We start from the raw sequence: 72,089 nt of genomic DNA, 5'->3' as shown, positions 1-72,089 counted from the left end.
GGAGCTTGCGACAAATACAATAAATACTGACCAAGTAAGGCTGCAATGAAACAGCACAAGAAAGCACACACACACAAAAATGATTGGAATGGAGAGTGAGGAGTGTAAGTGAGAGTGAATCTATAAATAAAAGTGAGAATATCAGTGAGGAGATAATAAAAGTATGGAAGCAGAGTTCATGCCTGTATTTGATAACATATTTGATTTATTCAAGTCACCATTTGTGGAAGTATAAAATATAAAATACTCGCAACAAAAATCATTTTTTAGAATATTTTTCTTTACTTTAACAAAAACAGGAAAGTTATTAACAAATGACTTTCCAGTTTTTAATTAAGTTCAAATAAATGTTGAATTAACTAAATGTTTTTTTGTTTTAAACGTTTTGAAAAATTTATGTGTTTATTTCTGGTATTATTTCTGGTTTATCAGATTGGTGTAAGTCATTTAGGCATTTTATATTTATATTGTGGATAACAAGTACATAAAAATTTCATATTATTTTGTTATTTTTTATTTGTTTGTTATGTTTTATTTAATATTCATATTATAAATTTCATAAAAAAATAAAAAACATTTGTGCATACAAATCACCGTTGCTTTTTGCTTTACACTACAAGATTTTTAAATAGTATATTAAATTAATTTTATATAGTGTAATAAAGTTGAATGATTTAAAAATCTTGCTTATCTAACATTATGTAAAAATTTTTTAAATACTTTGTAATTTAAATAATAGGTTAACTCAAAGAAATTACCTCGTGAATTCTCTCATATTTCGTATTTAAAACAGAATCGCTCCAAACGGTTTGTAAAGCATAGTAAACAGCACTATAAGGATCAAACCTCTGATACTCCTGCAGAAAATGTAAGAAGCGGTTGGGATGACGGCGTGAACTTTCATGATAAGTACCAAGAAAAGCATGGTTCGATTGTGGAATGCTTAGACAACACAAGTTCTCCCTTAATTGATCCGACGAAGCCAGTGTTAAAACGGAAAGACGAAGAAAACGGTTCTAAAGAAACTGCGCGTATCCTCGATGCGACTAGAAATTTTTATGATAATGATGAAAACGAAAGATTCAATATTGGAGTTAACAGTTCCGTTCATCAGACTTCTAGTAATGGTATTTTTGAGGATTTATCTGTTTTTCAATTCTCGAAATACAACCAAGTAAATTTAAATACATTGGATGATAATACGATGTCATCAACCTCTGATTCAAATGACGATTTTTTCTCTTCAAAAGTAGAAAAGCCTTTAAGTAAAAAGCATACCCATACATTGACGAATTCTGGAAAAACTATGTTGCGTAATTTATTACGACCTGTTAAGAATGAAAATTCTAACCTCAAAGAGTTTCAACAACACGCAACAAATTCTAATAAAAATGGTTCATTTAAAAATTATACTGAAAAAACGATGTCAACTAGTAAAAACATAAGTTCGACATATAATAATACTGCTTCATTTAAAAATGAAGAAATAAAAACTCCGATTGTAAAAAAATCTTTTGGGCGCGGGCAATATTTAGCCTTAATGTCAGAATTATTTGAGAAAAATCCGTCAAGAAATGAACCGAAAACATTCGGCGAAATGGGAGTATTTGAGTTTCCTTCTGATGATGAACTGCTAGACACGCCTCATGTTGCACCTATGGTTGCTAGTTTGCCAGCTTTGTCTAAAAGTGTAAGTGTGCTAAAAAAATGATACCAACCCAGAAAAATACAGCATAAATTATTTATTGGTTTTGAAATTACTAATGTTACATTGTAATACAAAATACTTATTTAATAATATAAATTATTTTAAGTTTGCCTAATATTTAAACGATTAGACGGATAAACGCATAAAAAATCCTACTTTGAAAGTTTTTAGGTGATAGAGAAAATACAACCTTAGTAGAAATTTTGAGGTGATAGAGAAAATACAACCTAAGTAGAAATTTTGAGGTGATTAAGAAAATACAATCTTAGTAGAAATTTTGAGGTGATTGAGAAAATACAACCTTAGTAGAAATTTTGAGGTGATAGAGAAAATACAACCTTAGTAGAAATTTTGAGGTGATTGAGAAAATACAACCTTAATAGAAGTTTTGTTGTTAGCAGTTTATATATATATATATATATATATATATATATATATATATATATATATATATATATATATATATATATATATATATATATATATAAAAGAAATATTAACCTTCTGCATAAATTTAAAAAAGACGCTTTCCAGTTGGATTTGTATACTCCGACCATTTTTTAAACAGCTGCATCATTACAGTATTTGATAATAAAAGTAAATGTTTAAAATGTCTTTCACGTAATACGAACAATTTTCATCTGATTTTTTGTATTTATTCATTTTATATTTCTCGACGATGATTTGTTTTGTTAAATTTTCGTAAGATCACAGAAAATTAGTAACATTATAAAAAAAAATTTTTTATTTTTATTGTAGCAAAAAAATAATTTTGTATTACAGTTTAGTATTTTTTATATAATATATGAAACATTAGGAATATATAAATAACTGTTTCTTTTTTTCATTCAAAAACAGCATTATTTAATTCCAACATTCCATATCCAGTGCCGCATTACTACTTTGTGAGCTCCTTTGGAGTTCTCCATAAAATACAAACTTAAGAAAGGTAAAAAATCTCCGCATTGTGTAACGTACTTTACAGCCCCCTCTGTATAATATGGAATATTGCCTTTTTCTTTAGTTTTTACTAGTCTAATCTCTATGAACATTACGCAATGGTCGAAAAATGAAAGTTTAAATGTGTTAATTAATGTTGTTACGACTTTTAAATAACTCGACTGTCGACTAAATCGATTAATATATCTTCTAAAGTCGACTAAAATCGACTAACACATAAAAATCGGCTAAGTCGATTTAGTCGAATAATGTGAATAAATTTTTTTCTTCGAAATAATCTGTAATAAAAATAATAAAGTAATTTATACTCGTTTTCTATTTTTCAACGTCACATTTAAAAAATTAAGGAGAAAAAAAAAAAGAGAGTGGAGGCTCTCCGAAAACAAGATGAGTTATTTCCAAACCACAATTATTTAGGGAACGCCTTAAATTCTTGCTAAATTTTAGTCAATTTTCTCGAAGTCGATACGACAGTAATGTTTGTTTATAGTAATAAAACTGGTACAATTAATTTATTAAATTTAACCTGTGGAGTTCCCCAGAGCTCTATACTCGGACCACTACTCTTTAGTTTACATCAATGATTTCCCTAAAGCGTCAAATTTAGTGACTGTCATGTTTGCTGATGACGTTAATCTCTTTTTACCGCATAAAAGTATTATAACATTTCAAAATATGAACATTGAATTAGCGAAAATTTTTGAATGATTCAAAAGGAATGAATTGTCACCTGATAAAACAAATGGTCACTTTTATAATGATCACTAGATAAAACAAATAGTCACTTTTTCATCCGACTTCTAAAAAGAAACTACTGTCTCTCGACATGCCCTTACTTTTTATAGACAAAATCCAAATAAAAAGTTAAATAAAAACTTTTTAGGTATATATGTTGATGAAAACTTTTGCTAGAAATATCACACTAATTTTTTGTACAACAAAGTTACTAAAAGTATAGGAGTAATGTATAAGATTAGAAATGCTTTAAAGTTAAACAGTTTTTTTTTTTTCAATTGTCATTTAAACAATGCAAATATTGCTTGGTGTAGTACCAATAAATGTAAACTGGAGCCTCTTTATCGTCAGCAGAAGCACGTTGCTCGTCTTATCAATTTTAAAGACAGATTTACTCATGCTAGGCCTCTTTTATTTAAAATGAAAATTTTTAATATATATCAGCTCAATGTTTTTAATAATCCTTGTTTATGTACAAATATAAAATTAATTCCTCCACAGTTTCTTTTCATAATTTATAAACCTTGAAAAATAAAATTAAATACAATTTGAAAAATGACAATTTAATTCGACAAACATTTTACCAAACTAATTTTGGAATAACAAAACATTGCATTTCGCGGAGCTTCTCTTTGGAATAAAATAGTTGTAGAACATTTTGATTTTTCTCTGGAATGGAGTTACCTCTCATTTAAGAATAAACTTAAAGAAATTATTTTGTCTCTGGATAATATACTTTTATATTTACAAACGTTTAATAATTTCATGTATTATTTGATGTATTTATGTCGTCATTATGCTGTTGTAAGGATATACAACTATATTTGACTATATTTATTGAGATTGTAAATTACGAGCGGTTCTCGATGACAAGACCTGATGGTCTTTTTATAAAAATTAAAACCTGTATAACTATATTATCTTTTACTTAGTATGAATAATGTTTATCTGAAACTTTGAAATTTTATCCTATCAAAATTTAGAAATTTAATTATAATTTTTTGGTCATCGTAAACTTTTAGACTATGGCATGGAAATAAAATTTCCAATTTTTAACTTTTGTTTTATATGTAAAACTTTTAATTTATTTGATAATTTTAGAAGAAAAAAAATTATTTTTCATCAGACTAACAACGTTATAACAACTTTGGCTAGACTAACGTTATTTTTCGTCAGAAATACAAAGTTACAAACTTTGGTTACACTAAAGTTATTTTTCGTCAGAATTGCAACGTTGGCTACACTAACGTAACTTTTTATTTCAATTTATCAACAATTTATAATAGCTATACTAACGTTAATATTCATGAGTATTCAATTTTTTCTTTGATTCTGTCTATAATTCGACATGGTAAATATTTGTGTGATTAAAAAGTTCTTGTAGGGGAGACCGGGGCTAGTTGCAACAAAATTAATAAAACTGCATTTATCTCCTTAAACTTTATTATTTTTGAAATATTTTTTTCAGGGTTATAAAATAGATCTTAATGACATGTTAATCCAACATTGATAAATATAATATAAAACTTAGTTATTCCGCAATAGTGAAACAAAAATGAAAAAAAAAATGTTGCAACTTACCCCGCGTCGGGGCAGGTTGCAACAGTAAGCGGGGCAAGCTGCAACACATCACTTTTAAAAGAATAAGCCTTGTAGAGTTCACAGAAAAATTACTAGTCAATCTTTAATTTCTATTTGGCAACAAAAATTTTATAATTACAATAAAAGAAAGTAGTATTTTCCTTGAGTTGCAATACATTTATTATGCTAGACTTCACATATACCTGACTTGTTTAGTAAACTAAAAACTGTTTTTGAAAAAAAAAAGTTCTCTTGGTCAAATAAACAACAATTAAGTTTAAAAAAAGACAAGAGGAGTATTTAGGATATTTAAGTTCTGTTTTTTTCTGTTTTTAGGATATAAAAACACAATAACATTTTGTTTAAAAAACAATTTTTTTAATGCAAAAAGTTACATTAATTCCATTTTAATTCACCTTTAATGTTTTTCTTTTTGCTTGTTGATGTGGAAGTATTAGACTTTCTCTTTTTAGAACTAACTTCTTTTTCAGCCATAAGTCACTGTTTTACTGGAGTATCTGTAAGAATTTCCGCATACTTTCTCTTTGATCTAGTGAGTATTTCTTTCCTAGGTTGTGCTTTTGGCAGAGGTCTTACATTCTTTGGGGAAAATTCTAATGATGCCAGAGATGGAATTGCAGATTGAAGTTGATATACTAATATCAATATCTGCTTTAGATTGAGTTGAGATTAGAAATCTGCATCTGAAAATATATCCTTATCATATGGGAATATTCCTGCCACTCTAAAACCAGATGTTATGTTTTATTGTGTAAGAGAATGCTGTAAGGCTATTTTGCAATTCCTGGCAAATCATATATACTCATTGTTTTTCCTGGCCATTGTTTCATCCATGAGTCTTGTGCATTAGCTACGCATTTTTTGAATGGTCCGAATACAGATCTATCTAGAGGTTGCAACTTATGTGAGCAATGAGGAGGGAACGAAAGCAAAACTATACAATTATCTTTACACAATGTTATCAATTGAACAGATAAATGAGACTGATGGTTGTCTAAAAGTAATAGACACAGGACTTTCTTTTGTGAGCTTGACATGCCGAATAAAGTGGTTTAAGTAAGTAACAAAGCACTCTTCATTCATCCACCCTGACCCATTCGAAGCACCAATGCATTCATTTGGTCCATCACATACAAAGTGATCAAAAAATTTCTTTCTCGGAAATAGAAACATTGAAGGCACACTATTGCCACATGCATTTACAGCTAACACCATTGTCACTAGTGTCCCCCGTTCTTGAGATGTTAATGCTCCAACTTGCTTAATACCTTTACGAGCAATTACCTTGTTTGGTTTTTGCACAGTGGTGATACCAGTCTCATCAACATTGTAAATATTAGATGCAGAAAAATGATTTCTATCTAAAACATCTGATAATTTTTGAAAAAATACACCTACATTAGCACAATTAAAAATAGTTGTTCGTGCAAGACTTGTTGCTTTTGGAGTTCTGATAGACAATCCTGAATGTCGATTTAAAACCCCTCTCATCCAGTCAGGACCAGCCATTGAAAGTTTTAACCAAGATTTTGGAAAATTAAGGTTATACTTTATAGCACATTCAAATGCAAGTTTTCGTGCTTCATAAGGTGATAATCGAAAATAAATATCAGAAGCTGTTGATATATATGAAGCAATAGCTTTTTCTTGTTCTAAATTGAAAACTTGGCGTGACTTTTTATAACCAGGAACAGGTAGCGGCATTCCCATATTAATAGCTTTTTTTACTTTATTTATGTAACGAAAAAGAGTTGAGTAGCGGATTCCATACTTTTTTACTGATGCTCTAATTGATATTTCTTTTCCATCAATAACATGGTTTGCTGCCTCTATTACCACTGCTGTTGGATAAAGTCCTTTTTCAGTTTTTCTCTTATAAGTTCTCATTTACAATTTTTACTTAAGCACAAAATAACAGTTTAATCAAATAACAATAAAATAAAAAAACATTAAAGTCATTTTACACAACTTAACCTACATCATCATTTATTTATATATGAATGATTAATGTATCTTTGCATATATGTATGCATGTATATATATATATATATATATATATATATATATATATATATATATATATATATATATATATTTATATATATATATATATATATATTTAAATATATATATATTTATATATATAAATTTATATATATATATAAATTTATATATATATAAATTTATACATAATACGCATATAACATATATATATATATACATATATATATATATATATACATACATATATATATACATATATATATATATATATATATATATATATATATATATATATATATATATATATATATATATATATATATATATATATATATATGTTATATGTGTATTATGTATAAATTTATATATATATATAAATATATATATTTAAACAACTTTAAAAAGTATTCTACACAATAGAGTGCTTAATGTTCTTAAAAGAACAGAGCAATTATATTAGTAGTACAAAATCACTTAAAAAAAAAAAAAAAATTTTTGTTAAGTGATTTTCTACTACTAATATATATAAATATATATATAATATATATATATATATATATATATATATATATATATATATATATATATATATATATATATAAATATATATATACAAACCTTATATAATTTATGGATCTAATAACTCAAGCAATGGAAGATAATTTACCAGTAGATATCATTTTCCTAGATATGAAAAAAGCTTTCGATTCCGTGCCTCACAACAGATTGTGTCTTAAACTAAAAAGTTATGGATTTAACAAAAAAGCAGTTAGATGGTGCAAAAATTTCGTAAGTAACAGAGTGCAACGTGTCGTCTTCAACAGCGGATTTTCAAATTGGTCTCCAGTTACAAGTGGAGTACCGCAAGGGTCTGTCTTGGGTCCGTTTATGTTTATTGTTTATACAAACGACTTACCGAATGAGTTATCAACGAACTGTAAAATGTATGCTGATGATATTAAACTAATTAACATAATTAGATCATCTTCTGATATAGAAAAGACTCAAACAGATCTAAACAAATTAATGACATGGTCACAATTATGGCTATTAAAATTTAATGTCAGCAAATGTAAACGCATGCATATAGGTAGCAAAAATACTAGGCATATATACGCAATGTATGATTCAGTGCTAAATAGAGTTGAATTACCAGAAACAAAAATTGAAAAAGATTTAGGAATTATGATTTCAAACGACTTAAAATGGTCCAGTCAAGTTAATTATGCGTCTGGTAAAGCTAATAAAATGTTAGGAGTAATAAAACATTCATTTAAAAACTTAGACATAAACGCATCTAAATTATTGTACACCTCTCTTGTAAGACCGCATCTAGACTACACAAATTCAGTGTGATGTCCTTACTTAGAACAAGATAAAAAAAAATTGAATCGAGACAACGTAAAGCAACACGAACAAAATGTCTTCAAGGGAAAAACTATGAAAGTAGACTAACCTACTTTAAATTAACGACTCTTGAAAAAAGACGCGAACGTAATGACTTAATCCAACTTTTCAAAATAGTAAAAAAAATAGATAACTTAACATTGGAATACCCACCAGATTTAATAACTTCAAATACGAGAGGTCACAACATGAGGTTTCATAGACAATTAATTAAAAATCCAAAGAGGTACTATTTCTTAACAAACCGTGTCATTAACAGCTGGAATAATTTAGATCAAAACATTGTAGATTCTAAAACACTTAATCAATTTAAAGACTTATTTTTAACATAAATTGGCTGTTAAAGCCTAGATTACCTAGGCTCCGTACATTGTCATTGTACATGTACACAGTTATTATTCAATAAATAAATAAACAATATGTATATTAAACATAATATACATATAAGATACATGTATATATACATAATATGTAATACATAAATATATATACATATATATACATATGCTTTATATATATTATATACATTTACAATTTATTTAAACTTATCTTCATCATAAAATTTTTGTTTTCGTTTATACTTGTTTGCGCTGTTACATAAAAAAAGCGTCCATTATTTTAGAAAAAACTAGTTAAGTGCGTAAAATCAACAAAACCCGCAGCTAATTTATGATTCAACTTACCCCAAGCAATTTTATGCAACTTACCCCATAGGCATCATTATCACTCTAATCATTGTATATAATTATTTTTATTGAAAAAAAATTTTTCTTTTGACTTATCGTGTTTGAAAAAGATTTTTTTAACTTACCATAACTTTATTATGGTCATATACCTCTAAGTTTAAAGTAAAACCCAAAAAAACTTCAAAAACGAAATTTAGAATTTTATATCGAAAAAAAAAAAACATCAATAACTTTTGAAATTTTAATTGAATAACTGTAAGTTTTTTACAGCTGACGTGTTAAAGTTATAGCTATATTATTTAAGAAAAATTTAGGAAAAATGTACAAAAATCATTCTTTACACCGCATTGTTGCAACTTACCCCTGTTGCAACTAGCCCCGGTCTCCCCTACTATCAAATTTTTTGAATATTTGAATTTAAAAAAATAAATACAATATCAAATTATAATTAATGGTTTTTAACTTTCCTGAAAAACAATGTGAACTTGAATAAAAGTACATTTTTATTTACAAAATATTAATAAATATTTCTTTTCTCAGATTGTGTAAAAGTGAATAGCATGCATGTCATTAATTACTCTTAATAATATTTACGCCAAATTGTCAAATAGTAACATTTTTACACGTCTTTTGTGGTTTAAACCATCGATTTATTTGGTAGTGAAGACTTCTTCATTTTTTAAAAACAATTATCACGAAGTGTGATATAATAAATAACTAATGTTGGCAAAAAGTCTTGTTTTAATTTGACCAAGTATTTTTTAGTTAGCGCAACGTTGTATTTTACGTTGGTTCAGCATTGTGTTTTTAGCTGAATCAACTTTGCATTTTCAGTCTTCCTAAATTAAATGTATTTTTAATACGCTAATATATTTTTTCTCTTTATTTTTCTTGTGGTTTTTGAATACTCACGAAAAACTTTATTTAAGGTAAACTATATTTAAGGCATTTTGAACTCGCAACGTTGGGTAGTATACATTGGATCAACGTTGATTCGTATACATGGAATTACCGTTGGGTTATATACGTTAAACCAAAGTTTAAATCGTAAAAAAAATCAACTTTAGTTAACCATGAGCGAGACTAGGTTTTTTCAAACCGAGACGAGAAGTTAGTAATTCTCGTGAGACCGAGAACGAGACGAGACGAGAAATTTAACAATTTTTGAAAACAAATTTATTAAAATCCAAGTAAAAAAAAAAATGTAAACATGGTTTTGACAAATAGACACAAATGACATTTGTCAAATGTAAACAACTTTTTCAAATATTAATTCAGAATTTTTTTGCCAAACTTTTCCAACAAGACAATGTTTTCTCTGATTAAGATGATTTGTTCTACTTTTTCTGGGTGTAAGTTGTGGATGATCGGACGACATTTCCACCTGAGCTAAAAACTCTCTTTGATTTAGTTGAACTTGCTGGAATAGCTAAAATTTGTCTAGCTAATGAAGAGAGTTCTGGCAATGTATTTGAATGCAATTTCCACCAATCAAGAATCGGAAAGTCTTTTTGGTATCAGGGAGATATTCATACTGGCACATTTCGCTCAAAATAGGATTCAGTTCAGATGTTGGCTCTTGTGTTTCAAGTCTGAAGTTTAACTTGCGCTTCAGTTTTAAATTAGGGGACAAATCTGCTGAAAGGACTCTGGCAACAGGTTGGCACTCAACATTATCCTTAACCTGTGAGGCTAACCATTCTTTTGTTGTTTGAAATTTTTTGAAGAGCTTCAAGTGAAGTGCCTTTAAAGCAGGATTTAAGTAGTTTGCTGCAGCACTCAATAAGTTTTCAGTGTGACAAAGAGGAAATCTTTTCTCAATGCAGCTTTTCAAGTTTTTTGCATACAAGACACCGTAGCCATTTTTTCCATCCGTCTCAATAAATTGATCAATTTTGTCATGAATTAAATAAAGAGAATCGGCGACAGTGTTAATTGTTGGATTCAGCTGACCACGTTTCTGTAGCTTCTTTAAGTGGTGCCAAAATTTCTACTGCTCCCTCGATTGATTTCCACTGTGATGCACTGATGGTCTTTGAAGAAAAAATATCTTCATTTGCACATAAGCTGATAATTGCACTCTTTAGATGTAGGACAGAAGCCATGCAATCCAGTTCACTATTCCATCTTGTGTCAACAGATTGGCGTAACTGTCTAAAATTGATTCCTTGAGCGTCTGATTCTGATTCAAGCAACTCAGCTGCAACTATTGACTGGTGAGTTCATCCACTCCAGCAGTCATTCCAAATGAGTCTCGAACTGCACATTGCAAAATATGATTGTTGCACAAGTATTGGTCAAGGCGCTTTGACAATTTGACTGCAAGTTTCATGTTTCTTGCCTGGTCTTTCACGCACTACATTGGCAAATCAGCAGGCAAATTTAGTTCTTCTAAGAAAGAATACAGCTTTCCTTCAATTAAGATACTTGTGTGTCTGCCTGGGAACTGTTGGACATGGGGTGTCCAGTGATGTAGTCTCCAATTTTCGTCAACAACATGAAAAGTCCAAGAGATGTAGCTGTCCTGAGCTCTAAAAGTCCAAAGGTCAGAAGTAAATGCAGCACTTTTTAGATTTGGCGTAATCTCCGTTATTATGCTCTTCATTCCAGCTTGAACTTCTCTTGACCGAATTGAAAGCTTTCTTGAATATGTTGTTCTGTGATGAAGGCTCAGTTTAGGGTTTGCAATGTCCAACAATTTCTTGAGACCTCTTCCTTCGACTGCTGAAAAGGATGCCAGATCAGTACAAAAGAAATCCAGCATTGCATAGTCAAACTGTTTTATAATGGAATTGTCTTTGTCATATTTGGACTTTGTTTCAAGCATTTCGACCATGGTTCATTGTTTCGTCTTAGGAGGAAGAAGAAGAGAGTCGTCAGTTTTTTTCAGAATACTCAACGTAATCTTGGCTGTGTTTTTTTTCGAGGTGACGATAAAGTCCGCTTGTGTTTCCATCTTTTGCCTTGCATTCAGCACCGTCACTTGTTTTTTGAAAATATCTCCAGATTTTGTTTTTTCTTGGTGACATTTTTGATCGTTGAAATGAGGCAAGAATATTTCTTTTCAATATGAACAATATGTGTCAAGTTGAATTCCACTGGTAAACTAATGAAATTAAGTCGAAAGTGCACCATTTTATACAAAAAGTTTTTGTATTTAAAATCTAATTAAAAATATTTAAAATCTAATTAGATTTTTTTTTAAATCTAATTAAAATTTTTTAATTAGATTTAAAAAAAAAATCTAATTAAAAAATCTAATTAAAAAATCTAATTAAAAAATCTAATTAAAAAATCTAATTAAAAAATCTAATTAAAAATCTAATTAAAAATTTAATTTGTTTTTGTCAAAAACAAAATAAATTTTTAATTAGATTTATTAAAATCCCGGAGTCAAAATATTAATTACTTAAAAAAACAAATTATTAAGCATTTTGCAAATTATAATAATTTTTAATTTGGAAAATAATATAATATTTAAGTCTCGTTCTACTTCTCGCGAGAATTTTCTATTTCTCGTTTCTCACGAGAAGTCCAATTTCTCACGAGAAACGAGAACGAGACGAGATCTCGCTCATGGTTAACTTTAGTGATGCTTTTACATAAGTTAGACAAATGTAATTGTGCGTACTGTTTTTAGTTGCGTTATTAATCTACTCATTGGTATTATTGTCAAACACATGACAATGAATCAACGTTAGATTTGCATCAGAAAAATCAGCCGACGTTAGAAATATTTTAAATAAGTTTGCCCAACGTATGTATGCTAGCTGTGATAGAATTTCTATATATGTGTGCTAGTTGCGATAAAATGTCTATGTTATATATTTGAAAAATCGTCAACAGCGTCTTTAACATAGGTAGGTCCTACATTCCATCTCTTATTCATGGGATTTATCTTACTACCTCTCCCAAGGATAAAGTAGAACTATTTGCAAAGAACTTTTTTTCTACTTCGATTCTTGAATCCAATTGCAATATTCTTCTTTTCATTCCGATTAAACATTTTAACCCATTGTTAGATATTTAGGTTTCGCTGCTAAAGTCATATCTAAATTAAACTCTTCTTGAAGTCCAGACAACAAAAGTGTTCTCCAAAACTTAATTCAATTCTCTCTAAGCTATTCTATAAGTGCTTGGTTGAATATTTTGTTTCCTGCTATTTTCGGAAAATGGCATCTATGTTCTTAATTTTTAAAAACTCTGGAGTACATTCTGACCCCTCAAGCTATCGTTCGACCAGTCTTCTGTCTGTTATTAGCAAGGTCTCTGAGTCTTTGTTCAACAAATTTATCTAATATCGTATCTTGAGTCAAATAACCTACTGTCAGACTATGAATACGGTTTTCAATCCTCTTGCTCTACGTCTGGCTTGATAACTGTTGTGACTGAAAGATTTTATCGTGATTAGATGGAGCCCTTTTAAAAGTCATCCTCGAAGGCCAACACTCCTCTTCATTTCAAGTAAGTTCTGGGATACCTCAACGTTTAATACTTGTTCCTGTTTTATTTCTTATCTACATATATAATTTTCCTGACAACCTTACATCTAAGGTGACTTTATTCAATGACGCCGATATATACCCGACAAGAAAATTTGCTACGCACCACATGTGTGGCTATCATTTAATAACACCTGTGGCTCACATTAAATTTTCTTGTCGGGTACAATTGGTTACTAACTTAACATCTACCTCTACAAATCTCTTATTCACCTTTGTAAAGAATACTATTGTCCTATTTGGGTTGGTTTTTCTAATGATGCTCTTTCTCTTCTAGAGAAGGTCCAAAAACACATTGTAAACGTAGTTTCATCCACTTTATCTGCTAAGCTTGAGCCTCTTTCCCATGGTTGTAAAGTTGTACCTCTTTCTCTTTTCTACAAATACTACCATGGTTGTTGCTCAAAGGAGCTATCATCTCTAGCTCCATCAACCAAAACTTATTCTTGATTGACTCGTTATTCAGCAAAGTTCCATTCTTTTATTGTATCTGTCTTTGCATGCTCTAAAAACTTTTGTTTGTCTAGTTTCCCCCTCCCCTCCCACACTCTTCACACCTTTGGAACTCTCTTGCATCTTCATGTTTTCCTGACTCATACCACCTACAATTCTTGTTATGGATATAAATTGTATCGAAAAATTATTCTATGAAATGCTTGAAAAGCAAAAATTTGACATCCTAACGAAACTAGAAAACTATTAAAAGAGCACGAAAAAATATTTGCTTCAACAGCTGCAAACATGAAAACTATTACTAAACGACTTGATAAAAATGATAAAGATTATATTGATAACTCAAATAAAATAATTAACATTACAAACGAGCTTGAATTATTAAATAAATCCGTTGCGTTGTTGGTAACTGAATTCAATGAAATGCAGAAATTTATTCACGCAAACGATGATATTATTTCAGGTAAATTAGAACTACTGAAGAAAAAAACAAAAGAAATTAATAACAAGATAAAAGGTGAAACAAAAATAAAAAGTAAACTCAGGGAAATAGAGGACCGCTCAAGAGAAATAACTTGAGAATTGACGGATTAAAAGAAAGTGAAAATGAAAATTGGATTGAGACGGAATTAAAAGTGCAAAAACTCTTCGAAGATTCACTTGGATTGAAAAATATAAAAATTGAACGGGCCCATAAGAAAGACTGGGATTAGAGACTCGAAAAAGATTAGAACAATTGTTATAAAACTTCTAAATTATAAAGATAAAGTTGCTATTTTAAAAAACGTCCAAAAATTAAAAGAAAAAAAAGTTTACGTTAATGAAGATTACTGCGCAGAAACAATATTAATAAGAAAAGATCTAAAAGAGCGAATGAAAAAGGAACGAGAGCTTGGCAAGTTCGCAATAATATCTTACGATAAACTAATTGTTCGTGAGTGGTTCGAAAGAAAAAGTAATTAATTTTTTATTTATTTATATTTTTAACTTAAATTAATATTTTTAAAATGGAAACTAATCGATTATTTAGGAAGAATTTTGATAATATCACTTTTAATAATATTGACATAAAAAATCTTGAACTTTTCCTAATAAACAATATATATACCATTAAAAAATCAATCAGATATAGATATTAAATTTTATAATGATGAGGAGGGATTAATAAATATAAGTCCTTATTACTGTAGTTCAGATATCTCAAGTTATTTTCAACTTAATAATAATAAAGTTTTTCATCAAACTAGAGACTATGAAAAAACAGATGGAGGATTGTGCATTTTTATTCACAACTCTTTAAATTTCAAACTACGCAAAACTTATTTTGATGTAACGCAAGATTTTGAATTGTTATCAATAGATCAATTTCAAATGTTTACAAAATCCCGTGGACATGCGCGCTAAACTGGCAGGCAAAAAATATAAACATTCTGCAATAAACATTTAGGAAACTTGCATTTTATTATTTTTTCACCTAAAATTACAGCTCTAGATGCGTTTGTAAGTTATTTTTAAAAATGCCTGATAGTTGCTGTGTAGTAGGATGTGCAAATAGAAGAAGTTTTAACTTTAAATTTTTAAATTTTAACTTTAAACTTTTAAATTTATACAAAGGCGTTATAAAGTGATACAATGTTTTGCAGAATTGTATGAAATCTAAGTTAGATAAAAAAACAACCTAATGAACCACACCTTTCTGTGTTTATCAATTTATTGATAAATCTCCTTACATTTTGCTTAACAATATTTATATAAACTATATTTACATATAACTAAGGGTAGTTTTATTTTATCTATAAAAAAGCCTAAGGAACCTTTGGGTTGTGTTAACATCACAGAGCCCAACTAATGATTCATACAGCAAATAATGTTGTAGAGCTGTTTACCTTGCAAATATGTTACAAGCCTTAGGCATTTTGCAGTGGGTAATTAAGAATCAAAAGGTGCATACTGTTTGTAATAAATAGCTTATTTTATTTAAATATGACATTCTTCTATTGTGTTATATTATTATATCTAATAAAAATATAGTATGAATACATAACCATAACATAAATACTAGTTATCACTAAATGGTACTTTTAATAAAGAAATATAGTAATTAACTCCTGCATTGAGGACAGAACCAGGAACCTCTTGGTTTCCTTGTAACATATACACATGAGTAATGAAACCATTTTTTGGAACAACTTGCATTACTGCATGAAATCATGAGACCAAATTCAGGTTGCATGCAAAAACAACACTGTTTTCTATGTTGAAAGTCTTCGTCTCTTTTTCTGCAAACAATTTCTGGTAAAATAACATTGAAGAAATATTTAGCCAAAACATCAACAACTACTTTAAGAAAATCATTATCACGCTGTACAGTACACTGTAAATAATTGTTTTGCTTAACTGGGGACCACATAAAAAACTCACCGAAGGTAACTTTGCAAACGAACATTTGTAATTGCATCTGGAAATAGTAAGGGTGATTTGATTTTAGACCAAAACTATTAAGGGAAATTTTTTATCAATTTGCCAGATAACAAAACCATTTTTATAATTATATGGGCATCTCTAAAACACCCTTTCCATGACAAGAACAGGTAAATATTCCATCAGGAGAAGCTTCCAAAAAAGGCATATCAGCCATAACATAAAAACCAGAGTTAATAAACGAAAAATTGCTGTGCTTCTTTAACTGGACCTTATAAAATGTATTTTTGGCACAATTTTCCTTTTTCTTACCGTATTGTGTAAATTTGCTATAAGAATCTTTTTTATATTGCATGATTTTTTGGATAAGAGATTCACCGAGAACAAATTTATTTGTGTGAAATACATTAAAACATATTGAAGCTGTAATTCTTCCTGCCTGATGTACCTGCCAAGCTGATGATAGATTTTGTTGATATGTTACTTTGGCAAGTTGATCGTATTTTTTTTCAAAATAAGTTTGACTAAAGTCTTCATAAAGTTGTTTAGAGTGTTTTAAAAGCTCAAACTGAGATAGATCTTTGCAAATAGGATCAAACAAGCTAGTTATAGATTCTGGTAAACAATTCATCTCATCTTCAGAACCTGACTCAGTATCACTTGATTTATGATGGCTATTACTATCTAAGCTGGTAAATATAACAGAATTAGGATTGGATTGGTGTAAGGTGTTAAAGTCGCTGACTGATATGCAAAATGATGGGTCAATATATGAATAATTCCCATTTAATTTAAACATACTTGATGCTCTTATACTTTTTGTTTTCTCTTTTTAATACAAGCTCATTAATTGAGGGTAACTGTCCTCTTTTTTTATTTTTGCTAAAATTCATAGCACTTAATGGTGCTGCATTAACACTGCGCTTTGAGGCATTCCATGAACAAAGCTGACTTGTTGACGCATCTTCTCTATTTAAACAGTGGTGCACAGCAGCCTCAAGTTTAAAAAGTAGAGCTGTGATATGTGAGCAAACTGAACCTAGTCCCACTGGACAAGTGCAGCTGCTTTTTTTAACCCGCCCATCTTTGTGAAGACAAACCCATACATCATACATGGAACTTTTTATGCTGATTTGCTGGCTTGGAAGAACCTAAATAAAGATAACACCTATTTGCAGTAAAATATGAAAAGTTATTTCTATGTAACCAAATTTTTGCCATACTCAAAAATGTAGTTCTCAAAATTTAAGATTTATTTTTTGAATTATAAAAAAGTTGGATGTAATGAAATGTTTATTTAATTTCTCCTACTCTATATAACGTAACTAAGTTATTTGACAGTGATAGTAAACGAAAACCGCTTTGCTACTAATATACTAAAATTAAGAGCAACTAATATGCTAAAATTAAGAGCAATAAATTAGTTTCAAACCAACATATAGTATATAAACCCACATATACATATATGTATATGTATATAAAAATACAGCTGTGTATGCAGTAAATTTATTGTAGACATGTGTATGCAGACAGAATTAATAACTGATTATGTTTATTTCAACTATGGACCTTGTACTTGTTGTCTCAAACAAAGTAATAAATAAAAAAATAAAATATAACCTTAGTTTTTATAAAACAATAATCTTCGTTGATACTGGGAGCATAAAAACAATCCTGCACATGGCCACACAAAAAATATGTTTTATATGCCTCCAATGATTTATATGCTTTGGTATTTTCTTTTGTAAACTCACTAGGAGTGTCTATGAGAAAAATTAAAACGTCTCTCCAAGTAATGTCAGGCAACTTTGTAATGTCTTTCTCCCAAACACTTTCATTAAAATTTTCTGGATTTACTTCAATTGGGTTTGAAATATTCATTTTTTACTTATTGATAATTGATTTTAATATTTTAAATAGTTATGTCTATCAAGTAAAAGTAAATGTTGACTATAGTTAAACCGCTATTTTAATTTTGTTTTGGCTGCCAGTATCTGCGCGCTTATTGTTTACATTTTGCTTATACGTCACTTGAAATTGGTCTATTGAAGTTGTAAACAAAACTTGCGAGAGAACGCAGCTGAACACGTTATATACACACCGCCTTCTGGTAATAAAAAAGCATTTAACAAACAAATTAAAAGCTTAATTATAAGCGAAGAATTATATGGCAAAGGCGTTTACTTTGTAGGCGATATGAATTAAGATTTGCTTGAATTCAACAAAAACAAAGACGTCAGAACTTTTTTTAATATTATGCTTCAAAATGGATTTATTCCAACAATAAATAAACCTACTCGAATTTCAAAAAATACTGCTACTTTAATTGATCAAATTATAATTAATAATTGCAAAAACATAGAAATTAAAACTAGAATATTTATTACAGACATATCTAACCATTTTCCGGTTTTTATGATAGCACAAAAATTTTATGATGGCACAAAAATTTTATGATAGCACAAAAATTATGATAACACAAAAATCAACTTTCTAAAAAAGTAAAAACTAAAAAACGAGTAATTTAGGACGCTTCTCTTGTGACATTTATTAGCCTTTTATTGACAACAAACTGGGAATCTGTTTTGAAAACAAAAAATATTTATGAAGCTTATGATATCATTATGAATCATGTCTTCGAAATCTTCGAAAAAAAAACAATAACGATTGTATGAGAAGTTCATTAAAAAAAGAACTTTTAAAAATGAAACAAACTATAATAACTATAGTCGTTTTTTTGTGACGATTGTAAAGCGCTCAAAAAAGTTTTACAATAGTAGCCAATTACTAAAATACGAAAATATTTTTTGTATCACGGTTTGTAGATTTGGGGACCTAATATCAATGAAATACCCAATGAAAATCCTTTTAGGTGGTAATTATGTATACTAATTGTAGCACAATTTGAGTAATTTCAAAATCCTGCATTAAAATCCAACGGACTTATTTGACATTTAAGTTTTTATCCAAAAGTGTTCCTTTCATTTACGCTATGGATAGCTTTTAAGACCAAAATATTTGTTTTCGTGAAATTTTTATTAAACATGATGTCTAGATCTGTAAAAATAGGGACTTTTTATTTTTATTCATTTATTTTTTACAAGACTTCACTTACGAGATAAATAACAATTTTCTTTCTGATAATTGATTAGAATATTCTTCAAGAAAAGACACATGGGAAAGCAAATGTTTCGAACTTTTTTTTTGAAATAGATTATGTAAAAAATCTTTCTCGAGTTGAGTTTAGATTTTCTTGCTATTATACTCAATTACACATTTCAGGAAATGCTTGGCATAATCAGGGTGGGAAGAATCTGGTTTGTACCTATCCCAATGAACCTTGAAGTTCGAGTGCAAGGCTTCTGTTGTCTGCTCACTGAAGAGGGCCAATCCCATTTTTTCGTCTTGATGAAAGTCACGCAGTGTTTTTCCATGTGCCTCAGCACATGGAAAAACTCTGCATGCGCTTTAGGGGTAAATGAAATCGGTTAAATGTAGCTTTGTTGGAATTGAGCAATCTTGGATTTGTAGTCAGGATCCAAATTCTGGCCAAAGCAAAAAGTCACAACATCCTTGAATAGTTTAAGTGCTTTTATGAAGCCATGAGCTTGAGCAAAATTTTCCTTTTCTGAAAGTAGTTGGAGTTTGCTTACACCTCTCAAGAGCTTTATGCAGTCATTCCCATTGAAATGACGACCATGGAAAGGCTGGATGAGAATGTGAAGTGATGAGAGCCATTCTTTGGCTTTGGACCAAAGATCACAAAGATTTTGATCAAGTGATTTACTACACCAAGTAGCAAATGTAGCTCTGTGGGTGGGATAGCCTCAAGGAAGAGCTTGTCATCTGGAAAATCAAGTATTGGCAAGTGAACAACAATTTTAAAGTCCTTTGATTTTCTCAAATCTCCTCCTGCTCTGATGATTTCGGAATGTTGTCTTCTGATCTCACCAAAAGTTCTCAGGTGGCCTCAGTTTTGGAGATTTGGTATGAGGCATCACATTAACAACATGGATGCTTGCTCCTGTGAAACTGTATTACACATAAAATGTTTGCCAGCTTGAGATTGCAAGAAATGATAAGAGAATCTTTCTGACATTCTTCTTGAACTTGAATGAGATTCAAAATAGCCTTCACATTATGGTAGCTTTCTAAAGAGTTTTGTGCAAGTGCTATCAGGATTTGTTGCTTTGCACTTGTTGCTTTGGTTGAGGGTTGAGACATCAGTTTGATAGTTTTCTGAACTGGGCTGTTTGGTGGCGTTTCATCCTCCTCCAAAACAATGTGAATGAAGTTTACTTTCAGAAAGGAGTCTCCTCCATCAATTCCCAACTTCAAAATGGCAGATTCTGTTAATTTTTGAGCTAATTTAAAGGCTTCACTGAGACTGCTGAGACTTTGGCAATGAACCACCTGACATGATTCCTTATTTTCTGCCGAGTTATGCTGCTGTCAATAAACTGATCATGAAGCTTTTGGCCAGCTTGAGCAAACTTTAGAGGGAAACTTGGCTCCACCAAACTTACAGGACTAAATTGATTCAGGGCTGAGCCAAGTTTTCGCATTCCATTGTTGAACAGTCTAGCATTCTGCTGTATTTGAACCATATTTTTCGTTGTAAGAGGTTCTTTAAAGAGATGCTGAGTTGATGATGGACCTAAACAAAAAAAATAGAAAGTTCAAAATCAATCAAGTGAATAAACTAGATAAAGATTTGAGAATTTGATTTAGAATAAAATATAATAAGAATATTTTTTAAGTAAATTAAATTAGAATCAATTAAGAATATTGAAGGAGCATTTTTAATTTATTTTAATTTTGTCTCTCCCTATTTAGCCCTATTAAGATATTTAATTAACAAGTTCAAACGTTTTTTTAAATTAAATTAACAATATCAAATCAGCACAGCATACCTCCACTCATAGACAATATCTTTCCATTTGGTTGACTAAGCCTGATGGTTCCATTTAGAGAGTCACTTTTAGAAGCTAAAACTGCTGATGCAACTTCCTCTGCTCCTACGAGATCTGCAGCTGCAATTTTCCTAAGATTTTCATGGCGATTTCCTAAAGTGCAGTTGTGAGGAAGCCCACGTCCAATTATTGACAAGCACTTTGTGCAACGTTTTTCAGCACTTTGAAGAGCCTGCTGTGGGAGTTTGGGCTCTGAGTCTTGGAATTTGATGAATGGATGCTTTTTTTCCCTTGAGCTTTGCAATTTGGCAGAGTAAACACTCACAGACATTAGAAAAATAAGTTTCAGATTTGATTAAAATTGTCTCAAAGTGGTAAAGTTTTAGCATAACGGTTGTTTTCCCATCACAAAGCTTTCCAATCTGAGCGGCATGAGATACAAGTTGCCAAAGGCACTCTCTCATCATTGAAATCGAGATCTTTCTGGATTTGTTGAAGGATTTTTGATTTGTAGTTTTCGGTCAGCTCTTCGTCACCTTTTTTCATGCAAATGACACAAACAGATTTTCTTCATTCTTTATGGGTCTTTACAAACGTTGGCATCTTCAAACTTAAAAAATATATTCACAAAAACCTTGTTTACAATTTTCTTTGTTTTGTACAACTGCCTCTTCCGGAAAAAACTTTGGATACGGACACAAGGTTTGAGCTTTCAAAAATGCTTTTGAATCAACGTAATAAATTAAATTTTGAAAAAAGTTATAAAAATAAGAAAACTTAAGTATTTGATGGCAACATTTCTTATTTTATTAATTTTTTTTACAGAGCATGTTTACTGTATGAAATTAGCACTGACAAAGTCCGAATTTAGATCATTTAGTTTATAAATACTTAGAGATACAAATTTCCATTTGGATGTTAATGAGGGATTTCAAAACACCTCAATATGGACACCCATAGACATGTACTATTACCAACTAAAAGGATTTTCATAGGGTATTTTATTGATATTAGGACCCCAAATCTACAAACCGTGAAATGATATACAAAAAACTTGGAACATAATAAAGAGGTTATAGGTAAAAAAAGATATGAATATTAGTCGTTTATCAAAAAAACTAATTATAAATGACTGTGAAATTATTAAAGACACAATAATTGCTAATTCGTTTAACAATGCATTTGTAAGCACAGGTCCAAGTTTAACATCAAAAATAAAAAAAAATAAAACTTGCTTCAAACTATACCTAAACTCTAATAATAGTACAATGGACAATAATATGCTAACAGAAACAGAATTGCTTGATGCAATGTACTTGCTTAAACCAAATAAAGGTAATGGAGTTGATGATGTAAGCAGTAATGTAGTAATTAAATCGATGCCTTATTTAAAAATTCCGCTTTAGCATATATTTAAGCTCTCTTTAAATCAAGGAATTTTTCCGACAAACTTAAAGTTGCAATGGTAATACCTATAATAAAATCAGGAGATAAGACTTGTGTCTCCTATTACAGGCCTATCTCTTTACTATCATGCTATCATGCTTTTCTAAGTTATTAGAACACATTATGTAAAAAAGTATGTATTACTTTTTAGATATAAACAATGTTCTCTATAGTAAGCAAATTGGATTTAAAAAGAGCCACTCTACTGATCTGGCTATTGTTCATCTTGTTCATGATATCTTTAAACCATTTGATGAAAATAAATATACATTAGGTGTACTTATTGATTTCATTAAGGCTTTTGACATTGTTGACCATTACATTTTATTAGCAAAATTAGAAAACTATGGTATTAAACATATAAATATTGCGTGGTTTAAAAGCTATTTGTCAAATCGAAAACAATACCTTTCTCATAATGAAGGTAAAACAACCAATATGAACATAACATTTGGGGCTCCTCAAGGATCTATATTAGGACCACTACTATTTCTCATTTTTGTTAATGATTTAAGCAAAGCTTGTGCTGAACTAGATACAATTTTATTTGCAGATGACACAAATTTATTTTATGCACATAATTATATAAATATTCTGTTTAAGTCAGTAAATAAAGAGCAATTAAATCTTACTGAATGGTTTAATGCAAACAAATTATCTCTAAATGTAATCAAAACAAAATACTTTTTTCTATCGTTTTCATGACCGATATAAAGTTCCTTTGAAACTTCCAAAAATTTTATTGCCAATCAGGACATAAAAAGAAAAGCCGCTTTAAAATTTTTCAGCGTGCTTCTTGATGAAAATGTGACGTGAGAGATTACATACACTATCTCGAAAATACAATCTCAAGGAACATAGGTCTGCTATGCAGAGCTAAGCCTTTTTTAAACCCAACTTGCTTAAAGCTTTGATATTTCTCGTTCATTCATTGCCATCTTAATTATGCCAACATTGCTTGCTGCAGTAGAAATAAAAATAAAATAAGAAAACTATTTAATAAACAAAGGCATGCAATCAGAATCATTTCCAATGTGGGCTGTTATACACAATCCCAAGCATTATTTTTTAATTCAAATATAATGAAGGTTTATCAATTAAATGTCTATCAAATTCTTATATTTATGTTCAAAATTGATAAAAATATATCTCCTAAAATATTTTACCCATTATTCAAAATAAATCAGAATAGATATCTAACTAGATTTTCAAATAACAGTTATATTCAACCCAAAAGTTATTTTGCGGCGACGGATTTTTCAATTTCTACTAGATGGCCAAAATTATGGAATGAAATATTAACTAATAAACTTAAAACAATTGCTACAATTAATGGCTTTAAGAACAAATTAAAGCAAAAACTACTGATGAACGACGCTCAGTTTTTTCTGAAGTTTTGATGATTGCTACTGTTAAACTTACCCCACAGTTAGAACTTACCCAACAGTTAGAGGTTTGTCCTTATTGTACCACTTGTTATTGCTTAAATTCTTCTTTTTTTTTTTTTTTTTTTTTTTTATAAATATAATATTTTATATATATATATATTTTTTATATATAATATTTTATATATATATATATTTTATATATGTATTTTTTCTATATATATAAAAAATTATGGTTTATAAGAATTATTCACAAATTTCAAGGTATATGCTGGTGTAAAAGGAAAGCTTCAGGATTATGCGTATTTGCTTGAATGCTTTTTAGGAATATAGTTTCTTTGTTCTAATTCTTTTTTTTTTCTTTTTTTTAAATTTTTCTTAATACAAAAACAAAAAGTTATAGTAGGACTTCACGACCGATGATTTTTATTGTAACATGCCACCATTTCTAAAGAAGGTTCTATGGTATGACAACTTGCCCCACCGTCGGGGCAAGTTGTCATAATTATATTTTAAGTGTAGGTCTAAAAGGTAAAAAAAAGTTTCAAAAAGAAAACAAGTATTATATTAATCATTTATACTTTATTAAAAATAACATATATAATTTATACACTAAAACACTTTGAAAATGACCATTAAAAATCATCATCAGAGTCACAACTATGACAAATGTAGCTGGACCCTCCTGCTGTACATTCTTCATGTGCTCAGCTTGAGCACTCAAAATATTTGATCCATTTTTCAACATTTCTGCTATTATCCCAAGTATCCATGCAAATGATACAGTAGTTTTCATCCTCAGATGATGATAAGTCTTGTGGATGTTTTTTTGTTGCATTGCCTTTTCCCTTTTCCCTTAGCAGAACTTTTGCATTTTTTTGGCAGTGCCTGTGATAATCTCACAGAATTTTTGAAAGGGGAACCAGTCAATATAGACGAAGTTCTCTTCTTGCGTGTGCTTTTTGAAGGTTTTCTTTCTAGTGCCTTTGGTAATGGCCTTACTTTATCTGGAGTTGCAAGCACAGGGCATTCAGAAATTGATTTCACTTGAGATATTGAAGGCTCCTGTGTAGTCGAAATTGAACCAAAGTGGATTTTTCTGGTGAGACTACAACATTTGAAGCTTGAGGCAAAATTTGATAAAGCAAAAGTAAGTATTGTATGTATTATTAACATTTATTTAAGATTTTTACAACTATATGAGAGTTTGGAGGCAATTTTTTTTAAATGACAACTTGCCCCCATTAAAATAGGACAACTTGCCCCACATTGGGTAGAGGAAGGTTTAACCTAAATAACTTTTTATCCTTGCCGTAAATCTTAAAATAACTAGCATACCAATATTAGAATTTCCAAAACTATAAACATCTTAATATACTAAACACAAATATTGCATATTATTACTGTATTGAACATTTGAACAAAAAAGTTAAAAAGTTACTTACCCACGAAATTTTTATGGATTTGTAGAAAAAACTTTTGTGCGAATTTCATGAAATCAACTGAGCAGTCATCTTTCAACACCATTTATATAATATAAAAAAATCGCAGCATCAATCTAGCCATAACATTCCAAAATAGCGGCTATGGAAACTAACTTTTATGACTTTTAGCCCCGCTCTCCCCTAACTTCGTTAAATTACAAGACATTTATAACGCTATATTACAGTGTAATATATCTAAAAGTAAATAAATACAAATACAAATATGAAAGACTTTTAATATTATTTTTCTTAACTTATTTTAGTTTTTAAAAAATTAAGGAAAAGATATATAAACAAATAAATTGAATATAACTAACGTGATTACTCCCAATCATCCCAAGCTATAGAAAAATATAATTCATTGTCATTTAAATTTTTTTTTAGCTTGAATCTATTTTTTAATTGTTTAAAAAAAAAATAGTTTTTTTCTTTTCTGAACTCTGTAAAAGGATTAGCAATAGAATCTTTCATTTTATCGATAGCAGCCAAAAAAATACTCAATGTAAATAACACTTCCAGCTTCTCAATGCTTTTTTAAGTAGAAGAAGCAAATAGATGTTTCAACATTTTGGTTGCTAACATCCTAAAGTAAGACAAATCTTTGAATTTCAAAAGAAAATTTTCTAAAATCAAATATGCAGTATCTTCTTTGCAATATATTATTGAGATTGTTAAATGAGCTCTAATTACCGTAGAAAAATAAAATTTTCCTAACCAAATGTCATCGCTATACTCTACGTATTCGAAAGCATTTGACAACAAAAAGTGTTTCAATATTGGTACAGTGACCGAAACATTTAAGAACACCGCCTTAGATTACCAACAGGCATTTTTATACAACAGAACTACATCTCTAATACCTTTCATTAAGTAATAAACAAAATTTATTGTTTTTAAGACAACTATATTTAACTAATTTTACTACCAAGTCTTTTACGTGATGAACCTTGTAAATAAATTTTTAGTAAAAGTACAGTGTTGTTTAAAAAGTTAGCCTCGGCATGGTTCAACGTAGTTAGAATAATTTCCATTTCTAATCTAACGATTCAGTTTTCACACCGATTGTATTTTATGTTTAAGCATTACATTCAAAACTTTGCAGTTTTTGAATATAATGTTGGTATTTTTGCATGCAAATCTTATTTACACAACTATTTTATTCAACCTGAATAAAAGAGCCGTATGCGGCTTTGGAGCCACCGGGTGCCGATCCCTGGTATAGCGTAAAAAGTGGTAATGTTTATTCAAATACATTAGTGTATTGAAATTTTAATGATACATATTTTTAAATAGATATTTTAAAGAATAAAAATAATAAAAAAAAAAACCATATAAAAAACGTTGTCATTGTAAACCTTATAGCAAAAAATATTTACTGAACTTAACTACAATTATTTCGAGAGATTTTAAGTTTTGTTTTTTCACCCTTTTTTTTATAATGACCAATCAAAGTTTTGCGGAAGTTTGTGGTTGTTAAAAAAAAGGATGGAAGTTTTTCTTAGGCGCAAGGTAACCTGCTAAGGATATACTACAACAGTTAAATCATTCAAAACTAACTGGTAAGCGCTCTAAAGACAGCAGTTTCTTTTTCAATAAATCAACGAATTCAAAAAAATATACTGATAATACCAATTTTATCATTCGAAATTTTATGAAGAGGCAACAGCTTATGAAATTGTCGATTAGTTTTTGAGGATGGTTTCAAGGTAACTGGAATAACGAAAAGTTCATTTATAGAACAATCTGTTTTTCATAACCTTCGCAAAATCCGTCAAAAGTGATGAACTTAGTTTTTTTTTGGTTAGGAAAAAAAATAAATAGTAACAACTCAAATCATAAGCAAAAAACTAAACAGTATCCTAACTTTCCTGGAGCGGCCAAACCTTGCCAACAAACGATATTTCAATGCGAATATCCACATTAACGAATCAGTTATTTTCACTTTTGGGCTACTTTTTTTGAGGTTCAAAAAATCTCAGTATTTAAAAGAATACAAATTCACTTTTGAAAAGCATATTGTTGCATGAATAACTGTTGATGCAAATGTTATGTTTGGACGTGAAACTCATACTCATCACGTGCATGACGCTGTTCATCTATCTACGATTTATATTTTCTATAAGAAAGGTCAAACACTGGCTTTTTGTGAAAAAACATGTGATCATAAAACTATTTTAGAACTTTTAGAATCGGAATTGAAAATCAGCTTGAAGGAATTAAAAATAATGAATTACTTGTTAAAAAGACACATCGAGTTATTATTAATTCAGCAAAATTACGAACGGCCATAAAAAAAATTTCGAAAAGTTGTAGATTTTTTAGACGGTCGTCCACTCAAAATACCATTTTACAGCGATATATAAAACAAAAAAGTGGAAATTAGTTTAGTAACAGATATTTTTTTGAGCTCACAAGGAGAAGAAAAAAAAGGGGTGAAAAATACCAGGAACAATTGTTTGACAGCGTTCTGAATAAAACGATTTTTTTTTATTTAATGGTGTTTTCCTAACTTCATTGAAGATGAATTTAGAAGGATTAAACTTATGACTTGGTGTTATGCTCAAGGCAGTTGTCGTTTTCTTGTTACATTCTTTCCAACTTTTTTATTTGAAGACAACTATTTCACGGTTTTACAGTTTTACTGAGGACTTTACTTTTCAGCTAAAAATATAAGTTTGTCTTTTAGCTTCTAAAAGTTCTAGCGAAGGAGAATTTAAATCCAGGGTCCACAAATTCTTTTATCAGTTGAATCAATAAACTACTTTTCTCAAGAAATAAGCTTTTTTTGATCCATTGTAACAATAGAAACAAATCCAACTTTTACTTTCTTAATGAAGTTTTTTTTTCAAATTTTTGTAAGGATAGGGGTTGTCAGTATACAAATTTATTATTACATGCAGAAGTGAGATGGTTACACGCAGAAGTGAGATGGTTACATGCAGAAGTGAAATGGTTACATGCAGAAGTGAAATGGTTATCAAGAGGCTAAAGATTTTTGTTATTAAAGGACGAAATCAAAATATTTTTAACCAAACAAAAATGCGATTTTCACACAATCTCTAAAATGGCATTTTCTTCTGTCATTTAGCACAGCATACTTATGTGAACTTACCTTTTCCGATTTTATACGAGCTTACTCTTTAAGCTTTTATGTGAGCTTACTTTTTCAGCTTTTATGTGAACTTACTTTTTCAGCTTTAACAAACATTAAATCAAAATATCCTTCATCGCTAAAAAATGTTAAATAGATATTGCATCCGGTTGAGTCCAATATTACGCCAAGATTGAATTTGTTATGCAATAAAAAACAAGCCATTCCGTTTTATTAAAAACGATTTGTTCCTTTAATTTTTTTATACTTAATCAGTGTGCTCGTATATATCCGAATGAAATAAGACGACCATAATGCCCCGGCTCGAATATATATCAGCAACTGTATATTTTGCTCAATATTCTCTGAAGTTTATGTATTTGTAATTGTATTTATGTTACTGCAAAAAATACAGTTTTGATGAAAAATAGGTCATATAAATTTTATAAGTATAATGATAAAAAATAGATCATATAAAATTTTTAACTATCAAAAATACAGTTTTAAAACCTTTTGTTTAATTTTTAACTTTATATTTTTGTGTTTCTAAACAAATTATTTTATATATCTGCGTATTGTTACCTAATCAATAAATATTCACAAAATATTTATTATTTTTATTTTATATTTATCTTGAGTTGCGAAAATACTTCCAATCATTAATGGGGTCGTGAATTAAAAAAGCTTCAAAAACACTGCGTTATATAATAGTCTATTAAACGGAAAGTTTCAATTTTAAAACGGCTATAAATGTATTTTAAAAAGATTTATATTGAGCAAGATTTTGATTTTTTTTTCTTATATAATTAAAGTTTAAAGCACTATAATAACCATAAATTTACTTTCTAACGAAGAATTTTCAATTTATTTTACCAGCTGGTTAAAGCCTTTTCTTCATACAAAAGCAGATGTCAGTTTTTTTTTTTTTTTAATAATTTGAGACTATACTTTTTAAAAATAGAAGATTGTAAATTATTATCTATTAAGAAACTTTATATTTTAAACTGAGAAATACAAAAAGTAAGTAAAATTTATTTCAAAGTTTAAAATTTTACAATTTGCATATAGAAATGTAAGAGGATAATAAGAGATTACCCATAAATCAATTTTTAATCAACTGTATTATAAATTTTAATTTTATTATTTTATCATTTTTATAATTTATTAATAACATTTTTTCGTTTTTTACTGTAACTTTTTTTTTGTTTGTTTTTTGTTTTCAGCTTATTTAATATGTTTATTTCCCTGCATATTTATTGAAATAAATATTTCAATAATATACAAAGAACTAGGGTTTATTCCCGCAAACCAATACAAATTCAAATAAATACAAATCTAAAAAAATTTCATAAATATATTATAAAGATTAATAAATATAAATACAGTGAAACGATAAAAAAAGCCCAACTTTGTTGAACATAAGTTTGTTTGAATAAATATTCTTATTAGTAGTTTTAATCAAGGAATCAAAATAATCCACCTGAATCAAAATCCCAAAGTCATTGTTTACACCGAAGATAATTTTTTTTTAAATAAAATATTTTTTCAAATTTAAAAAGAAAAATTCCAAACAATTATACAAGTAAAACAAAAATTTTCTTTTGTTATTGTTTTAAACAAATGTTTCAATGCGATCAAATTTTATTGTATATAGATGATTAACAATAATATTATGACGTCATATTTAAAAATTTTCAATCTTGAGTTACATTGAGTCAACCATCTTCATTAGTGTAAAAGTTCACCAAACTTTGCTGAATCAACAAAATTTTTATTTCAAGTAGTAGTAGTAGTAGTAGTAGTAGTTATTGTTGTTGTTGATGATGTTGTTGATGTTGTATTAAAATACACTACAAGGACACAACAAAGCAAAAAGAATTTGTATGGCACGAAGGAAGCAATACCAGGGCTAATTCAAAATTGTTCATAAAACAACATTGATAAAGAATACCAACTGTTTTTTTTTCCCTCATAGTGTAAAGTTTAACATTATAGCGTAAATTTCAAAGAGACGAAATTAATTAAACTTTGACTCTTTAAAACAGCATAAATATTCCAGAAGTTGTCTGTGATATTATTGAACCTGATTTTTTACACAAAATTTTGGTTTCGATAGGTTATTAAAAAGATGTATGCATCAAAGTTTTGTATGAGAAATCAGGTTCAAATATATCACAGACAAATCACATTATTGACTGTTTTACTTACATTCTGTGTTTCGTCATTTGAGGAAACACAGAACGTAAGTAAATCACTCATTAATGTGATTTAGTCTGAATGCTATAAAAATGATTACGTGGGAAAGTCAACACTTGAAACTAGTGTTGCATCAATTGTCATTCTAAAATGAAAATGCTTTTCAAAATGTTACAGTGATTAGAGTATGAGGAAAATTAAACCCTAAAACTTGTATCTCCTCCTCAAAGCAATAAATTTTTACTTCTATAAACTGCTATTTTAAACTAATTTTACATTCATTTACAGATTTTAAATTTTAACTAATAATACTCAAGCGTTCAAATGTTATATAACCCCACATTTGTTTTGAGATTTCAAATAACTAAATTAAATTTATTTATTTTATCTATAAATATATTTAAAGTTGTACATAAGCTTACAAAAATTACAAAAATGTACATAAATTTAGGTAAATTTACATAAATTTACATCTTCCTAATGAGCATAAGACGTTTAAACACGTATTAAAACATGACAATGCGTTTTTTAAACGTCTAAAACACGTCTTGTGCTCGTTGGATTATTAATATCTGTAGTTTAGACTATCAGTTTGTACATATCTTTTAATATTTTTATCAGATTTAACTAATATTTTATTTTGGTTATATTTTATTTAAGTTAAAAGTTCTATAAAAAGAAAAGGTGGTTTTGCTCTCCTATATGGATGGTTAAACGCCAAACCAGCCTATACAACAAAGTTGAAAAAAATTAGTTTATATTAAAAAATTATTTATGTAGTGTTTCTTTGCAAACACCAAAGTACTGTAATTAGAATTTTTAAGTCTACTGAACTGCAATTACTTTTAATTTTTTTTGGTTTAGTGGCTTTTGTTAAAGACTTTTAAACTCTGCGTCAAATTATCTCATTTCCACATATTCGTTGTATAGGCTGATTTGGCTCTAAGTCATCCATATTATCTCTGAGTCTCGGTCTGCTTTTTAAAATATTTTACTTATCATTATTTACAACGTGAAACTCTTCTGTTATTCATTTTATTTGTAAACAGCAAATACTATTATACTAAAAAAAACACCCATCCTGATTCTCAAGTGTTATAAAAAACATTTTCGGTACCGCCTTTCACTAACTTTTCATCATATTAAAGCCAAAGTTACTTTTTTAATTTTTTTTCACTTGGTGTGAAAGAAAATTACAAAAAATCAGTTTGTTTTTTTTCTAAAAATAATTTTTACTTTAACTCGGTTTAATTGTACATCGGAATGATGACAATTGAAAATACGAAGCATTAAACTGTGCACCAGACTCATTGCAATCAAAAATATGAAGCGCTTTTGATATAGATCGCGCTTTGATAAACTTTTGCCACTTTGAAACCAATTGATAAACTTTTGTCACATTGAAACCAATTATCAAGTATTCTTGATTGTATAGACACATCTCTAAATTGCATGCTATTGGGTAAGCGCTGGTGTTACTGCATTGTCGGTTAACAGAAAAGCGATTTTATTCGATTATGCGATAAAAAGCGATAAAAAATTGCTTTAAATTGCCCTCAATTTTTTAATAAAAACTAACTCACAATAAATTGCCCAACAATAAAAATTCGCTCTATAAAAATGACATCATTGCGATTCCCTAACTAAATATTGCATTTGTAACTAAGCGTCCCCGATTTCTTATCTAATTCTCGAAATTTATCGCATTACCAAAATTAATCGAGTTGCTGTAACGTCAGTGTTTACCACTTTGTCGCCAATTCGAATTTTGTTTTTGCATTATTTCATAAAATAGTCAAAATACCATGATTTAGATGACTTATTGTTTGTAAATAAGTCAGTTTGATTTGATTCCTTCAAATAGTTTTCACCAAAAGCCAAAACGCTTGCACTTTTCAAGCCAAACCAAATTCTTCCAAAATTTTCAAAAGATTAACAAGATTTACCTCCGTGATTTTTTTCATTTTTCTTGATGCGTTGACGACGTTTTATATTTGATTCTAATTAAATCACGAATAGTTAATTTTGGCACATTGTAACAATGAGAGACAAATTATCTCATCTTTTTGTCACTTATATCTTGAGTAAAAGAACAGCTGCTCTGTTTATTAATCACCTGTAACATGTTTTATCCAGAGTAACTGTAGCTGCTGCTCTTTAGTAACCACCAGTAACTTGTTACATCTTGAGTAACTCTTATAACTGTTCTATCCTTTCTTTTTTATTAAGTTTAGCAACATGCGTTTCTAAAGAGGAATACAAAAACACTTATACATAACATGTATACATATTATGTACGAAATGTATGCATGCATGTTACATACAATATGCATTCGTATACACGTTTATACAATATACACATTCGTAACAATTGCGCTCATTTTTCAAATTGCATTCAGCGACATTAATTTCTATTGAAAAAAACAACACTTATTGAAAAGCTTGTACCAAGGAGGTATAATAGATCTATTAATAGGTCTATTATAACTCCTTGCTTGTACACGCAAATAATAATTTTATTTGTTTCAGAATTTTCGGAAAAACGGGGCGCAATCGCAAATGGAGTTTGGGATGGATTTATATATAACAACTCAAACTCAACAACAACAACAAAAAAACTCAATAAAATTTTTACGGGTATTATGGGTAATATTATTACGGGTAGGGTTATTGCTAATACATGGTTATTGCTGTTATTCTACGGGTACAATTTTTTTTTAAATGAATGTTTATTTTGCGATAATAATAGTTGGTAGTTTCTGAAATTTTATGTAGTTGGAGACAGAAAATGCATCGTAAATCATCTTGCCCCGATCACATAACCAGGTGTTAAGTCATCTTGCCCCAATCACATAACTAAATGTTTAACTACTCGTTTTAATTACAAATGAATTAATTTTTTACAGTGGTATTAATTTTGATTACAAATTTTTCTACATGCAAACTGAAAACTCATACAAGCAATAAATTATTATGATAACATAAATATTGTGACAAAATATTATTGCTTTATGGCTGACAGTTTTGCAAAAACTAAAGATTTTCAAAAAAAATTGATTTAACATCTTTTTTTAATTTTAAATTCGCAAGTGAAGTTAACTAGGTCTATTTTTTTTATTTTTCTTATTACGTTGATAGATTTCAAACTGAAATTTAACTCGATTGTAATAATATGTCTTTTTTTACATTGTTGTTTTTGGTTTGTTCTCATTTATATATAAATATATATATAAATATATATATACAAAAACTTTAAATAAAAAGTAGTTGTTTAATGTGTATTATTAAATAAACTTGTGAAGTTGTTTGTAAAGCAAACACTGAATACATTTTTTATCGTAAATCGTGAGTTATGAAAAAGGATGCTATTAAGATAAAAAATTAGGTACCATAAAGTTTGACAAAACATTTTTGGCATTCACTTTTAACAAAATTAACAAAACATTTTTTAACAAAATTAACAAAACAAAATTAACAACACAAAATTAACAAAACAAAATTAACAAAACAAATTTAACAAAACATTTTTGCCATTCACCTTAGAGTCTGATATAATGAATAGCAAAAAAACGAAACGCATTTATATTTTAGATATTTAGACCAAAACCTGTCGAGTGTTTTACTTCTTAATCAAGTAAATTAACTTGATTTTAAGAACATCAGAACATCAATTTTTATTAATGACGAAATCGAAAACTTAAAACTTAACATAAATTTTTTTTTTCTTTTGTAAAATTTACTTGAAAAATACTTGCGCACTAGAGTTACGGTATTTCCCTATAAACATCAACTTATTGTTGGAATAGTTATTTATTCTCATTAACAAAAATATACGAAGCGCAAATCTTTTAAATGATAATCACTATATAGTTTATAAGTGTGGTTTGCCTCAATTAAATTCCTTTAAAAAATAGAGGAAACAACGTTATAATTATTAATCAATTTAGCCCACGATAACTAACTTATGTAGGAGTAAGGAAGTCATTTATTTCTAATTATTCTTATAATAAATGATAAACGTAAACTTTATTTGAAAATACTTAGAGACTACATCAAAAAAATGCAATGTTTTGGGGAAAAGTGCTGAGATGAAAGCTCAGCTTAGAAGAGAAACGTTAGAAGATATGCTGGGTGAAAGGTAAGCCATAGATTTTAATTAAATGAGTCTACTTTAATGGTTGTTTGTGACTTAATGATTGCTTGATTTCAAGCATTTAAACCATTTTCAGTATTTAAACTATTTAAAATAAAAACAACCCAGCTAATAACAAAAATAGAACCAACCTAGCTGAGAACACAAATAGAACAAACCTAGCTAAGAACAATACAGCGATTAGCTTTTGAGAAAATTTGATTGGTTTAAATTATAGTCACAACTGCTAATTTAAAAAATGTACTATTAAATTAATTAAAGTATATATTAATACAATCACAACTAACTGTGATTATTTTGCTGCAAACAAAATCTATGATTTGATGCTTAAACATTTTGTTGCAAGTTTTTTTAACGGTTCGTCAGTTTATGTATACGTAACATGTGACGTATATATATGCCTAGTTGTATGATGTTTGTAATACATTAATAATAATGTGAATAAACTTAAAAATGCTTAAATTTATATAATTAATTACAATCAAAAAAAAAAAAATGAAACTATGGTTTTAAAATAAAAAGCTTCTATCTACCCTGGATACATGCTACTTTATAGAGCAAAACGAAGTTGGACAATGTAAGTGGGACAAAATTTTTACTTTGAAATTATTTTACTTTTATAAATTATGGATAACTGTGGGCATTTTATTACACCCACAGTATTCATAATTTATTTAACACCCACAATAAATCATAATTTGTTAAACACCCACAGTAATCATATTTTATTTAACACCCACAGTAATCATAATTTATTAAACACGCAGCGTAATATTTTTATAATACATTAAAATTTTTATAATACATTAATCTCAAATAAATAAAATAAAGAAATAAATAACGAAATAAAATCAAAAATACAGTCTACCCAGTTTATCGTATTTGCACTAAAAATTCTCACTTATTCAAGTATATTTTCATTCCCGCGGGTTTTCCTGAACATACGTGGAAATATTATTAAGTTAATTGAATCTTGCAGTTACTCAAAATTTTTGTTTATTCGAAGGGATTTTTTGTTCACTGATTAAAAGACAGCCAAATATTCGAAGGTTTTTACAAAAATCCTGACTTATATTCTCTGAATACAAAAAAATTAAAAGAAAAAATAATTTACTCAGAAACATTAGCTTTTAGAATTTTTTTTTTTAAACTAGTGTTTGTAATATGTTCATCATGTTACAATACTGAATTGAAGTAGACCATACTTATATATTTTTTGTCTTTTAATCTCAGGCTTTGTTGTATTAAGTTTACTGACCTGAACTGTAATTTTAATATGAAAAATGTTAAATTAGTCAGCTCTTATAAGTATAATATTGCTTTTGCATATTTTCTACCACTTTGGTAAATGAGTAATTTTGTAATCAAGGGTGCACAAAGGATGGAGAACCCAGAAAAATAACAATACTAATGCAATAGTAATTTTATTGGTAATATTTTTTTCAGTAAAAGATGCATACAATAATATAAAATGTAAATTATAATTACTCAGGGAAAAATGACAATCTTCCCTGTGTAATTATAATAGTGATAAAGACAATATTTGTCTTACCACTGTTCCACGCAATCTGTGACGTGCTTTCATTGCAAAGCGCGTCTTACAATTATTAAAGCGTAAAAAAATAAAATTACTGTGTACCATTTAAAAATTATAAGTACAATTAAGGTTACTTGTTTTGCATATAAATATAACAAGTAATAATTAAAAGAAAATAATATTATTAATTATATCTAAATCTAATTAGAATATAATTAGATTATAGTCATATCATATAACTGCAAAAATTATTTTAAACGAAATTGTTTTGTTTAAAAACCTTATTAAAAATTAGATTTAAATATTAAGTCAAAACTAAAAATGAAAAGATAAGCAAATAAATTAGCTTAAAGAAAATTTAAAATAATAAAAAACCTTATGACCTTCAGACCTTAAGACCTTAGAAAGAGTTTAATTCATTAACATGAAGAAGTTTATTTTTAACTTTTTGTTTAAATAGAAAAAAGGAAGAATAATTTTTTAGGTCATTGTATTATATAGATCAAAGTTTTCCATAGTTTAGGAACTCTCATGACAATAGAGAATTTGGTAGCCAAATAATACATTTTAGGTTGTTTACAGTTGTAACTTGAAAACCTTTTTGGGTTGTATCTATGTTTAATTTGTTGAAATGTGTATCAAATATTATCGGATTTTTTTTATCTCTAGTTTGTACATTGTACAGAATTTGAAAAATGTTTAAATGAAAAACATCGAGTATTTTACTATTTTTGAATAAAGCTATTTGAATGTGTGAACCTAAGTTTGATAACAATAATCTGATAATTTGATAATAATAATTTAATAATTCGATAGTAATATTATATAAAGTAGTATAATATATAATATATATTAATAAAAAAAAATTTATTAAAAATAAAATGAACACAACTTAGAAAATCTTGTTTTTCATTAATACCAGGAATTTTAACAAATTTTTTAAAATAATTTTAACACTAAACGAAAAATTTTGATATTTTCAAGAAGAAACTGAAAGTTTCTTTAATATTATTTCTGTAACGAAAACTTATTTTCCTCAACAAAAAAAAAAGGTTATTTCAAATCTCTACTTTTTCTTATTCGTTAGTTTTGTGAAAACATAATGGTTTTTAAAAATAGTTTCTAAAGAGGATATACAACAATGAGGCAATTTTGGTTAATCGAAACAAGCTCTTATTCCACGTGTAATTATAAGTCCGCTTCGCTTTATTTATAAAATAAAAATGGTTGTTACCAAAAATAAATAAAAAAAAGTGTGGAAACAGGCATTCTGCTAATGAATAGCTGTGTTTAGATGTTTAAAACTACATCTATTTTTCTTGAATCAACTTAAAGCTATCAATACTCTACACCAAGGCCGTCGAGAGGTAGAGGGGGGGCGAAAGGATCAGTTTGTCCCGGGTGGCAGATATCCAAGTAACGCCAAATGAAAACAAGATACCTAAAAAAAAAGTTCTTCATCTATAATATAGAGAAATTTTGATAAATAAGGGCGCCAATTAGGAATGCTGTCCCAGCGTGACGGCTCTCGGCGGCCCTGCTGTACACCAAATCAAAATTATAGCTTATATATTTTCAAATTCTTAGTAAATTTCTGGTATTTTAGAGTATGTTACAACGCATTAAAATTTATATATATGCATAATATTTATATTTAAGATTTAGCTGTACTCAAAGGGAATCAGAGCTGACGACACGGGTTTCGAAGTAGAGGGGCATAATCGTCAATTTCTAAAAAATCCTATATATCTAGAAATTTATATAAAATGGTGAAGTTTGTGTGTATATGTGCGCGCGCGTGCGCGCGTGTGTGTGGTTATTGAAGTGCTCAAAAAAGTCCTTACGGCCTTAATATAAAGCAATGCAGAAGAGCATTTGACTAGAAGCATTTGACTCCTTCCTTACCAATATCGTTTATTTGTCCAGTAGGGTGTTGACTTTTTAGCATCCAAGTTTCCTGTATGAAATATAGGTGAATTCTAGAAAAATTAATTGAACAAACATTAGTGAACTTTATACAGAAAAAAATTAAAATTTTTTTTTGAGTTGAATGTGGCTAACAATCAAATTCCTTTAATTCCAAAATAAAGAGACGCGGCACAGTGGTTAGAGTGCGGTGTATAGTATCTAATGGTTAGAAATTCAATCCTCACTCTAGCCATATAAAATAACATCGGTTAGGAAGAAAGCAGAAACTTTCTCATTAAATATTTGTGATTAGATCCTTTTGGAATTCCTTGATATCTAAAAATTAATTTTACAGCATACTTTAGGCTGCGTAATAAAAATAAGATATTTATTCTGGTTGCGTCTTTATGTCTTAGATTTTTTTTTCTCCTCCAACTGGAACCGAAATAACAGAGCGCCCTAAAGAGTGAGTTTTTGTTTTACTGGAGCTGAGACCAGAAAATTTTGGTGACTGAGCCAAAGTTCTGAAGCAGGTTCTCCCAAGGACCAACGGATCACTTTAAAACTTTTGAAAGTCGTAGGAGATAATCAAGTTCTACCTGCTTTCAAAGTGTTTCTTGGCCAACCAAAAGCAGTTAGAAGCCAAAATAAAATAGATATTAGATATAAGTAATATTTATTCGTATTTAGATATCTACTCTCACCCATTCGACCGAAAACCGTAGTCTTTTTTTTTATGTTAATTCTATTCCCTAAAGTCACTACAGAGGAGACTACTTTAACTGAGATTACAACCCTCAGCTCTATAACTCCGAAACACGACGAACTTCAACAAACAAGGACGCTGCACGGAGAAACAAGTTGAGCGTCGTACTACCAGAGACGTAGTGAGGGTCAAACCCGGAATTTCTCGTTTATGAGGTAAGTGCTCTACCACTACACCGCATATCGTTCTTATATAGGTAATTAAAAACATCCTCAATTCTAGCTTACAACCTTCGGAATTAGGAAAAATGAGGTCGGCAATAACTTGCCGACCTCAATGTTATAGAGGTCGGCATCAGGTTGGCAAAAATTATTTGGTACAAATGTCTTACCATAAAACATAAAATCGAGGTCAGCAATTTTTTGCCAACCACAAACATTTTCAGGTTGGCAGTCAGGTCGGCATTACCGAATCCGACCCTAATTCTGACGGTTGAGCTTATGTGATCAAATAACGCTATTGGTTTTAGACCTATTAAGTTTTTGAAACATTTATGAAAGTTTAACAAAAGAAGATTGCTTAAAAAACTTATTTTTTGTTTATTTACAAAAACCTTTAAAAAAGTAGCGTAAAAATCCCTAGGTGGAGGAAAGGCCTAAGTCACTTAGGTGGAGGAAAGGCCTAAGTCATTTAGTTAATTACTGATCCTCCTTAGCAAGCGTCTGTCCCATACTAAGTGAAGTCATCAAGTGTATCAATCAATCAATAAAAGTAAAAACACAGCATAAGTTTGAGCCACAACACAATGGGCAAAAATTTACCAAAAAGGTCAAAACAAAAAATCTTTTATTTACTTTTTCAGTCATTTGAAATCAATATGCGTACATAAACAAGGGTGCCGAGAGGAGTCAAAAGGGACAAAACACAGTTTGTCCCCGGGCAGCAGATAATTCTTTAATCTAAGAAAAATTTGAAAAATAGGGACGCCTCTCGGCGCCCTTGTACATAAATGGTGAAAAATGTTTAATCTATATTAGGCCGGATGAATAAAAAAAAGTAGTTGCTTTTTTTCTGCTTTTTGAAGTAATTGCTCAGCTTTACGTAAATAAAAGTTTGAGCACAGACGCACTAACTTTTATTCAAGTAAAGCTGAGCAATTTGCTTGAAAAACACTGAGAAATTGCTAAGCTTTATGTCAATAGAAGTTAATTTTGTAATTTTGGTGATTGTAATTACTTACAATTATCAATAACACTGAGTAAAAGCAATTTTTTTTTCACCCGGCCTAATGTATTTGATTAATATTTTATACCCTTTAGGGGCCTTAAAGTCAAAAAAGCATGAAATATCTGGAGATATTAGGAATACTGCTGTAGCATTTAGAAATAATCTATCCTAGTAGAAATTTAAAATATTTCTACACTTTAATCGTCGTTTTATGGTTACTTCAATTGCATTTTTGAGACACATTTTACAACTTTTCATGTAAAAAAATTTTGCGGTACTGAATTTGCGGATTTTACGATACTAGATACCATAGTTACCACGTTAGTATGTAATAACTTAACAGCATACTTTAATAATTTAAATAATCATTTGAGATAATCATAAATATACTTAGTTTGGAGCTTGCACAACGCCTGTAATAACCAAATAAATAAAATTTATTTTTATATTATAAATTCATTTAACAGAAAGTTCCTTTAATGAAAAAAGAAATAAAATATATTTTTTAAATTCTAAACAGAAAATTCCAAAAATATTTTTTCTGAAATTTTTACACTTAAATTTAATATTACATTTTATACTACTTGTATTATATAATATAATAAATCTTTCTGTAACATTAAAAAATATTTTAGAGTCGATGAGTATGAAAACTACAGCGCAACTTCCAATACTAAACGTAAGTTACTCAATTATTTTAAAATACATAGAATTAGTAGTATTGCGGCATTTTATGCTCCAGAGCTTGGCTTTAAAACCGTAAGTCATAAGTCATCCAATATTTTTAAGCTCCTGAACACCAAAAAAAAAGATTTAAACCCGGAGTCTTTTTTGGAGTTCGCATCCCTGGAAGTGATAGACGTAATTTTTAAATTTTGACTTATGTTTTTATACTTGTTGACAAAAATAGCTTATAAACAAATTTGGCTTATTCTGAGTTTGATTATTCAAAAAAAAAGCTAACTTTACTTCTTTAGAAGTAAAACTTTTGTTTTTGAACAATCAAACTCTTCAGTAACATTATACTCTAATAATTGGTTCAAGGTAATATTCTACTTTCCAAAAGAAATATCCTTAATGTTCTATAATACCTGATAAAATTTGTAACCTCCTCAAACTGAGGGGAGTTCAAACTTTATAAAGTCATAATTTTTTAATGCTAACAGATTATTGTTAGTAATTTAAAATTTATTGATAAATATAGAACATTTAAAAAAACATTTTATCAACTTGTTGTTTGTTTGGGGAACTACCCCCAAAAAAATTTTTGTTCCCAACATCAAAAAATGCTGCAACCTGTATATGTATATATATATATATATATATATATATATATATATATATATATATATATATATATATATATATATATATATATATATATATATATATATGTATATATATATATATATATATGTATATATATATATATATGATATATATATATATATATATATATATATATATATATATATATATATATATATATATATATATATATATATATATATATATATATATATATATATATATATATATATATATAGTTCTATAGTTTGTTGGCTTTAGGAAGAGCGGAAGGAAAAAAGTGATTCTTACGCCAACACATACGTCACTTTTAATTACTTTTGACTTTCGTCCAACATTTCCGTGTTGGACGAAAGTAAAAACCATTAATTTAATTACAAATGAATCGTTTTTTAAAAAAACCACAAAAACGCAAATTTAATTGACCAGAATGTTTTTAAAAACATTCTGAATGTTTTTATAACATTTTGAATGTTTTTAACAATATAAACAATGTTTTTATTTTTATTTTTTTTAATAAAATGTTTTTATTTTTATTTTTTTTAATAAAATGTTTTTATTTTTATTTTTTTTACTGTAAATCATGCGCGGAGTGTTGCTACATCGACTATCTTATAGCCTGACTCGCAAGGGAGTGCTGCTACATCGACTGACAAATAGCCTGACTCGCAAGGGAGTGCTGCTACATCGACTGACAAATAGCCTGACTCGCAAGGGAGTGCTGCTACATCGACTGACAAATAGCCTGACCCGCAAGGGAGTGCTGCTACATCGACTGAGGGTTTGGTTGGGGCAGGCAGTCTATCATTATTAAAAAAAAAAAATTCCGGTCTTGCATTTTAATTTTTACTTTTTGTCAATAAAATATCGAAAAAACTTTCGGACAACATCTAAGGGTTCTATATATATATATATATATATAAACACAGTGGTCGGTCATCACATTAGGACCATTTTTAACTTTTTGTAAATGTTGTGTAAAAATAAATTTTCAGGCAAAAAGAAAAACAATTGTGCAATTTAAACTTGTACTTTTATTTAAAAAGTTATACTTGATAAAAAATAAACAAATAAGTTTAAACATTTTGAAGATTTATTGGTTATTACAATAAATTGTATAAAATATATAGAGTATTAATATTTTGTAAAACCGCCTTTATTTGCAATAATTACATCTGATGTGTTTGGCATGCTTGCAATTAATTTTTTTATAGTTTCTGTCAACTTTGGGTTATTGTGATCCTGATAATCTCTTCCATAAGATCTTGCTTGTTAGTAAGAATTTTCCTTCCAATCTCTCGCTTACTATTTCTCAAATGTTTTCTATGAGGTTAAGATTAGGTGAGTTGCCATGGTTGTAGCAATACATAAACTTTTTTCTGTTTTAAATAAGCCATAAAACTTTCTGCTGTGTGGCAAGTTGCACAATCTTGCATAAATATAAGATTTTTGACATTTTATGACTATTAAAATTTTTTTTGACATTTTTAGACCGAGCTGCCATTTGGGAAAGCAACTGATTCTCATAGACTTCTTTATACATTGTCCCAAAAACTTTGTAGAGACGCCCTGCTTCTTGGCTGAATAATGACACATTAATCCCTCTTCTTTCAGCCTTCTGTGAAAGGTCCGGTCTGAAACAAATACCAGCTTCATGGATAAACTTAGTCAATATGATTTGTGGCTTTTTTCTGTTTTTCCCTGAGAATATTTTCTATTTTGTAAAAGACATCTTTTTTTGATTAACTTTTGCTGCTGTCGCATCACATTTTTTACCCATAGCTGAAAATTTAAATGATGAACTTAAAAAAATGACTAGACTTTGGCGTCTTTACATAAACAGAAAAAAAAAACTTTAAATCCTATATATATATATATATATATATATATATATATATATATATATATATATATATATATATATATATATATATATATATATATATATATATATATATATATATATAAATATATATATATATATATATATATATATATATATATATATATGCATTTAAGGCTATATTTAATTTTAGTGTATTCACGCTTTTAATAAAAAAAAAAAGAAAAATCTTCCAATTTAATGAAAATTGAAACAACTAAGATTTTTCACATTTGATTTTTAAATTTAAAAGTCTACTAGGGTTGAAGAGTGCACATTCGTCGACTGACTAAATCAAGGTAGGCACAGTGTAGACTGTACACAGTGTCTACACACTGTATACAGTTATTTAGGGATAGGCACAGTGTAGTGTAAATACAATGACAAAGGTTTTAGGTAGGGCAGACGATCTTTTATAAAAAAAATTACTTCTCAAAATTTATTTTATCTACTGGCACATTATTTTTTCTAAAGAATGAAAATTTTATTTAAGGAATTTCAATTTTTTATTATTACTTTAAAATAAATTGCTTTCAAAATACATGGCTAAAATTATAAATTATTATTTTTTGTTAAATTTCATTTAAAAAAAATTAATTCATAGTTTTTTTTACTAAAGTGCGAATAGACTATTTTAAAATATAGTCTAAATGCACTTTAGAAAAAACATTTTTAATCAAGTGAATCTATTCGCACTTACGTGCGAAACTCACTCTATTAAAAATGTATTCAACAAGATAGAGTGCTCAACCGAGTAAATGAAAATTATAATACTAATTCAAAAATTTTTTGTACCTGGTTGAATGGTAATTTTTAGAACACCGTAAAAGAGTTCCGTTGTGGAAGTTTTTATTACATCTTTTAAATCGAGACATAACTTCAAGATATGTATATTGGAATAAAGATTACCCTTTAGAGTTTTGTATAACCGATACAAATGGAGTTGCTGATTTGTGGGGTTCAGTAAAAAATAAATCGGATATGACTTACGAAAAATTTAGTCGTGCATTGCGTTACTACTATGGAAAAAATATTATAGAAAAGGTTTGAGTTTATAAAGTATTAATAAATATTTACTTATACTTTTTATAATTTTTTTTTTAAGTACTTGTTATAAAGAAAAGGCAACACTTTACAATTGCATATTATAGAGACATCTAGAACTTTATTTTCAGAATCTTAAATATTTCATGGTCAAAATGGTAAACATTATGATGGATATGAATTTTTATGATTTGTTCTTCTATATTTTATAATTTAACTGAAATTATATTTTTTTAATTGAACTAAAACTAATCTCTTGTTTTAATATACCTATTATATTTATTTATTAATTAAAATAAATTAACTGAAATGAATTCACGATATTAGAAGCAGTTGCTAATACTTATTTTACAACTTAGGTACACGGTCGAAGGTACTCATACCGATTTATTTTGTCATGGAGAACCAGAAAGTACATTTCAAAGTTTTTTAATATAAGCGATGTTAAAGATGAAGAAAATATAAGTTTTAACGAATGTAACCACTTACCATCTACACTTCGATCATCTTTTGAAGTATTATCTAAAGAACCTCGATCATCTTTAGGCCTCAATCATCTTTTACTACCAAAAGAGAATGAAAAAAACAATCTTGAAAAACCATTTTTAGTTCATAAGACAGTTGGTGAAATAACTGCAGAGTTTATAAATAGCCAAAGAACCAGTCATTATTGGTATAGTTCATCTCAAGATTTTTTGCCCCCCACAACGATAGATATGTTTAATAGTGCAAAAATTAGACTAATTTCTGAGAGCAATCCAAACATTTTAAAACTATTTGAAGAACCATTAAGTATGTTGCCTACAAATTCTTTTGCATTAACAACGCTTGAAAACGTAGAAAATAATTACAGCTTGCAAAAAACTGACAAATCTATTTATGTAACTTATGAGGGAGATAAATTCAAAAATGTGATTAAGTTTTCCGATCAAACTCATGGAGAAACTATTGAAACAGACTTTTTAGCTACAAGTTATAAATGTAGAAAAGATCCATTTATGGGATCAAATTCAACTTACAGTTATGATGATAAAAATGAATTTGAAAACCAGACATCTTTAAATGATCTATTTGAGAACTAATGTTTTTCTATGCATTTTTTCACAAAATATTTATCATAACTACATAAGTCATTTCAAAGATATTTTTAAATACATATAAGCATTTTTTAATTAAAAATAAAAATTTATGGATATGATATTTTCTTAAATTTCCCAGATTTTTGTTGTTATCGTTGTCGTTGGCATTCTTAAGGTCGTCATGAGTAAGGGTAAGCTTTGTTATAAGTAGTTTCTAGAGTGTTTCATCTAAGCAGATTTTTTGGTCCAAGATTTAAAAATAACTAAAATCTTGTGGTAAAGTAGAGGTTTCTGATTTTATTATAACCTGCAATCGAGACAAACCGATTTTTATTTTTTGACTGCAACAATTTTTTACTACCCCTCATAAGACGAAAAGGTTACTTTCTCATTATCAAAGAAACATTTAGAGTAATTTGATTAATCAATTACAAATTTAATCTAAATGTTTTTTAAATTTTGAAAACAACTTTAAAAAATACATAAAGAGTCAATAAAAACACACAATAACTGCAAATTTAACACAATCAGAAACAATTTTTTCTCTAATAGAGTTGTAAATGACTGGAATGTATTACCATAAAAAATTATCGAGTAGACAAACGTAGCTCAATTTAAGAATCACATTAATAAATATTTCAAATTTTAAACTTTAAATGTCAGATCTTGTATATTGTTTTAATCTTTGTTAAATATTTTGGCTGTTATTGACTGTTAAGGTTTTAACTCGTATGAGTTAAAACCGAAATTCTACGTAATTTCGGTTTTAACTCATATGAGTTAAAACCTTAATTAAGTTATTGGTGAAACCTTGATAACGTCATTTCTATTCTATTCTGTTCTAACTTTTGCCAAAAAAAAATTTTTTGTCATGTGAAATACTTGCGCAGTACCTTTGTCTGCTTATTTAACGAGACAACGCCTGACTTTTATTTAACACTTTTTTCTCATGTTCAAAGAGCAGTTCCGCGCAAAATAAATCCGAAAAACCTTAACGGAGAACATTCTTCAGAAATATTAGATAACAAAAATTTATTAATTCGAGCTGCAGAGTTTTAATTTATTTGCACCGAAACTATTAAATATAGCAGAGGCGCTCGTATTTATGTTATAAGAGCTTATTTTACTTTATAAGGGATGACATAATTATTTCTGATGCCAATAAATAGGTTTTAAATTATTGAAATTTGAAACAATAAAAGTTGTGCAACTAAAAAAGTTGCACAACTTTAGATAAATTTAATAATTTTTGAATTTTGAACACACACATTAAAACGGATAAAATTGCAATGTACAACTCCGATATGATATAAATGATAAAAGCCTTTATAAGAATATACATAAAATTAAGAAAAGTAACCAATAATATCTCTATAAATTTAGTATCCTCATTCAATTTTATTGACATTCTCCGTTAAATTTTATTGACATTCTCCGTTAAATTTTATTGACATTCTCCGTTAAATAAAAAGAATAAAAGAGAATAAAATTGTATAGAATTTGATATTTATTAAGATCTAATTTCTAATAAGAACTTTTTTTTAAAATTTGTAGGAATTTACCATTACATTTACCGACTTTACCATTTTTCATAGTTTTGGTCCTCGACTTGCTATTCCATATTACAGAATACTTGCTATTAATTCTTGGCATTTTATAAGTATTCCGTTCGTTTGCACTTTGAGGATGCTTTATACTCACATTATTTAGAAATGTTTCATTAAAATTTTTCGAACCTAAACTGTTTATTTATGGTATTTATACATAAAAACTAGGTGTTGATAAATATTTATCGTTTGCATGTCTTTAATAAATAGTTTTTCATGTTCATATTTGTCTTTTCCATTTTGCAAGTGTACGCGCATATATTGGTAGAAAAATATTTTTTTAAATTTTTTTTGTTGGCTACAACCCCATGCAATATAACAACCTGCTGATACTGAAATAAATATAATTGAAACTGATATAAATATAACAACCATGCAGTATTGACATAAAAATAACAACAATTGATATGAATATAACAACCTATTAAACTAAAGTATATTAGTTTAAGACTTTACGAAGTTACTTGTAAACGATTTCGGTACACCGAACCAATTCTTTTATTCATTTTTTAATTGCATATAGTTTATGAAGGTAAGCCAATATTCAATGCCTAAAAGGCATCATGCAGTTATTAAATGGTGGAAAAATTGACTATTAACTATATATCAAAATTATAATTTTAAGCAGTAACTTTTTGGCAGTCACTTTTCTGATTCATTGGACATTTTTATTTTAAAGTAGAGCATTGTAAAATTTTTATGATAAAAATATTATTAAAGACGCATTTTATTTTAAAGAAATTATAAATTTAGTCATAAAAAATTTGCCTTTGGTGGAACGATTGCCTTTTTTAATATTACTATATATATATATATATATATATATATATATATATATATATATATATATATATATATATATATATATATATATATATATATATATATATATATATATATATATATATATATCCAGTTAAAATATACAATTTTAGATATATAACAATTACCTTACAATTAATATACTATTTGCTACTATTTACAAATAATAAAATACAACAATGATTCCATACATCTTATTAAAACATGGTCATAAAATATTTAAGAAAGCTTAATGGTTCATCCTGACGAGTTTTCTTATATGTTTTCTTATATGTTTTCTTATATTTTTTATACTTTTTTTTCTATATATGTTTTATGAGCAACAATCATTAAAGAATGTTACAAAAATCTTAAATGCAAGTAAATACTTGACAAACAAGATAAATACTGGCAAACAAGATGTCGCACTAATTTTTTTTTTTTTTTGCCAGAATAATATGTAAAAGATAAATTTATATTTAATAAATTACAGGCAGGACTTCTAGAAAATCACAGGATCTTATCATAAAACCTTTAAAATCAAAGCAAAAGTACAATCATCTTCATAATCTATTTAATAAACAAAATAATTACAAACCAAATCAATTAAAATACTAAAAATAGATCAATATATTTTGTGTTAAAAAAATAATTTCTTTTATTTTTATTATTAAAAGAAGAATAAATTCATTCAAAAAAAATCAAAGCTAGATAAAACTTTTTTATTCCAAAGAAAAAAAAACACGGTTCTATGCGACGTTGTGCCCAAAATTTAATATGTAGAAATAAACAATGGGCGTCTTTTTGCTACAAGTCAACCCAAAAACTAAAATACCACAATAAAACATTCATAAAGGGTGTGACAACATTTTTTTTTCTAAAATATATTTTGCTGTTCATATTGTAATAAGTAAATTACATAAACACGTTTAAAGATTATGTATAAAAAACTGATATGGGCTAAAAAAAATTACGGATGACGCTACCAAAATCTTTTCATAGAAACCTCTTAAACAATGACATTAAAAGACTTATGGCTTAAACAAGTTTAAAATTAAATATAATTAATGAAAAATATTACGTAGAAAATAACAAATTCCATCGTAATATAAATACTAAAATCTTAAATCAAACAAATATTAGATACACGCGTTTAACGTGTCAAATGTATACAGATAATATATAAGATATATGATTATATAAATATATATATATAAGTTATAACAGTTATAAAATATCAAGATTTAAGACGTAATTTTATTTTATTTTCAAGAGAGAATACACTTTTTTTGTCTTTTAATTGATTCCTTAATGACCTTAGCGCATAATTAATTAGAGAATTTGACACCTGAGGTTTTACTCTTTTTTTAAAGAAACGCTGTTAAAATATCAGAATATACTTTTGGCAGGTAATTATTATTATATTTATTCATAAATATTAGTACTTGAAACGAATTAAGCTTACATTTATCCAGGAAATTTATGTATTTCATTGCAGGGAAAGAATTTTTGATTTCTTTAAGTAATTAATTGCTTTACTTGCGTGGTAAAATACACAAAACTAAATTAATAAAATTACAAAGCATACAATGCTTTATAATTTTATTAATTTAGTTTTGTGTATTTTATTTATTTTTCTCTATAGATAAGTCATATGTAGTCACATATGACTTATCTATAGAGAAAAATAAATATTTATGACAAATTCATTTATTTATAAATGAATTTGTCATAAATAAATTTGTCAACACAACTTAGCAGATAACGAATAATGAAGAATTATAGCCGAGATATTAGAAGAAAATAACTCTTAGGCTAAAAATAGTTATTTATTTTCTTTGAACACGTTAACTCTCTTTCAAACAATTTACGTCATTACGCAAGCTCTCTTTCAAATAATGTATGTCATTTCCAGGGACTGATGTTGCATTTTTTGATGTTTTACACAGCTAACTTCCAGACTAACTAATGCTTTACACAGCTAACTTCCAGACTAACTAATGTTTTACACAGCTAACTTCCAGCTAACTTCCAGAGTAAAACCTAAACATTTTTATGTTTATACTATTGCCAAAAAAGGATCCTGTACAAAAAATTACGATGATTGGATCCTGGGAACAAAAAAGCATCAACATTTTTTGGAACAGAAACGAGGTGAATAAATAAATAATACTGCCTTTAAAGTTATTTTTCTAATCCCGTGAATAAATATTTAAAAATAGGCCATAAACTTTAATGAAAGAGTTTATATTATTTGTATGTTTTTCCTTTTGTCAATGTTAATGTATGTTACATTATTTATATTTTGAACACTTGATAACTTTTCATTAGCTGGGGCTGAGTCTCAGCGTCAGATTCTCAGATCGGGCGTCAGCCCCAAAGCCGCAGTTCTACGTCAATGAGTTCAGTAAAATGTAACAACTCTATTTGAAAAAAAGTTATGTTGTTCTTCACAATTTCCTACTAGCTGGCGTTCTAGTTTCTGGTTATACCCTCTCTCTCTCTCAAAACTTGGCTTTACTGTTTGAAAGTTTTTTTGGGACGAAAAAACTGACAAGTTTAAATGAATGCGTGATTTTAAATTGCTCGATAAAATCTGGTCTTTCACGGCGTTCTTCAAGTATTGTTAGACCGAGCTTTTGGAATTAATTTTCATAGGACAGGTAATTAATGGATGATATTGTTTTTGTTGCACGATGTGAGTTGCACAACACACTCAAGGTGGGAGCAAATGTAAATGAGATACAGTGAGCGTAAACTCAATACATAAACAAAAACTGCTACTGCAAAATGTTAATTCCTAAAGAGTTAATTCCTATTGGCTGCAAAAAAATATTTATCGGTAAAAATAAATGGGTTGAATGATAAAACTCCATCTTAACAATAACCGTTAACTGCATTAATAATGCTTGGATCTTAAGTGCATGGTGCATCACAAATTCCTCCAACATCGATACCAGTACAAATGTAGCTTGAGTGTTATTTTCTATTGTCAACTATTGACATTGGTGCTATTGCTCTATTAAATTAGTGCTATTCGTTAATGAAACATGTAAAAATCTCATCAGATTGTACGCAATTAAAAGGAAGAAGTTAACAAACACAATGTTTGTTGTACAATATAAACAACTTGTAGGTTACTTTTATCTCATAAAAATTACAAAATTTAGTATAATAAATTGAATAAGTAATGTTTTTGCCAAAATTGATACTGATATAAATATAATACAAGTGATGTAATATATAGTATTTTTATCTCATAAAAACTCAACAAATTTGGTTAAAAAAAATAAAAAGTGAAAATATCTTCATTTAATCATCCAAGCTCAGCTTCCACTTTTGTTGAACCAAATGGTGTTTGGTCTATGAACCAAATGGTGTTTGGTCTATGAACCAAATGGTGTTTGGTCTATGAACCAAATGGTGTTTGGTCTATGAACCAAATGATGTTTGGTCTATGAAAGTGTTAGAGCGCAGATTGCATGGATGTCAAATACAACTTCTTCAAAATTTATATTTTGCAACAGAGTTCTTTCAATTGTCATTAGAAAAAGAGCATTTAAACGACCGTTTAACATTGAGAAACGGACATCATCCTTAACTCTTTTGCCATTTTTGAAAATGATACTTTGTACTACTTTTGGTAATGGATTGAATTAGAAAAATCCGATAATGCAATAGCAACATTCATTGTGCTTCCAAACACTCTAGAGCTAATGCATCTTTTTATTTGCCATGAACTTGTAAAACCGGACAATTCCATCATGGAATTGTGTATCTAAGTTTGAAAGATAAATAGTACACAAGGATTTGGCAGCAGCCAAATGACAGGAAGGGGTATGGTTGGAGAACTAGTTAGAAAGCCAAACCTTTTCTCGGCAGACTCGTTAGCAGAAAGCCTTTCTTTCAAGCTTATTTTTGACTTGTCAATGAAAATGAAAAAGAGCTAAAAAATTCTAAATTCGTCACTGTCAATTAAAACCACTTCACTTTCTCCAACTCCAACTTAAAAAAATTTGCGCTCCTATTTTCTTGCATTTTAATGCTTGTAATGCTCAGGTATATTACTAAGAATAGTTTAATAATGCTTCAGTTATGCTCTTTACTTTTCAAATTAACTTATACTCATAACATAAAATTATAAAAATTACATTAAAAGTCAAAAGTGAAAATACGCGTTTGACGAAAAACAAATAGGAAACCCTAAAGCTAACTAACTTCAAAAATTAATTTTTACATTTTTTTAATCGTTTTGAACATTCTTATTTTGCTCAGTCATATTATTTTACGTATTAAAAATCTGTACAATATATATATTTTATGCCCTTGCAGTAGTGATATAGAGTTTCCGGCAAAACAACAACTACAGAGGCATATATGTTTAAAAAATTGAGGGCCCTCTGCTGAGACCCAATTTTTTGGGGGCCGGGCTCAGCTGCACATATTCGTCTGGGTTAATCTTGCGGTGCAAGATGTTTTTGGTAAAGTGGTAAAAAGTTAATTTATTATGTTTTTGAATGAGGTGCATTTATTTATTTTGGTAAAACTTGGTTAAAACAGTATACAACATTTAAAATTTTTTTACAATTTTTCTACAATTTCTTCTTTGCGTGTGTTTGCATAGTTCCTCTTTACATATTTAAATTTTCCTTTTGAGAAAATATTTGGCGATGTTTTGGCTTTTTTGAGAGATATCCAATATTAATTTTTTTCTTGATTGCAGGTGCCATAACCAAAAGAGCATGAACAATTTGTATTCCAAATCTTTATGTTTCTTACGAACATTAAAATTAATAATTTAATAATTTTTAATAATAAGATTAATAATTTTACATACTAAGATTATTAATTTTCACTTATAAAAATCTAGGAGCCCCATAGAATGTTACGTAACGTTATAGAATGTTAAAAAACGTCATTGAAAGTTGCATTACATTTAAATATTTGATTTGCTTTTATGATTTTTTTGATTTCACTTTTAAAACTTTTGTTCTAACCTTACACAAACAAAATATTTTAGACTTTTGTTTGATCTTTTCTGAAAAATATTTGACGCAATATTTATCCTGATTGTTATTAATTTAACTTAATCGTAATTTTTATTTTTTATTTTTTTTTATTCAGCATTCATTTTTTTGGATGTAACATCATAGATATAACATTTTTGTGTAGAAAATCAGTGAAACCATTGCATACTTTTAACAGAGTGTACTCGTATACAACACTTTTTAACAGAGTGTACTCGTATACAACAGATTATGTTTCATAATAAATTTAGATTCACCTCCAATACACGTTGTTCGAAGACGTTCAGATATCGAAGACGTTCAGATACCGAAGACGTTCAGATATCGAAGACGTTCAGATACCGAAGACGTTCAGATACCGAAGACGTTCAGATATATCTTTCAAAACTTTTTTGGTTTTTATTACCATCAATTTTTCCGTTTTTTTTGAAAATATAAACTTTATGAGTTGGGAATAATGTGTTGATGAATGCCGTGAATTTCGCAAAATAATATAATTTGAGCAATTATTTTCAAACAAAGAAAATATTTAAAAAAATATTTTAATGATGCATTTATGTTTTAAATTTTAAAACATAATTGCATCTTTTTTATTTTTTTTATTATTATTATTTTTATTTATTTTTATTATTATTTTTTTAATTAATTTTAGATTAAAAATAAAACTTTATTATAGTTCCGATGAGATTTTTTATATTTCTCGGGGTATCACCTAATAATTCTAATAATTCAATGCATAGGAAACTTGCCCTCATTAATACTCGGAATATTTAGATAAAATAATCTAGAAAAATTCCACTTTAACACCAACAAAGGATATACCCGGTATAATTATATTTATTGGTTTTTGATTTTATATAACTAAAAACGCACGGACATGATTCTTTATGCTGTCATGTTCATATTTGTGAAAATTGTGCATTTTATATCATACGGATGTGAGAAAATTTTGAAATTTCAAAATAAAACAACACATTTAAATAAACATTTACTTCTAGACTTGAATTTTCTAAAAATATAAAAATCATCTCTGTAGGTCAAATATTTCAAAAGTTTTTAAGGTGTGATTTTGATATTTAAAAACGCTAAGAAAAGTTTTAAAAGCGAGATAAACATTTTTTTTGTGAAAAAAAGACCCCAATTTTCTTTTTTCACAAAAAAAATGTTTATCTCGCTAAATTGTTTTCATATTATTAATAAATTATATATCATAAAAAGCTTAGAGTACATTGAACAAATATAGAGTTATAAATATAAAACTAAATTTAGAGTTAGAAATCTAAAAATAAATATAGAGTTTTATATGTAAAAAAAGTAAATAAATAAATAAATAATAATGATATATTTTATCTATATTTTTTCTATAACAACTTTAAAAAAAAATTTATATGAAATATATAATAAGCAATAAATTGAAATCAAAACCTGTAGGTTGCTCAGTAACGAATTAGTTTAAGTAATAAATTCAAATCAAACGAATTAGTTTTAAATCAACGAATTAGTTTAATTAGTAAATTGTTTTTTAAACTGTGACAAAGTTACAAAGTTTTTAAGCAAAGTAAAAAACTAAGTGTTATGCACCAATCAGATTTCAATAAAACTACCTTCCGCGAAATTTTACTATGCGAACTCAGTTTAATAACCTTTCAAAAAATTTTATATACACAACAACACCTTGTGTGCTTGGTGCAACCTTTATTCAGAATGCGTACATCAGATTTACTCTAAATTTTCAGTATGAGTAGTTTAATAAAGAATATAAAAGACCCTCTATTTTTATGAGTGATCTATATCAACTTTAGGAGCAGTGGTTCCTTGAAAAATATCAAGAATTAAATAATACAATAATTACAAAACTTCATTTCATTTGGTTCACAAATGCAGCCTATTTTTGCTTAATACAACTTGTCGCCAAATAAAAAAAAATGCGGACCAATTTTTATAACCCTTTTTTTACGGCGAAATACGGATATTTTCACATCCCTATTAATTACAACTTAATAAAATTTTGTAAAAAATCAAATTACTTTACCTTTAATTACCCATCAAGGTAATTACATGTTATGCATTCGATATATAATATATGTGTGATATAAATCCACCAATAATAAAGTATTACATTTTTTGCAGTTATAGTTGATAATAGAAATATTATTATTAATTATACAAGTTTAAAAATGCAACTTCTAAAATAGTATTTTTAATCTAAAATTGAATTTGTAATTATAAAATTGTATAATGTAATCAAAACTTCTAAAATTGTATCGTAAGGTAGGAGGTAAATATTATAACTCAATGTAGGTATGAAAAATGTAGTATGTAATAGCGAAATAGAACAATAAAATTGAAAATTGTCAAGCTGTGATCATCTAAGTGATCTAAAGCAGGATTTAGTATGATAAATTACATAAGAAATGTTTTTACCTAAATTGATAATGATATAAATATAATACAAATAATGCTATATATAGTATGTATATACATATCGTTATATATATAATACTGTTTAAATGTGTGTATATATATATATATATATATATATATATATATATATATATATATATATATATATATATATATATATATATATATATATATATATATTTATATACACACACACACACGCACACACACACACACACACACACACACACACACACACACACACACACACATATATATATGTGTATGTATGTCACTCAAAAGATATATATGTGTATGTTTGTCACTCAAAAGAAAAATGTTTTACTAATTATAGTGATTAATGCTTTTTGACTTTAGATCGTGTCAATAATAAAATTGAATTAAAAATTAAAGAAAGTATTTATATAGGATAGGAAAAACTCCATATGATTAAATAAGTAGTTCATTTTAAAATACTTTAGTTGTGGTTACAACCCTCTCTCAACTTTATAACTCCGAAACACAAACCTTGATGAAAAAGGCCACTGCGCTGAGAAACAAGTTGAACGCGGTACTACCAGGGATGTGGTGGGGATCAAACTCAGAACTTCTTGCCTATGAGACGAGAAGTTCTGAGTTTGATTGTATTTAATATATATATATATATATATATATATATATATATATATATATATATATATATATATATATATATATATATATAAAGAGTGCTCAATGTTCTTAAAAGAACAGATCAATAATAGATTAGTAAAAAATCGCTTCTCAAACTTTTCATTTTATTTAACAATGTGTTCAATAAATAAAGACTCATCGGAACAGAGGCGGCACCAGCATATTTTGGTCTTTGAGATAGCTTACTTCCAGACATGGAGCAAACTCCAAACATTTATATGTGTATACTTATGTCAAATAAGGATGCTTTGCAAAAAATTACAATGATTGGAGCTTAGGAACAAAAAAGTCCCAAAATTTTGACCCAATCCCCCTGCCCCAAACACGAAAGCAACAAGTTGATGAAATATTTTTTGTTCTAGACTAGACTTATATTAATCAATAAATTTTAAATTTCATAATAAAATATTTTAGCATTTAAAAATTATGACCAAATAAAGTTTAAACCCCCCTCAATTTGAGAGGGTTGCAAGTTTTATATTGTCATAATTTTTGAACGCTGAGAGAAAATACTATAAAACTTAAAATTTATCGATGAATATAAGTCTAGTTGAAAAAAGTACAAAAAATATTTCATCTTGTTGCTCTCACGTTTGGGGCAGGGGGGCCAAAATTTTAGGGCTTTTTTGTTCCCTAGCTCCAATCATCGCAACTTTTTGCAAAGCATCCTTATTTGACATAAGTATAAACATATAAATGTTTGGTGTTTACTCCATGTCTGGAAGTTAGCTATCTCAAAGACCAAAATATGCTGGCGCCGCCCCTGCATCAGAAATGAGTGACAAAATTAATAAAACTTTAATTTATGCCGAAAGTTAAATTACAGGAAGTCATAAAAGTCTTAACTACTACAAATTTTCACATGATTGTGGAATATGCTGACACGTTGTAAAATGTATTCTTTAGAATTGCTTACTTCTGCTTTTTTTTAAATATATTTTTAAATGTGGGATTTAGCATAATTATTTCATTGAGCTCGCTTGTTTTTATAGTTTTTTAGGAGAAAATTATTTTTATGCCTGCATTTAATCAAAAATGTTTATTAAATGTTTTAATAAACATTTTGATTAAATTAAAAATGTTTATTAAACAAAACATCAATTCTGATTTTTTGTTTAATGAACATTCTTGTTATGCAAATTTTTCTTGAGGCATAATATGCATTTTTTGGAAATATAATATGCAGGTGCTGTTTTAAGGATAGACCAATTCAATAAAAATTTATCAATATTTTTATCTTATATATCCTATATGTATTTTGACAGTATGGTGTCTTTTAGATTCTTTTTATTTTTAAAGGATTGCTTATGGTTCACATAATGTTTTTTCTACTCACCCTCTTTAATTAGACAAAATTGGACAAATTATTAGAAAAATGTTTTTTTGTTTACAATAACTTTTTTATTTTTTTTTATTTAGGATTTCTTTTTTGTTTAGCAAATTATTATTATGACCTTTATAATTCTTTCCATATTTTTTGTGCAACTGTAGTTAACTTTAAATGTATTTCGATTAAAAATCTTATGTAATTCATTAAAGGGTGGGAAGTATTTATTGATTAATTTTAAAAACACTTTTCCTATGTTAGTGGAAATATTTTTATATACAAGGGGATGAACCAAATTATATTTCTAGTTCTATTTTGCTTTGTTGTATTCTTTTTTTTCAGGGTCAAATTTTAGTTCAAAATTTTAAAATCCACTTTTTTTAAAGATATCTTCATAAATTCATTTGGAGGAATTGAATACATACTAGAAGAGTTTTGATTCAGCCTGTTATTAATTGAAATTGGGCATTGTTTTAGAATTTGGGGTGGATGATTTGAGTTATTCATTCCTCTCACTTTTTTATTTTTTTTGTTAAATAAAAATAAAAAGATAAAAAAATAAAGCTTTAGTAAATGGAAGTTTGGATACTTTTAGATTTGTTCATTTATAAAAGCTTTTTTTAGTTTTTTTTTGTAAATAAAAATGGACCAATTTAATTTAATTGGTTAGCATTTGCAAGCAACACATGGCTAAAAAAAATATAGATTCAAACTATTTAATTTATGCTCCTAATGACCTTAATTTAGTTATATAAATAAGTTATATAAATAAATATATTAGGATATTAGTAAGTTAATAAGATAATTGAGAAAATAATAAGTTTAGAAATTATTTTCAGTGATCTTGATATTTTTAATTTTTACAGATTTTTTATCATTTATAACTTTACTCTCTTCTCCAAATAAAGTTTTATAATTGGCCTGTATGTATATATATATATATATATATATATATATATATATATATATATTATATATATATATATATATATATATATATATATATATATATAATGTTTCAGATGTACATATTTATTTTTTGTCTATATTGTTTTTAGTTATTAGAGATGTTTCAAAATCAACTTTTTAATGGATCAAAGTTGTGCTTATCAACATTAGTAAAGTCTCATAAAGTTTTTTTTTCACAATCTTCTATTGAGTTGAGAAAGAAAAAAATTCCAGACAACACCAAAAAAACAATATTAGATAATTTACTAGATGAACTTTCAAATACAAAAAAGGAAGGTGAATTGGAAAACTTTTTGGAAAGAACAAAAGCTCAAAAAGTTACACCTATTAAAATTGAAGTTAATAAAAGTTCAGATAAAAAGAATTTACAAATAAAAAGTGATATTGACATAACTAATCAATCAAATCAAGGCGAAAAGTTTTGGTTTGATCTAAAAGATAAAATTACATTAGAAAGGCGACCTGTTAAGATACATGTGTCTGTGACTCAATCAAAAACCTCGGATCTTGATGCAAAATTAAAACAGGTAGTAGGTTCAGACGCAGAATTAAATAAAAACTTGCTAGAAAAAGTTTCTAAGGCGCCATTGACACCTTTAGAAATTAAAAGTTTGCAAGAAGAACTAAAACTGCAAGGTAAAGAGCGGCACATCTCTCAGTTATTAAGTGTAATGGTGGATGAAATTAATAATGGAAAAGTTGATCATGATAAAAAGTTTCAAGATCTTATGAAGGTAATTAACACAAAACAAGTATTTGTAGAAGCAGAGAATATAGGTTATTCAGAAGAACCAATCAGCAGCAATCAATCAGCGGGTGATATTGTCTCATTACTAAAGGGTGAAAGTACCAATTTATTTTTGAATTCACTTTTTACAGAAATAAAAAAAGATAATTTTATTTCCTTATTTGAAAAGCAAAAAAAAGATCAAATGCGCAGTCTTCTACCTGAATGTCTACCACAAAATGCGTTTGAGGCAGAAATGCTTAATATTAACCAACAATGGAATTTCCCAATAGACAATGAACAAAACATGGGTATTGAAGATGAGACAACATTTGATCAGCATGTTTTTTTAGATCATTTACTTGATGAGTTTCCCAAGGTAGCTCCTGTTCAAAAATTTATGGAATTAGTTATTATTGGTTTACAACAAAATCCATATTTGTCAGTTCAACAGAAAGAAAAACAAATCTTTTGGTTTAAAGAGTACTTCGAAAAGTTTACAGAGGATGATTGGGCCATCCCATTATAGAATTATAATATTTCAATTCCTTTTTGTTTTCTAATCTCAGATCTTCAGAACTTATTTTGGAATAGTTTTTGTTTCGTTTTTGTTTTTGCTTAGTTTTTAATTTAATGAAAAATGTTTCTTGTATTTATTTATACGTAAAACATAGCAAACAAAATGTTTTTTAATATAAAATAAAATAAAAAGTTTCACTTTAATTAAATAAGAATAAAATTGCAAATTTTTAAAATCTAAGTTGTTAGCTTAAATTAAAAGTTTAAATTCTTTCCTCCTTTTTATTTTATTTTTTCTGAAGATTAGTAACTAATTGGTACTAAAGTAAAACATTATCTACTTTTTTTCTTTTTATTTTATTTTTTCTGAAGATTAGTAACTAATTGGTACTAAAGTAAAACACTATCTACCTTGGTTGAAAAATAGTTTAACTACCCATCAGGGAAAAATCTCTCCTGGAAAACTCCCACCCAAAAATGATGGTGTGTTGAAAGCCGATGTTTTAAAACTGTTTGATGAGTCTAACTAAAAAAATTGTTTTTTACATCAGGGATGCAAAGTCCTATTGAATTTCATGGATTCCGGACTCCAGGGTCAAAAAATAGGGACTCCGAAATTTTTTTTTAATAGTTTTTTCATTAACCAGATGATGAAATAGTCCCTGAAATGCTAGAAAAAACTATATAAAGTTTTAATACCGTAAAAATTATAACTTGTTGCTGAATTCATTTCTTTGCTCCAAAAATAACTATTTCTTTTAGTTTAAAGGGTTTGTTAACTTCAAGTTAACATGATGAAGTGGTAGACCCTTCGCTTTGAAAGCGAGAAGTTCCTTATTGCCGCATTCCAAAATTACATAATTAGTTCAACCCACAAACAGTCATTATTAAAATTGTTATTATTATAGCTTATAAATTAAACGCGTATTTAAACCAAAACATCGTAATGCGTTTTTAACAACGCAACAAGTGTTACGAATTTTATTCTATTAACGTGCTAAGACACATTTAATAGACATTACTTGCTACACTTGTAAAATAATACTTCCTTACTGTGTCTAAAAAATCGCTATGAAAATGACTTCTTATGACTGAAAAATAAATTTCATTATAGTCACAGAATATAACTAGTCTAGGATCGTGCACATTTAGCACCAAGCGAAAATGATGAACACTGTTCATGAAACAGATGTATCAAAAACATTTCCTTTAATTCATAGTAGCATATATTTTTTAGTAATCTATAGGGATACATGATTAAACGTTATAACATCATAAATAAAAGAGGTACCACTTAGATAAACAAAGACAAGACTTGTTACTTCAAAACTTAAAAGAAAAGCATATCTTTGATAAAACTTAAAATTTTCAGTATTTCCATCAAATGAATTAGTTAGATTTAAAAATTTAAAATCAGCTTATAGCAGGGTAAAACTTATCGTTGCACAGTGGGCCAGTGACTGGACAAAAGTATAAAAACCAAAATCAAAATTTTGATGCCGAAATGGTGTCGAACCTATATAAAGACATTATAAAACAATTTAAAACCGTTTATATACACTTAAAGTTTTAAAGAATATACTAATGCTGTGGTTGAAGTAGACGCAAATGTAAATTAGAAAAAAAAAATTATAAAGAGAAAAATGTTGTTTAAAAAATCGATGGAAATAAATAAAATTTACATAAAATATTGCGCTTTTTAAAATATTATATTATAACTCTATATGTTATCTAGATTTTAAAAGTTGTTAGACTAAAATTGGTATGTAATTAACATATTTATAGCAAATTTAAATATGCTTAATTTGTTATATTTTAATGTCTAACTTTTGCTTTTAATTGACAATATCTTTTTTTTATTGCTACATCTTGCTTTTATACTCAGATATTTTAAAGCTTATATGTTTGCTTTAATAATTTCATAAATCTGGCTGCCACTAGGCGCCACTTAGGTTTTCTTTTACGTTTGAACTCTTTTACCTAACAAAAAATCTGTAATTGCGCTCAAAAATTTTTATTTGCACAAAATTTAAAAAACGTGGAAAACATATAATACGGTCTTAGGTATACAAAACGTATTACTGAACAATAATATATATATATATATATATATATATATATATATATATATATATATATATATATATATATATATATATATATATATATATATATATATATATATATATATATATATATATATATATATATATATATATATATATATATATATATATATATATATATATATATATATAGATATATATATATATATATATATATATATATATATATATATATATATATATATATATAGATATATATATATATATAGATATATATATATATATATATATCCTAATTTAAATTTTGTTCTTATTTATTTAGCGCTTGTCAAACCAAATTGATTTAATAATCTATTTTGGTTGCTTTGGTTGTGGCTATTCATTTTAGATGTTGAAATGCTGTTTTTATTAAGGCTTCATGAGTATAAGGCTTCATAAGGCTTCAAGAAGCAAAATTTTTTAATTTATTTGACTCAACAGTCTTTCGTTTATTTATTTTGATTATGCCAAGAGATGGATTCAAAGTAAACTAACCGGTTCAAGGTTTATTATAAATAATTCAGCTTGGCTTGAAAATGATTTTAATACCACAATAATGAAGGATAGTAAAAATTAACAACTCGGCAGACCTACAATATCATTTCAAGAATCATCATTAAAAACAAAGAAAAGTTGCAACTTTGTCAACTTCAAGTTCTTGTGAATTATTGTTTGCTAAACTTGTACAACTTATAGATTACATTGTCAAAAATTTTTGATGATTGTGAATGCATGGGAACAATATAAACATACAAATTTTAAAAATTCTGTCGACGCTCGTAAAATTTGTTAATTAGAAAAACTAATTAATTTAGCTAGAATACATTTTTTTCTACAAGAAAACAAGTTTAGCAACGTGTAATAGCACGTGTAATAACACTAGTTAATCATATTAAACTTAAATAAGTTTTGCTTTTCACGAGCAAGGGTCTTATAATAGCAGGTGCTAAACAGTGTACATAGCTCAAATAAAACATATGCAACTAATAAGAGTTAGTTGCTGCTAAGCAAAATTAGGTATCCATAGCAACTAAATAAAAAATATATTCACGTTTTAAAAATGCGCGACCTCATTTTGGTACTTATATAAAATTTGGTAAACATAGCACTCGTAAAAATATCTGCAAATACCAAAACTAGATTTTTGCTATCCGAAATTTAGTATCCAAAGCAACGAATTAAAAAAATAACACCTTCATAAGAAGCGCAGACATCATATTATTACTCATCCTAATTTTAGTCAATATAGCTCTAAGATTAAATTAGTTATGAATTTTGTCCAGTAAAAGTGAATTCTGGCCCACTGTGCGTTGGCAAGCTTTTTTGCAATTTAAACTCAACAATTTTGAAATATTTCCAGGGTTAAGAATAACCACATCAATTGATTTTTAAAGGTCAAACGGTTCACTTTATATTGCTTGTGATCTGTCACACAATCCTTATCCGTAAATATAGCTTGAAGCTTGAAAACAATTTGTGGGATATCATAAATGCTAACAGTTTGACCATGGTGTGATAACATCCATGAATCCAGACCACGATTGTAAAAATGCTAAATACAGTTCTGCCTAGTTGTTGAAGTTTGTTTAATGTATGTGATGGCAGCGTAAAAACGATAATTCCATTTTTCTTGCTGTAATTCAGTTAGTCTACAGAAAAATGGGACTCATGGTTGTCCATGATAATAAGAACATGTTTTGTGCAGAACAACAGACATTCTGAGAAAAATATTTTAACACCTTTACAAAGTTCTCACTTTTCATCCAGTTAGAAGGGTTAACCAAACCAAGTTTTGCACAGTCTAGAATACTTTGCATCAAATTTCCTTTTATCAAAGCCATACACATTGGTGCAATACCTTAAAAAGCAGTCATAATTCAAAATATTTCGAAAATTAATAAAATGAATTTTTTTCTTTTAATGAATTACACTGCTTAGATTATTTAAAAATATATAGGTTATTTATGTTTATTACCAACACCGCTACACGAATTTAAAAGACGTCATTTTGTTATCAATTTTCATTAAAAAGGTACTCAAGTTATAAACGCAATTTTTTTTTTTGTCAGAATGTTCGAGATATTTAAATTCAATATGAAAAAACTTTTACTTCATTAAAGTCAAAAAAAAAATTTTAAGAAAATGCATTTTTTTGTATTTTTGAATTCGCTATTCGTTTAAAAGACATCCTACTCAAGCTAATCTAACTCACTCATTATTAAGTTCAGGTTATGGTGATATCTCATTAAAAAAAATTAACTGCATATATTCATGCATTAGGATAAATTTATAGCTGCTAACACGCAACATTTTTTTTGCTCTAATATTCTCATTTTTATAATTTCTTAAAAAAGTATAAAAGTGCAAAAAATTTAAAATTTTTTATAAACGCCACTTTTTTATAAATATAACGAATTCAATAAAGAGCATTCTGCTGTAATGTTTTATATGCTATTTTATCAAAGCAATTTACAATAATGTTTGAACAAAGCAATGCAAAAAAAATTCCAATAACCAGTAAAAGGATAACATAAATGTTATACAACAATAAAAAAAAATTCTGCCATATTAAACGTAACAAATAGGAAAACATTTCATTTTTAACACTTGAATAGCAAAACTTGACAATATAAAGTTTTATAATAGTATTTTATAAAACTTTGTAAAATTTTAAAATCATAAAGTTAAAAATATTTTTAAAAACTACATCAATATAGTAGAAACCAAGTTAAACAAAATTTAAACAAAATTTCAAATACTGCAAATACTCAAATACAAGTTTGTTTGAATTCAGTGACAAATATCAAAAGTAAATTTAAACATAAAAGCAATGAAAGTCATATAAACATCAATGCAAAAGTTTGCTGTCCTATTTACTGACAAAGATTGGGACTTTTTCTTTACCAAGAAGAAGCACTTTTTCTAAAAACTGTGTTCGTTGGACAATCCTTTTGGAAAAATATATCTAAAATGTAGGAAATCATACTTTAGGAGTTTCAGGAAAATAGCAAACAGGTTTATGAAATAAAACTTCTTTACCATCTGATATATTTGATTCATCGTCTTGGAAAAACTGGATCAAGTGATATTTCCTGCATAAATAAATAAATATACTAATTCATTAAATCTTCCACTCATCACCATTTTAAGTAAAATGCATGTATGTTTCTCTTTTTATATAATACATGTACACTTATGTAAGTTAACATTTGGAGGATTCCATGTTGTATAAGCTAACAGAAAAATTAGGAAACCATCCAAAACGGCAGCTTTCGAGAAATATAAATAGTTGAGTGTCTAATTATCAAAGAAAAATAGTAAACATGCTAATAAAAAAATAATATCAACTATAGTTTACAATCAATTATAATGCAATAAGGTACCTTTTAAGTGGGGAAAAAAGGGTTCCATTGATAAAAATCTAAAAAACCCAAATTGATTTATTTGAATGTGTAAAGTTTATTTTCTAAAAAATAACATCATGTAGTATTAAAAATAAAAATAATACAAATAGGTAACAAAATAAAAGATTAAAAAATTTTATTTTTTAAAGAAAAAAAAATTATTTTTATCTATGCTCTCTGCGGCAATATTTTCTCGCATTTGCATTTTAAAAGAATGTATGTGCCCAAATACACGTATGAACTTTTAGGCTATAGCCTCAAAGTTAATATGAATCAATGTTGATCTCAGTTTTCAAAACTTTGTGACTTGACGCAGTTAATAAAGAAACGCGTCATATAGTCTTAAAAAGAATTTAGGTTTTTGGTCGCTAAATTTAGGTGGCAGCTAAATTTAATTAATCTTTTTTAATGAATCCTATAACAAAAACCAAAAAAGAATTTAGGTTTTTGGTCGCTAAATTTAGGTGGCAGCTAAATTTAATGAATCTTTTTTAATGAATCCTATAACAAAAACCAAGTGTTTTTAAAAAAGCGTGATGTTTTATACCTTGACTGTATCTTAAATGCTATTTTTTTCAATTCTAGCAACATGACAAGAAACGCAATTTTGAGAAAATTTCATTTTTGTGTTTATTTATCATGTATGTTATCATAAATGTTAGGAAAGATAACATAAATGACGTCACAATAATAGGACACAACGTCACATAATCTGAAGCTAAAGAATGAAGCGTCATATAAATTACGCTTGCATCGTATATGAGGGCTCCACCTGCAAAACGTATCACATAAGTAAAAATTTTGAGTTAATTTCATTTCCACATTGTAAATACTAAAATCTAACATCTATTTCAATATTAGACCAATTGAAAGTTTTTTTGCCCTAAAAATAGACGAAAAAAAAAAAAAACCTGAGCAGTTCAGTTTTTCGCCGTTTTCTCAAAATCGAATAACTCGGACAAAAATTTTGAATCATTTAAACATTTTTATTATTCTTTAAACTATCTTTTTTATGTAATATGTATATCAGAAACTTGGGAAGATGCAAATTTGCCCATGCCCGAAAATTCCCTATACAACTTAGATTCATATAAAATGATAAGTCAACCACGTGTAATCAGCAAGGGAGATGGCGTTGCAGTATATATTCTTGATAAATTTGGATTGAAAAAAAAAACAACGCATTTTCAAAAACAAATAAACATATTGAAACTTTGTGCATTGAAGTGTTAAATACTTCTGGTAAATCGTTTTTAATCTCCTCATTGTATCGACCGCCATGTGGTAAACAAGTTAACTTCCTTAAGAGCCCTTGTCTGAGAAATCTAGGCAAAGTCTAGAAGTGATGTCTTCAAACGTCCTCATTTCTAGATATTTTGTAAAAGACAGTGGTTGTAGGCCACTGGTAAATTTTTTTTCAAAAATTCCTATTTATTTCGGAGATATTGTGTCCCAAAAATTAGCCCATTTTGAGAAAATTTGCGCTTGGAGTGCAATTGCTACTTTGAGGAGCAATTTTAGCAACATGAATATGACAGAAACATTTTTTTTTAATTTTTTTGCTAATCTGGGTAGACTTCTACAGTAAAAGTAAAAATTCAACATGGTTACATTTTTGGTTGTCTAGAGATCATGGTCCGAAACCACAAAAATTGAAATTTTATCCTAACTTTGAGCTCTTATATCTCTTAAGGCTAATACTTGCACGTAGTTTTCTTAGGTGCTTTTGAAAGACACTAAGACATATATTGATTTTATGGAACAAAAATTATGTGAAAACAAGGACCAAGGAAGGAGTAACCTGCCAAAAATCACTTTTTGCGTTCAACGCGCTTTGATAGATTTCCCATAACAACCGTGACCTTAGGTCTGCCATAAACAGTATAAGTTATTTAGTTTCCTTGAACATGCATCTTCCAATACATGAAAAAAAATCCATGTGCTCGGGTGATAAAAAGCTTACAGAAGTCCTAGAAGTAGTCTTATTTTGCCATTTTTTTAACTGAAAAGTACCCTAGCAACGGTATAGATATGCTTAGAAACGGCTAATTTACAGCCTTAATAATTAGCACTGTAATTAAAAATTTAATATAATACTTTTTTAAATGGAACTGTACAAGAGTACTTGATAAAAACTAGTTTTTTTAACTTTATCAATGAAAGAACCATTAAACTTCAAGATCAACGTTTTCTCCTTTTAAAATTAATGGTAAATACAGTTTTCTAAAAATTACAAAAAAAATATAAAAAGTTTATTAATGGCCAATCTGAATTTCCACGTTGTCAATATCGTCTTTTGAGAGTGAATAATCTCCTCTTTGATTAGTTGGTGTTGGTGCATCAATCTTACAAACAACATTAAGAGACGAATATTGGAGAATATTTTCTTTGGACGGCCACTTAAAGCAGTTCTCTCCGGGTGCAGCATAATATTCTATACAAGAAACATAAATATCATCATCATTGACCTAATGGTTGAGGTAAAGATAAAGTAACTTCTAATCATAGCTGCTTCCTAAATATTTCTTGAAATTAGTTAATATGGTTAATAAACCAATAATATTGTAATATCTCAATACACAAAAATACAATATTATAGCGTTATAACTTCTTAAATTTCGAATTATTGTAGAATACCATTGCATAAAGTATGGACAACAATCCAATCACCAATTTGAAAATCAGCTGCTAATTAACTGAACATCGTTGTATAAGTCATCCTTTTCGTTTTCAGATGCATCTTTCACATCAACAGTTTCATCAATTACATCATTAGTTAAGTTAAACTCTTCACAAAACGTGGTTACCAACCTTCCTGTTTTTTTTTTTATTTACTCTATCTAAAAAATTACACTTGAAGGATAAAGGAAATTGCTTAATATTAATCTCAAGTCCCAAGAAAAGAAAAAGTCACACTTTTAATCATACTTATTTGGGGTATTTGTAAATATTCAAGTTAATTTACTTGCCTTCAGAATAATGACTGAATTTGTTGAGTTGTCACATATTCACTTGGCTTTAACAGTGTCGTCAGCTGCTGGTAAACTTGCTCTGGATTCATTTTCTTCCCACGCTCTTCTCCAGCCATAAACATCTGCATTAGCAATGTTTTTTGTTATGAAGAATATCTAAATACTTTTCTTTTTGGGAATGCCTATCCAGTGATGTTTGTAAAGTTTTCAATCCCTTGTTTAATGATAGAATAGGATAATAGCAGGTGATCAGAAGAATTAAGGCTCGAATTTAGGTTTATTTTGTTGACATAGGAAAGTCTTGCTCTGTCTACCATTGATTTTTCCACAGATCGAGAAGTGTGGTTTCTCTGGAAGCATGTGTTCTGCTAATAATTCAGTATCATAAAATGATTCAGCACAACCAATTTGTGTACAAAACTTAAGAGTGTTCACACTTCTATCGACACGTTTTTTTTTGGAAGCTGATGATGCAGTATAACTTTTGCAAGTTGAACTATAGGGCTTAACAATTTGAACTGAAGAATGAAATGTCACATTAGTATAGTTCCATTTTTTACCTTTACCAATTCGAAAGTATTTCCTTATTATCATGTGATCAGAGAAAAACTGAAAAGAATGATTACTGTTTATGTTGGGAATCAGATTTGTTCCTGATAAAGTAGAAGCTTTGGAGTCTATTGTAATTACATCTACATCAGCATTTTGAATTCCATTACCATTATGAAAAGCCTCATAAATATCTTCTGCAGTCAATAAATTGTTTCCAGCATCAATAAAACTTCTTATGACACATTTTGCTCCTACTGACTCTCTGTCACATTGATCTTTTCCACGCGATGGCTCATTGTAATGATACCTTTTAAGAAAGAATTGTTTTGCTTTGCAAACTTTGTAAAGGGCTTCTAAGTGGAAGTTGCCATGATAAGATGATGCGTTATCTGACTTAGCATAAAGGCTTTTTAAGCAAGAAAAGTCATTTCTAACTTTGGCCAAAACAACATCAGCTAGACTTTTTTTTTCATTTGACCATTTTCATGGAAGAAGAAGATATCAACTTGTAGAGTCATTCTTCTCTTTCCAAAATAATCCTTTTGACTTTCGCTGAATTTAGCTGGCAAAATTTTCTGACAAAAATCTTTCAGCCAAAAACCAGTTTCCTCATCAAGTTGCTCAAAAGCCATTATTTTGGCTATTTTTTGCTGTGCATCACGGGTTTGATACTTCATATAGGCTTCAACATCTTCTGTAGCCACATTTAAATCATAAAAAAGATCTTCATCTTTACTTTCTATAACTAACTCACGAACCTGCTTGATTGCTGAAATGAGGTCATAACACAGTCAATACATTGTTCGTTGTTAGCAGCTATTGTGGGTTGGTTCAAGTCCGGATCTATATATGAAAGCAGAGCCGGAACCAGCTTTTTTTGGTCTTTGAGTTTATACTTATGTAAAATAAGGATGCATTGCAAAAAATTGCGGTGATTGGAGGCTGGGAACAAAAAAGCCCCAAAATTTGTGCCCTCCCTGCCCCAAACGTGAGAGCAACAAGTTGATGAAATATTTTTTGTACTATTCTCAAATAGACTTCAATTCATCGATAAATTTTAAGTTTCATAATATTATCTTTCAACGTTCAAAAATAATGACTATATAAAATTTACTACCCCTCAAATTGAGGGGGTTTTAAATTTATATGGTCATAATTTTTGAAAGCTAAAATATTTTACTATGAAATTTAAAATTTATCGATGAATATAAGTCTAAATGAGAATAGTACAAAAAATATTTTATCAACTTGTTGCTCTCACGTTTGGAGCAGGGGGGGGGGGCACAAATTTTGGGGCTTTTTTGTTCCCAGCCTACAATCATCGCAACTTTTTGCAAAGCATCTTTATTTGACATAAGTATAAACATATAAATGTTTGGCGTTTGCTCCATGTTTAGAAGTTAGCTATCTCAAAGACCAAAAAAAGCTGGTTCCGGCTCTGTCTGAAAGGGCAAAAGAAGTAGAGTGACTATGTAAAGTGGAATTTTCACTACATTTGGAAAGATAATTAATCTTCAGATACCTTTTACCCTTTTCAAGGAACTTAGTAATATTTTTATACTTCTACTTTTAAGAAATAGCTAATAAATAATAAGTTTGAAACCCATCCATGTCAGCTGCCGTGACATCATCAAGACCAGCCAAAGCTTTTCTTTGAGAAGGTTTTATTCCACGAAGAATTCTCCATAAAGAAGTATCTGACATAGGGAGATAATTAGTTTCTTGTCAAATTTCTTTACAAAATGTGATTGTATGGCTAAACTTCATCATTTAAATGGCATTAGCCACTTTTTGTTCCTCTCTATTGTCAAACTTTTTTTTATTTACACCATAAGCTACATCTTGCAGCAAACCTCGACAAAACATAAATTCTAAAAAATGTTCTACTTTTTCCTGCGACATTCGACATATGTTGACCTTTTCCTTTTTTGGTATAGAAAATCCTCTGCTTTTTTTTTTATAACTTGCGTGCTTTTTCAATTTGTTTTCTTTTTTGCAATCAAAGATTTTCATTAATGTTTCTTTAGTATACTTGCTAAGGTTAATAACTGAAAGCAAAAGAATTTGTCCAAAAGAATCACTTTCTTAAAACATCTTAACTGGTAAAACAAGGTCTTCTGGAACCAGTTGAGTTAAACCATCTTCATCCTCATTGTGTAACACTTGAGAAATTAATGCCTCTGATTGAACTCTTTTCATTATAAGCAGCAAGGATGTTTAAAGGGATGGATCTAATTTTTGGTGCTTTTTTACCAATTTGAAATTCATGTCTTGGGTATTGACAACTGTTTGGCTGCTTCCAGCCTATACCAAGAGAAAAATAATGGTACGCACATAATGTGTCATAGCATGAAAGATAACTTTGCAATAAATCAGATAAGTTTTAAATCAGAGCTTTTTCATTCCACTGGTTTGTCGGTGGTAGCTATAAAACAGTAACTTTAGATTTTTCACCTATGAAGTAGGAAATCCTGTTTCTTTTAATAAAAAAGTAAATAATATTATTATATTATTTATACCTTTAGAGCTAAAATTTCAATTCCTCTACTGAAAACTGCTAAAAAAATTTATGTTATGTAACTTAAGTAAAGCATGGCATGTACCAAGTAGTCATTAACACAAATATCACACCGATTCGGCAGTCATTTTGTCCCCGCAGTATTGTCTTGTTCTATCTGCAAATGTAATGAATAAATATTCTAATATATAAAATAAATAAATAAATATATATCTATATATATTGTTCTACCTGATAAAATATATTATCTTAGATAAAACATTGTATTTATCTATATATAATTTTCATTTGTATTTATTTTAAGTGCTGTATGTATTTTTTTCATGTGCTCTTGTACAGTTCCTCTATAAAAAAAGTATTATATTAAAATTTTTAATTACAGTACTAAATATTAAGGCTGTAAAGTAGCCGTTACTAAGCATATCTATACCGTTGCTAGGGTACTTTTCAGTTAAAAAAATGGCAAAATAAGACTACTTCTAGGACTTCTGTAAGCTTTTTATCACCCGAGCACATGGAATTTTTTTCATGTATTGGAAGATGCATGTTCAAGGAAACTAAATAACTTATACTGTTTATGGCAGACCTAAGGTCACGGTTGTTATGGGAAATCTATCAAAGCGCGTTG

The 72,089-nt window shown here is 28.1% G+C and overlaps 4 protein-coding genes across 5 annotated transcripts in view; 3 read left to right on the top strand and 1 right to left on the bottom strand.

The window, feature by feature from the left end:
• LOC101237408 (piRNA biogenesis protein EXD1) overlaps nucleotides 1–1,813 on the top strand; it is a 36,435-nt gene extending 34,622 nt beyond the window's left edge. The window contains exon 12 of the mRNA XM_065814017.1: nucleotides 740–1,813. Within this exon, the coding sequence (XP_065670089.1) occupies nucleotides 740–1,711 (972 nt within the window). The 3' untranslated portion in view covers nucleotides 1,712–1,813. The remainder of the gene's footprint in view (nucleotides 1–739) is intronic.
• Nucleotides 1,814–14,594: 12,781 nt separating this feature from the next.
• LOC105844054 (ETS domain-containing protein Elk-3) lies at nucleotides 14,595–45,949 on the top strand. Of its 2 annotated transcripts, none has more exons than XM_065814015.1 (5): nucleotides 14,595–15,012; nucleotides 35,038–35,131; nucleotides 41,160–41,203; nucleotides 44,532–44,758; nucleotides 45,118–45,949. In XM_065814015.1, exons 1-5 carry the CDS (start codon nucleotides 14,931–14,933, stop codon nucleotides 45,838–45,840), a joined length of 1,170 nt encoding a protein of 389 aa, XP_065670087.1. In that variant the 5' UTR covers nucleotides 14,595–14,930; the 3' UTR covers nucleotides 45,841–45,949. The 2 variants fall into 2 exon arrangements, with proteins under 2 accessions (XP_065670087.1, XP_065670088.1); XM_065814016.1 differs by lacking the exon at nucleotides 14,595–15,012 and adding an exon at nucleotides 29,686–29,817.
• On the bottom strand, nucleotides 15,841–18,450 carry LOC136088066 (uncharacterized). Its single transcript, XM_065811720.1, has 2 exons — nucleotides 18,099–18,450; nucleotides 15,841–17,629 (listed from the first exon to the last, which is right to left on the bottom strand). Exons 1-2 carry the CDS (start codon nucleotides 18,357–18,359, stop codon nucleotides 17,270–17,272), a joined length of 621 nt encoding a protein of 206 aa, XP_065667792.1. The 5' UTR covers nucleotides 18,360–18,450; the 3' UTR covers nucleotides 15,841–17,269.
• A 9,270-nt stretch (nucleotides 45,950–55,219) lies between the features above and the next one.
• LOC136088900 (small ribosomal subunit protein mS31-like) lies at nucleotides 55,220–60,074 on the top strand. Its single transcript, XM_065814014.1, has 2 exons — nucleotides 55,220–55,322; nucleotides 58,754–60,074. Exon 2 carries the CDS (start codon nucleotides 58,763–58,765, stop codon nucleotides 59,918–59,920), a length of 1,158 nt encoding a protein of 385 aa, XP_065670086.1. The 5' UTR covers nucleotides 55,220–55,322; nucleotides 58,754–58,762; the 3' UTR covers nucleotides 59,921–60,074.
• Nucleotides 60,075–72,089: the final 12,015 nt, after the last annotated feature.

Source organism: Hydra vulgaris, chromosome 12 (genome assembly GCF_038396675.1).
Source record: "Hydra vulgaris chromosome 12, alternate assembly HydraT2T_AEP".
Classification (NCBI taxonomy): domain Eukaryota; kingdom Metazoa; phylum Cnidaria; class Hydrozoa; order Anthoathecata; family Hydridae; genus Hydra; species Hydra vulgaris.
Note: the sequence above shows the minus strand (reverse complement) of the source record. Positions and strands in the feature narration are given on the sequence as shown.

Excerpts from the sequence above, each read along its gene's own strand:
- LOC105844054 (XM_065814015.1), top strand. The coding sequence starts at position 14,931 with ATGAAAAAGGAACGAGAGCTTGGCAAGTTCGCAATAATATCTTACGAT. Across the intron at positions 15,013-35,037 it reads TGAGTGGTTCGAAAGAAAAA|AGACTACATCAAAAAAATGC; the intron begins GTAATTAATTTT and ends GAAAATACTTAG. Across the intron at positions 44,759-45,117 it reads GAAAAAATATTATAGAAAAG|GTACACGGTCGAAGGTACTC; the intron begins GTTTGAGTTTAT and ends TTTACAACTTAG.
- LOC136088066 (XM_065811720.1), bottom strand. The coding sequence starts at position 18,359 with ATGAATATTTCAAACCCAATTGAAGTAAATCCAGAAAATTTTAATGAA. Across the intron at positions 17,630-18,098 it reads ATTGTTTTATAAAAACTAAG|GTTCTTCCAAGCCAGCAAAT; the intron begins GTTATATTTTAT and ends ATCTTTATTTAG.
- LOC136088900 (XM_065814014.1), top strand. The coding sequence starts at position 58,763 with ATGTTTCAAAATCAACTTTTTAATGGATCAAAGTTGTGCTTATCAACA.